We start from the raw sequence: 52,167 nt of genomic DNA, 5'->3' as shown, positions 1-52,167 counted from the left end.
AATACTGTTCGGTATAACAAGTGTTATAATATAATTGATTGAATTTTTTTTTTTTTTTTTAAAAGTTTTCAACCAATTGTATTATTACTATGTGTACCAAACCGTGTTCATAGTCCATTGAAAAAAACTTCCGTTTGCAGGTATACCAAAATTGGCAAAGTGCTAGAGTGGATGAACAACAATTTTGAATTAGTAATTTTTTGCGTCCACCTAGACCTAGTTGCAAGGGAATAGATTTATATCTTTAACGAATGAAAACTATCATCGCTCGTGCGATGATATAGGTGTCTGGCATGCATAATGTGACCTATCTATTGCGAGATTAGATATGCCTTTATACTTAGAACCTATAGCTAGCTAGCTAGAAATTTATATATATATATATGATCATCCCACTCAAAAGATTAGCCTGCTGGATGATACACACTTTTATAAACTTTATTAGATACTAACTTATTTCTGACTGATTAGCCTGCTAGGTGGTACGTACTACTTTTATCAAACTTTGCATGTGTTTATAAAGAGTTGGAATATTACTCTACGTATAATTAATTGATTTTATGATGTCAGACCATGTTGGTACCTAATTTTGAAGTCCAACGGCCACATGTATTTCACGTCACTTAATTTTCGTTGTCTATGAGGTAAGCTTGAAAATTTACCACACCAAAGGATGTAGAATGTGAAAGTTTACCAAACTTTGCATATTGTTATAATAAGATGAACTACTTCTTATATATGGAGATAAGTTTTATGATGAAACTTCAACTTTTATCAATTTTGTTACTTGACTAATGACTAGTGTGGCCTTAATGCTAAATTTGGATTAACTATGATCAGTTCATAAGTTCTTTGACCCCTAGTCTGGAACTGCTTTTAAAGGATGTATAATAGTACTGTACTAATATAAAGGTGTGCATGGCATGTTCCTTCAAATAACGCTGCAAACCAAACTAATTAAGCAAGCAGCCAAGTGACCTCGTGTTCAAGGGGGTCAACGTATAGCATTGTTGCATTGGCACCTTATTTCATAGACAGTATTCGAAGGAGATGGAACTAGCCTTCAGGATACGGGGCTAGTTAAGTCTGGTTAGTCCTAGCGATATCATACACTAGTTTGTCATATCACGTAATATTTTTGGGCAATTAGCAAGAATAATCAATTTTTTAGATTTGGTTACCGAAATGATCAGTTTTAGTAGCAATAATATTCATATCATATATTGATAACTCAATGATAACATAACAACCACGCAATGATAGTATAATAATGATATAATAAACACTGATCTTTTATACAACCAAATGTGACAAAGTGACAGTTTCCTACTAATTGGCCTAACGTGTGTACGCGGAAGAGTATTGGTTTCGTGACTTCCGTCTCCTTAATTTGAATTGACGGGTTCTGAAATTCTAGATAAGTCATCGACTTCCACTAGATGGTGAATTATGTATTTATTAGAGAATAAAATTACATCAACATCAAGGACAAAATAGGATTCAAATGTTCTTATTTTAATTTTCTTTGTAGTCGTTTTAAATGCACTTCTCAATCAAATTAAATTATATACAGATAACATATCATCACCATATTGCACGTGAGTTCCTTTAATTCTTACAAATTGAAAAATATTATACACAAATTTGAAAACGGCTTGAGGTATAAGTCATCTCTCTTATTGTTATAAACCATGGAAACAATGTATAGAGAGAAATGAGAAGAAGAGAGGGTAGAGAAAGACAATATAAAATGTTCTTCAAATTTATATATTTCATCATTGATAAGCATCTGTTATAGGCTTACATTGATGGATTAACCCAAGTTACAAAGTATTAGATACAATAATTAGAGAATTGGTTACAAAGCATCTATTTATTTATTTCAATTTATAACAAATGTGTGACAATGTCTTCAATGCTGTGGGGAAGGGAGGGACAGAGCAGCGACTCAGCTTTACTGATGGAGCGTCGGATTCCGGTCCAATTGGAGCGGAGGTAGGAATGGTCTGTGGACAGATATTAGAAGGGTCCTCATTGTCCACATAGGCGTATAACGAAAATACTAACCGAACTTGAGACAGTTGTACGATATTTTTTATTTTGTTAAGTGAAGACAATTGTAGATATTGAAATGAAATAATAGTAAATGTATGAAATTAAAATATTTTAAATATGTTAAATGAGGTTGCAATTGCACCCAAACTTAAATGTGCAAAATGTAAAATACCCTTTTTTATTCCTACCCTTCTCGCACCAGTGATGTTTCAATTGTTGTTACATATTGATATCTTTAAATTTGAGAAATATATTTTTCTCACAATTGCGACAGCTTGCAATCATTCTTTTTAGGGAAGATACTAAATTGAGATTTTTCAAATATGCCGAGTACAGCAAACTGGATGAGATTGATAAATTCATTGTCAATTCATGTTTAGGGTTTTTTCAAACATCATGCTTTGACTAATATTCCTTTTCCGAGACTAATTTGGAGTATAAAATTTGATCTTTGATCCCAAATAATTTTGGTTGAACGTTATCTAAAAAAAAAACATCTTGCAATTGCATGTGCTTTTAATTCTTACCCGCTTAACTATGAACTGCGGCTTCATATTATTAGAATCCATGAAACTGTTACGAACTTTGGGTTCATATTAACATATATCAAAACTTTGGGTTCGTATCAACAGATATCAAACTTTGATTTCTAGTAATTATATAAAATCAAAAATAATATTTGGTGTTTGAATTACAGGTTCATGTTCTAGAATTTTGAAATGTGTGTTGGACTTCCAGTCCTTGCCTATATAATATTGAATAAAGCAAAGAATTAAATTGTAACAATAAAAGTAAAATATTATTGTCACTTAGTATTACGGTTTAGTGGTATGTTTATTTACTTGTAAGTGAGTGGTCTTAGGTTCAATTCTCGCCAAAGGCGAATTTGAACCGCATTATTGCTAGCCCATTATGAGGCTAAGTTCACTCCCTTCCTTTCAATGTAGATACTATCGTTGGTTAAAAAAAAAGTAAAACATTATTGTGATAAAATAAATTGTTGGAACATTCAGTTTCTGGGAAGGAGAAATTGAGATTCGCTTCTTATATTTGGTTTTTATGACTAAAGAACTTCAGGTTCTTAAGTAGTTATAAAAACGAATACATCTCAAGTCTTTGTTTGCGTGCAAGGTATGAGGATCCTTTAACCCTCAAGTATATTATAAAAAAATGAACATAATTTAGTCGTAGTAGCTGACTAATACCAATACATCATTTCGAACCTTCGTATGCGAGCAAGATAATTAGTAAATGAATCTAAGAAACAGAAAAGAAGGAAGAAATATACCGAATTCAAAAGACCTTTAGCTGGTCTTAAAGGTTTGTGCTGATTACATGTTATAAAACTATGAAGTAAATTGTGGAGAGAAACGAGAAGAGGAAATACAATGTAAAATGTTCTCCAAACTTATATATTTCATCTTTGATAAGCATTTACTTATTGGCTTACAATGATGGGATTAACCCATAAGTTACAAAATACTAATACAAATAGAGCATTGGTTACTAAACATTAAGATAAGAGGTTATGGACATTATGATGGTCATGATCCACATTCCAAACATTTACAGCACTTGTTAAATTTTTTTTGTCGAATTTTGTTTCTTCAAACCGAGTGTTGATTGTTCCATTTAAAAATGTATATGGTGTGAGTACCAGTAAAATGATCAGACACTGAAAACTCTCTGACTCGGCCTTCAAAAGATATCACAAAAGTCATCATGAAATAGACAAGCAAATTTTACTCAAGAAACTTCAATTTTGTATTTGGAATATGTATAGATCGATGATAAAGTACATATAATTCCAAATATCAATATGGAATCAAAAAATTGCATGCATACATTCCTAGGACATTATCAACGGATACATGTGAATGTGAGCACAAGTTCGTACATAATCTGGTCTACAAATTGCATGCATGCATATATTCGTAGGGCTTAATCAACTGATATCGTCATTGCCTACGTATCACGTGATAGTCCCGAATGTTTACTTGACTCCACAACCATACTTGACTACGTACATAGCGGGCTAGGCTGCTAACAATTTATTCTTTCGAACTAAGTGGTGCTCCCTTAATTTTGACTAAAAAACTACTTTTCTAATCAAATTAAGATGAAGCATACATAATCTTAATCTTAGCAAGTGACGCTATAAGCCTATAACCCGGGAACCCACGTTGGTGCATGCAATGTCGTGACATGTATTTGCATGTCTCTCGTTGCAAATCCACTGAATCACTTACACACACACACATATCGGATCAATATTTTTTGCAATTTAAACTGATCATCATTTTAAGATATTATTGAATTTTTGTAAGGATGATTTTGATCTGATAATCTAAAATTTGAATGATTCAAATCATGATATTACATTGTGGAGTGAGTTTAAACGAATGATTAGTATCGTATTAAAATAAGATGTCAAATGCAAACGAAACCCTCGGCCTCTGAAGTGAAAGCGGGGGATAAAAATACAGACAGTTACAAACCTGGGCTTGATATTCTTTGCGAAGGTCAAATCAAGTGGCCAATGGGTGAAGTGGGTCCTGGACCCCAAATCCAGTCTTTGTGAAGGTCAAATCAAGTGGCCAATGGGTGAAGTGGGTCCTGGACCCCAAATCCAGTCTTTGTAAAGGTCAAATCAAGTGGCCAATGGGTGAAGTGGGTCCTGGACCCCAAATCCACTCACGTACATGTGTAGAGATTGGTTGTAGGGTTCATATATATATGAAATTTTTAAAGGGAGAGATCTTCATTTTTTTTTATAAAAATGAAGATTAGTTGTGAAGTTCAAACTACATCAAATTTTAATAATTCGAATCGTTTATTTTTCAAATTGCACCTCATAGATTATCCTTACAAAATATTAGCTAAATCGGAAATGTTTAAGACATCTAATTGAGTTCAAAGAAATTAACGAATACTTTGTTTTATAAGAAATAATAAAATTTTATATTGATAATTAAATAGGTAAATGGTTTCGGATTGAATTGAATTTTTGTAAGAATGATCTATGAATCGAGATTTACAAAATAGACCGTTCGGATCGTTGAAGTTCGATACAAAGTGAGCCTTACACCTAATTCCCATTTTTTGAAAAAAAATGAAAATCACTTTCCATAAAGGATCTGATACACACACACATATACATTTATATATATTTTTTTGGGTGAAAATTGTAGGGTTTATATTTCATATTATCAATTTGTGGTGAATAATTGAGGGACAACCACTTCATATCTTTCTGTACAGTAGTACAAGACTCCACACACGCATGTGTGTATATGGAGAACCAAAATTTAATATCTTAGTCTGGTCACGTGGTTGGTAAACATTCTTATAAAGATATTTTTTTCTTTTCTTATATATTCTTGTTTAGTCTTGTTTGTATGGTTTTGTTTGATTTATTTCGTCTGGTTGTTAAAAATAAAGAAAGTATTGAGCGATTAAAAAAAATGTGTGAAATCAACTTCCTTCTACTTATTTTGAGCAAAATGGTCTCTTAACATAGGAGAGCACGTTCCTTTGTGAGAGTGTCTTGTCTAACCACATACTTGGACTTTATTCTGGTGGTTTTTCTCCTGGATTTGCTTAGATTTCTAAATATGGCGTTTGTGATGCAATGGTGCACGTCCTGTTTTGAAGAAAATGCCCATATCAGGATCAGGTGTGTACCCGCATTAACATGTTCATGCACATCTTCCTGCAGAGGATGACAAGGTAATTTCCATTCAATTATTTTCTACTATTTTGTTATTTTACTAGCTAGGTATGTTGTTGGGAATTCCCTGGCTTTTGAACAGTAGGGACTGCAGAAAATATTTTGTCGGACCCCAAGCCAAACAAAAAATTCGACAATTAAGTTGATTTGATCCATTCATGGGAACACAACAGGTGGGATAGGCATAAATTTTCGGTGCGACAATCATTTACTATATATGACATTATTAATCCACTTATGTTATAAAATTTATGTACATTTCAAATAATGTATCTAAATTTATAACACGTGAATTAATAATATCACTTGACAAAGCAACAGTCAAACTCAAAATTTTCTGGGGAAATACTTCTAACTAAAAGAGCTTAGCTGATAAACAATGATAAAGTATATATGACCGCTTTTTTATAATTATCTTCATACTTAATTAGCGTTAATTATAAGATTGAACATCTTTTGAAAAACATTTCTTCCTTTTTTTTTCTTCTGTTTGCAGTCAATATATTCCAAGTTTAAACTAATCCAATCCTACTGCTTATCCTATGTATGTACCAAACTAGGACATAGTGTTCTACCATGTTTGGACTCTGGAGGATATAAGCTTTGATGGGATCGGTTGCAGGTCTTGGTTCCACATCTCCCTTCAATTCCTGTCATGTCTTCTGTTTGATAGTTGCAGCGAATGCAATGGCATTCATTTTTCACCATCCTTCTGGTGTAACGTAGAATTAAAAAACAAAACTTCATGCATGCATCAGGTCCTTTATCATGATCTTAAATATTCAGAAACTCTTTTTGCCAAATATGAGATGGTAATCTTGCCAACGATGGAGTCATGAAATAGAAACTTCCAAAAATTGATCATACGTTTATTTATAATTGCCAATTTATAATAATTTTTTTTGTTTGGGCAATCCAAATCAATCAATTAGTACAAAAATCTTAAAAATCCCAATAAACGTATGATGAGAAAAATACTGATATGATTGGAATTCCGTGAAACAACCAAGTGGGATGAAGAGTGTCTGACCGAACTCGATCACTGGAGAAGCTTTGAATTATAAGATATGAAGTCTAGGTGAAGAAGGCGTTTGCGTTCAAACGGCGTACATAATTTTGGTTTGTGTCAATTTAAAAAATATTGAGTAAAGGTCTCCTTATTTCATTTGTCTTTGCTAGTATAGAGGTCAAATGAAATTTCAAAAGGGGGATTTTATATGTCATTGGGGCCGCAGCAGCCAATGCATGCCGCATCTTGTCAAGTTGTCCTCTCATCTCCCATTGTTAATCATTCATATCATGTACTAACAACTATCATTATGCGTATAGGAATGAGGTACTCAAACCGTTGTATCGATCCTTTGATGGGAACTGAGGGGAAACTGTTAATATGTATACAGATGTATCAGAAAGAATTACCAAGAACTAGCGAGAGAAAGTAAGAAGATAGAGAGAGGGAGATGAATGTATTGTTATATTGATTTCTTACTCAGGAAGTCATTACACCTAGACTTATATAGGAGCCAAATACATGTAACTAACTAACTAACTAAATGCACAGTCTGTTGACAAGTGTCATAATCACATAACATTAATATATCCTAACATCCCCCCTCAATCTCATGTTTGGATGAACCAAGCATGAGATTGTTACAATGAGACCTAAACAAAGGAGAAGTAAGTCATTTTGTTAAAATATCCGCAAACTGCTCCCTAGAAGATACAAATTGAACCATGAGACGTTGATTGGCAACCCGTTCATGCACAAAATGAACATCTATCTCAATGTGTTTCGTACGCTGATGTTGAACAGGATTGAAAGATAGGGCTATTGTGGACAACTTGTCACAAAATAAAACTGGAGCTGCTGGAAGTTTGATGTGTAGAAACTCAAGAAGTTGTTGTATCTAATCAAGTTCAGTTGAAGTGGAAGACATAGCTCGATATTTAGCTTCTGTAAAGGATCGGGACACTGTATTCTGCTTCTTGGAGGACCAGGAAATGGGATTGCCACCTAAAAACAAAATTAAGCATGTTGTAGACCTTCGATCATTAAGGTCTCCGACCTAATCTGCATCACTAAAGGCTTTTAACTGTAAATCACTAGGAGAATAGGATAAACCAAATGTCATATTACCCTTTAAGTATTGCAATATTCTCTTGATTGCAATGTAGTGAGAAACCATAGGGGCTTGCATAAATTGACACAATTGATGAACAGAAAATGCAACGTCTGACCTAGTGAAAGTGAGATACTGCAATGCACCAACTATACTTCGGTCGGCTACAAGATTGTTAAAAGGAGAACCATCATCCTTGAGTAATCGATTGTAAGGCAAGCATAGTGTATCACAAAGCTTACAATCAACCATTTATGCTTTCTGTAATAACTCTTGTACATACTTCATCTAAGACAAGAAAAAACTTGTACCAGTTCGATCAATTTGGATGCGAAAGAAGTAGTGCAGATTTCCTAGATCTTTAATGTCAAATTCAACTGTAAGAGAGTTAATTATTTGTTGAATGACAGAAGAAGCACTACCAGTGACAATTATGTCATCAACATACAGTAATAAAATCACAATCTCAGTACCAATATGCTTAACAAACAGAGAAGAATCAGCATAAGTGGATGCAAAACCAAGAGAAGGAAGAAAAATGGTGAACCTCTCATTCCATGCCCTCATGTTTTAACCTATATAAAGATTTGTACAATTTACATATTAACTCAGGATGATTTGGATCTTCAAACCCCGGAGGCTGAGCCATATATACCTTTTCTTGCAACAAGCCATGCAGGAACACATTTTTAACATCAAGCTGCCTTAACGGCCATTTAAAATGTGAAGCCAAAGCTAGAATTAACCTGATAGTAGTAGGTTTGAGGACAGGACTAAAAGTTTCCCCATAATCCAGACCAGGTTCTTGACTAAAACCTTTAGCTACTAACCTAGCTTTATGCCTGGAAATAGAACCATCATAATTCTTCTTAAACTTGAAAATCTATTTGCAACCCACTAAGTTTTTTTGAAAAGGTAATGGAACCAAACTCCAAGTTCCCTGAATATGCAGTGCTTCAATCTCTTCTTGCATGGCTTCATACCAAACATGGACCTTGTGCAGATTTATAGGTTGTAGGTTCACACATTGATAAATCAACAGAACTAGAATCACTGAGAGTGCTGAGGAATGCTTTCTTCTTAATAATACCATTCTTACTCCGAGTTTGCATATGATGCATATTTAAAGGAGCAATAGGCAACATTGGTTGTAGTTGAGTAGGACTGAACTCAGGATCCACATGGAGTGAGGAGGAAGAGCTTGCTGAGATAATAATGGACCGAGGAGATGATGCATCTGTGGAATTCAAAGTAGAAAAGTCTGGGGTTATAGGGGTGGAAATTAGTTGCTGAGGCATGAGAGATGGTGTTGGTTCCACTGCTATGGGTATTGAATGATGAACAATAGTATTGGTAAGATTAGGTAGTGGTGGAACTGAAGATGCAAGTGATGATTCACATGATATGAAACACTTGTTAGACTGAGCTAGCAATTGTTGGTAAGCAAATGTGGATTCATTAAACACAACATGGCAAGATATATATATCCTACCCTTCAAGACATCATAACAAATGAAGCCCTTATATTTACAGGCATACCCCAAAAAAACACACTTAGTAGTTTTAGGTTATAATTTGGAAGTGTTATAAGGCTTTAGTAAAGAAAACACAAACACCCAAAAACTCTAAGATGAGTAATGACAGGAGATGTACCAAATAGTAACTCAAATGGAGACTTATGTTTTAAAACTAGTGTATGCATCATATTGATTAAATAGGCAGCAGCCTGACAAGCAAAGGACCAAAAATGAGAAGGAAGCTTGGCATATTGTAGCAGGGTAACTGTGGTTTCTATAAGATGCCTATGTTTTCTTTCGGCTAGGTCGTTTTGCTCAGGAGTATATGGACAAGAAATTTGATGTAACACCCCTTTAACCTTCAGAAAAACTTGTAGTATATGATTTATGTACTCTCTGTCACGCCCCGTACCCGAGTTGATAATAAAAACTTCAACCCGAATCCGAAACGTGAGTTAAAAAACTACATAATTAAAAGGAAATTAACACGGGTTAGAAAATAAACTCCTCTTATTAAAATAATTCATGATTCTTAAACAAATCAATAATTCTTTACAACCTACAGTAAATAAATGAATAAACTTTCTCTACTCCAACCTCATCATGCCTACCCTCTTGAATGTCTAGTTCGTAAACCTGCATAACAATATAGGGGTGAGTTTCAACAGTTCAGTAGGGACATAACCTTACCATAGTAAATTGATAATATTAAATTAAGTGTCATGAAATCATATAGCCAAATATCAAAACAGCAATTATAAAGATGCATGAATGCAATGCAACCTTCTTCAGTTACCCCCATTAATTTATATAATAAAACCCGCAAACTTGCACGTCCCATACTATGCATTTTACTCCTGTAGAGGTGGTTCGAATGTTCTATTATAGAAACTAACCCCAGTATTATATCCCAAGTTCATAAACCCCTTTTGCTAGTCATCTTATCTAATTCATTGATCTCCTGCCTAAATCACCCACATCGACAATTCCCGTCGATATCCTATTCTTCTGTGCACATCGGGCTCGCCTGGAACTGGTTTCACAATGAATAGATTCAACTACACAAGATCTCTTCCAACTACCCTCATTTCCATGCTTCCAATATGAATACTGAAATTCCTACCATATCAACATGAATGATGCACAAATAATATCAATTTATCTTCCACATGTATCATAGTATATTCTCAATGAATAACATTTCAACAATAATTCCATAACCAATAACAAGTAAACAGTTAACTTAAGCAATTTGCCCATTACTATTCAACCACATTAATCAACAAAAAAGATCAGAACATGAACACTTCACGAAATTTAATAAAATCAATTTCCGTAAAGGTTTGCCTTATTTCCCTACCTGGATTCCAAAGCTAAAACAAAGATTTATGTCATTACCGGAATAGCTAGCTGTCCACGTACTTAAGCAAGTTCCTTGATCACTCTTAAATCATGAAGTATTTTTTCTACTCTCCTTTATTTTTCTAATCTCTCTCTATATTTATACTTATGTAAATATATACATTTTCCCTCTCTAAATATTCTTCCCTATGTTGCCTGCACTACATGCTTCCTCAAGCTTTGCATGCCATCTAAACTTGGTAGTAAATATCAACCATTCTCTCTATTTTGAAATGGAGGGAATCCTATTTATACTATACGGAGTCGGTTTCTGAACTTAGTAACCAAGTAAAGAAAATAATAGAAAATACATAGTTGGCTACATATGTACTTGAAAGGTTCGCTTCTTATCTCATTGGAAAGTCGTGTCAGCCCAATAAAGGATTAAACGTCCCGCTTATAGCTTGGAACACTAAGCAACTAGGTTGCTTATTCACTTCTAATACATCACACTACCTCATATTGCATGGCATTGTTAAGCCACCTCCTGTAACCTACGTGGCTGCTAAAGAAAAAGATAATAATCTAAAATAGGACACATTATGTGATAATTAATCGTTACATTTTTATTTAATACCTAATCACCTTCCATCATGCGTACTAGTAATATGGTCACTGTCTTTTTGGCTGGTCACCACGTGGCACACACCTAGCCATTCAATGGTTGCCACCTAACATCGACTTCATGATTAACCTTACAATTATTTGACCTCCAAAAAATTATACAAGATGCTACGAGCATATAATAATTCTTACTATCTTCATACAAAGACCTATTCGATAAATTAGTTTTCAAATACTTCTCTTCTTTGGTAATAAATTCTTGGATTTCACACTTTCCCCCACCATCTGTTTGTAAAGTCTTAATGGTTGCAGAAAACTGAACTTGAACAAATGTATAAAAGGAGACAAATGTATCAAAAAAGTCTGATTTATTTATAAGTGGGAACACCCAACAGAATCTAGTACATTCATCAATGATAGTTACATAGAATTTGAAACAATCAATTGAATTACATGGTGCAGGACCCCAAATGTCAATGTGTACAACTTCAAAAGGTATTTGAGATTGATGAGTACTAGATTGAAAAGGGAGTTTAGTAAATTTCCCTTATAGGCAACTATGACAGACTATTGGTACATCATCCTTGGAACACCTAATATTAGCTTTACTTAGCATAGTAGAAACAATAGTATTGGTAAGGTGACCTAACCTACTATGCCAAAGAGATGAACTGATAAGTTGTCCCAAATATGCAGAAACCTTGATATTGTTCGGTGAATAAGAAGAATGATGTTTGGCCATGGATGGGATGGGGTAAAGTCCATTACTGCATAGCCCTTTGTAGATGATCCTCCATGTGGCCTTGTCCTAAATCCAAAAACAAAATGCATAGAAAATCAACCAGCAGTTGTTATCAAGACAACTTCTATGTACTGATAATAGGTTCTGAGACAACTTGGGCACATATAAAACAAAATTTAATTTGATAGGATGTACTGATGTATGAATAACAGTGCTGCCAACACTTTCAAACCTTTTCCATTAGCATTTTGAACTGTCTCCTTTGTTGGATATGGAGAGGCTAAAGACAAGTTACTGAGATCAGTGGTCATGTGATTCGTGGCCCCAGAATCAGCAAGCCAAAATTGTGGAGAAGTCTGTGATGAAGATGCCTGAGAAGATGATTGAACCATATTCTGCATTCCTTGTATAGAGGTTGAAGAGTAAGATGGAATCATTGTATGCATGGTTTGCATTGCAGGCTGAGAAGGAAACTGAGGTGCTGAATGAGCATATGAATATTGAGCCATAGATGGTTGTTGTGGACTAATGTATGAAAGACCCTTATCATCGTAAAAGCAAAACCAAGTAGTGTGGTTGTTCTTCCCACAAATATGGCAACTAGATTTATCCATTGTCTTGGAATGGCAAAATGGTGCAGTAGGACCACAAACATTACACAACTGACAAAAAAACAGATTGAGCAAAAGGCACAGTTGGAGATGGACCAAGAACACCTGAGGTAGGGACATGAGTCTGATTAAAGAACTATTGTCTTGGTGTAGGATACCTATACCCTTGATTGAACTTTCCTTTACCCTTTTGCTTATTATTGTTGAACTGCCTAAAACCACCAATTTGACCATAAGATGATCCAGCAGATGAACTATATGTCACATGACCATGATTAGATTGAGTAGAATAAGTGGAAGACATAGGTTAATAAATGGTATTGGTATTAGCAACCATGGCAGACAAAAATTGAGATGATACATTGCTTTCCACAATTAGTTCTTCTGCTAGTAACTAAGACCTAAAGTCTTTAAGAGAAATTACACTTTCCCTACCTCGAATAACACATCCGAAAGTATTGTACTCAGAAGGCAAGCCATTGAGTGGCAATATGACAATGTCCTCATCAGGAAAGTAAACCCCAGCAGCAAACAAGTAATATCGAGCCTCTTTAATTCATTGCAAATACTTAAACACATAATCTGACCCTTTCTTAATAATTTGTAGATTAAATTTCATCTGAAATATAGTGGTTCTTGAAACAGTAGAGAACTGTTCTTTCAATCTATTTCAAAGATCACGGGCACTAGAATTACCAATAGCACAAGAAATGGCAGCAAGTGATAAAGTCGCAGTAATCAGTTGCATCAATGCTCGATTATGCATTTTCCAAACAACATAGGCATCATTCTCAATTTGAGAAGAAGGATCACCAAAGACTATACTAGATTCACTCGGATTAACAATAAATCAAGAAGGATAGAGATTAGAGCCATCAACAAACTGCAAAATTCCATGACCTTCTAACAATAATTGCATTTGAAATTGCCAATTCAAGTAATTCGTATCATGAAGCTTAATATTCACAAAAGTAGAAATTGTGGAAATCAGAGCAGTAATTGGAGATTGAAGAATATGAAGTTGTGATGCAGTTACCATATTTGCAAACTTCGAAGGAAATTGTCACTTAGACAAAAAAACAAACACCTGGTTTGCAGCAAATCTTCAACACAACGTCAAAGATCCCAATTTGCAGCAAACCCTAGAAATTGAGAGAAGAAGAAGATTGTCAATCGCACAGTGAGAGAACATGATCGTGAGCAATATAGAGCTGAAATCGTAGAGGCTATATCAAATTAGAGAAGCGGAAGCAACAGAAAGATCGAACAGATTAGCGTGAGCTGATCCGGCCATTGATACCATGTTAATATTTATACAGATATATCAGAGACAATTATCAAGAACTAGAGAGAGAAAATAAGAAGATAGAGAGAGAGATGAAGGTATTGTTGTATTGATTTCTTACTCAGGAAGTCATTACACTTGGACTTATATAGGAGCCAAATACATGTAACTAACAAACAAACTAAATGCACAATCTGTTACAAGTGTCATAATCACATAACACTACTATATCCTAACAGAAACATGGTCTGCTGATTAGAGCTTATTACTTAAAGTACCATTATTTCCCTAAGCAGCCTTGAGTTGTCACCGTACAAGAAATAGTTTCTGTGCAGATGATGGGTGTAACCGTAAACCTGGTCTAGATTTGTCATCTTTTCATTGCCTCTTTATCCGTGCTCTTTGGCATTTGCTCTTGATATCCAGACACATCTTTGTCTGATCTCTTAGCAAAGGCAAATAGCAAAGATGGGGAAAAATCTTTAATGAAAGGGGTAGCTCCCTCTCTTCAATCACCATTTCTTTTCCTTTTTTTAATTTTAATCTTTTTAGAGATGAAGGGAAAGTCTACGGGAAATAAGAAAGATAGAAAGGTATAAAAATAAAATGATTATCAAAGTAGCCATTGATGTTCTTTTTTATTGATTTTTTTTTGTTCATGCCACAAATAAATCATTTTTCTTAGCATCTTATTTTTGTAATTTTAGTAAGTTGTACGTAAAATTCCAAGAAATATTCAAGTTGATTGAAAATGTTTATAATTAAAGAGGTGTGGAAATATCGATCATAAATAATTGTCCTCTTTTTTTTATTGGTAGTTTTAACGAAAAGCGTACTGTTCACTTTAACGAAAAATCACATTTTTACACTAAAAAGTCAATCCTGGTACTATTCACTTTATCCTTTATTTTGTCCTTATCGTTAAAACTCAAAGTTTTCAAGCCCTTTTCGTTAATTTTTTTTTTTTTTCTGGAAATAGTTGTACGACTGTTTAGATTGGCAATCTCCCTGTGTTTTACTTCAATCTTACATGGCATGTTGAGATTCTACTTCACTAATTGATTATATTTTGTGTTTTACTTCAATCTCATATGATATTGTGAGGCTAAAGTCTATCCCCTTTTTTCAATGTAGATAATATCGTTTGTTAAAAAAAAAAATATATATATATATATATTATTGTGATAAAATAGATTGTTGGGACATTCAGTTTTTGGGAAGGAGACATTGAGATTCGCTTCTTATATTTGGTTTATTTGGTTTTTATGACTAAAGAACTTCAGGTTTTTAGGTAGTTAAAAAAACAAATAAATCTCAAGTCTTTGTCTGCGTACAAGGTATGAGGATCCTTTAATCCTCTTTGTGAGGATCCGGCATATCCTCCAATCACATTCGTTCATCGTATATCGTACGGTCAGTTTTTATTAGATACTATTTATATTCAATTTTAAATAAAAATTTACAATGATTTCTGACCGCACAATGTACGATGAATAGATGTAATTAGAAGATCCCCAAGATCCTCACAGAGAGGTTAAGGCGTAATCAACTAATATCGTCATTGCCTACTATGTCACGTGATGGTGCCGAATGTTTACTTGACTCTACAACCATACTTTTACTAAATACATTTATTCTTGCGAACTAATTGGTGCTCCCTTAATTTTGATTAAAACACTACTTTTCTAATCAAATTAAGATTAAGCACACATAATCTTAATCTTGGCAAGTGACGCTATAAGCCTATAACCCAGCAACCCACGTTGGTGCACGCAATGTCGTGACATGTATTTGCATGTCTCTCGTTGCAAATCCACTGAATCACTTACACATGATCAAGATTTCTTACAATCTAAACTGACCATTATTTCAAGATCAATATTTCATACAATCTAAACTGATCCACTAAATCACACACACACACACACACACACATATAGGATCAATATTTCTTTCAATCTAAACCGACCATCATTTCAGGATCCATATTTCTTACAATCTAAACCGATCATCATTTCAGAATATTATTGAATTTTTGCAAGGATGATCTTGTCCTGATAACCTAAAATTTGAATGGTTCGAATCATGAGATTACATTGTGGAGTGGGCTCAAATGAGTGGTTAATGTTGTATTAAAATACTAACTGGTTAACGCTCTTAAGGGACCCCTCAAATAATTTTGATTGAGCGACAACTCCAAACCGTCTATATGTTTATATATCATTCATTAATCATCCTTACACTAATATACAAATTCAAAACCATTAAGATATCCGATTGTAGTGAAGCAAATAGATGAATAAGATTTTTCAAAGATTCATTAATATGACTACCATTAATCCAACAGACAAATAGTTTTGAATTTGGGTGGTTTTTGGTAAAATTGATATTTAAGGGAAGACAAAAAATAAAAAAATAAAAAATAAAAAAACAGATAGTTGGCTCGTGAAATAATGTCAGGGGGGTTGTACAAAATGGGTATAAAAAAACTATGATAGTGTTACCGTCTCACTCAAAAAATCAAAATATATTAAAAATTTACAAACAACAGCGTTAGTGAGTTAAATTATTAGTTGTTCAGATGAAGAGAGATCGATGAAAATCGAACCCACACCAGGGTGAAGGTTTGCAAGCTAAGTCTCTCAGCTCTCATTTTCTTCATTCTTTCTTATTCTTGCATAATCGGTTTCAGTTGTTTATAATCACTTGACTGTTAAAATAGTGCCATGTGCAAAAGGAATTGATCAGTAATGCCAATGTCCAAAGCATTCAACTTGTTGGCAATGTTAACCAACTTCAGTAAGTGCTCCCGTATGCTGCTAGAGCCATCATGCTTGGAGTTTATTAAAGCTGACAAATAAGCCCCAATTTTAGCTTTGTCTGATCTCTTGAACTTTTCTCCAATTTTGTCCATGTAATTCTTAGCCAAATCAGAGCTAGGAATCCCTCCCCTTAGAAGTCCTCCATTGAGTAATTCTTAGCCAAAACAGGGCTAGGAATCCCTCCTCTTAGAAGTCCTCTATTGAATTTTGCATGATGAGTAGAGACATTTGATTGGCTCTATCCCACTTTGCAAAATTCTCTCTTGTGCAGTACTTTCATCAGTTAATGTAGAGAGTTGAGGTACCTTGAATGCTATGTTAAATTCCAACATCCCAAGGTTCATTTCAATTTGATGCTTCCATGCTTTGAAGCTAGTTGCCATTTAACTTCTCAACGTTCTTGGTATAAAAAAACACGTCTTAAGCCCTTCTAAAAATGTTGCATACGGACCTTAGGCTAAATTTTTTAGTTTGTACCCAATCAAATATCTAAATACCAAAAATTATGATTCCCCTTCCTTCTCCTGTTTTTAAGCTCTCTGATTACATTTTTTTTCCTATTTTTATTAAGTAAACATGCCATAAAATTGTTGTGGGAAAAACAGTCGTGGTTTGAATTAGCAACCGTGAATAAAAGGGTGGAGAAGGCAACACGTTGGCGGGAAACTACAAAACGACACCGCATGCAATCAAAGGGGTAGATAACATGTTCTTTGATACAAACAAGTAGAATCTCACTCTTACAAACACTAATCAATCTGTAGAAACACTTCTTACTAATCAAGCAGTCACAATTCGAAAAACCCAACTTGAATCTCTTATCCTTTCACAGCTCCAGGATTAGGTCTACAATAAACACAACATAACTGAATCAGATATAATCCTTAACTAAACTGATTCAAGATTCATATAATTAATACTTGATTCGTTTTAGGCTCTTTACATATAAGCATCTCAAACCTCTGTTTCTTAGTCAAACACCTAAAACACTGTTTTGAAAAGAAACAAATATTGGACACAACCTGAATATTATTTTACCTGACATTATTTGTTGAGGCAAGGAGTTTTTCTGCATAATTTTAGGGCTCTTCTCAGATAAGCACAGTTTCAAAGAAAGACACTGAATCAAATGTTATTGTACCTGACATTAACACTTGATATGTGAAGCGTTATTTTCTATAATTTGATTCTTGAAGTGTTTCTTGTTAACAGTAACAGTAGTCAGAGGCTATGCTATTAAGTATTCATTTTTAAGTGCTTTGCATGTAGTCATTGTTGAGGAAAGACCAAGATCAAACAAAAGGGGTTGATTGGTATTCTACATTGTATTTTGAAATGAGTTGGTGCATAATGGACTTACAGTCTGCACCTGTTTTGATCCAGTGCCCCCTGTTCTCATTTGAATTCATGCCGCTAAGCACAAATTGGGGTGGGTTTGATTGGCTCTTGTAGAGCCGCATGCTCTGATTTGAAGAAAATCCTTGTTGAGGATATAACAAGATGTCTTCATCCTGATCTCCATTGTTGCAAGTCCCCTCACTGCTTGGTTTCTTCCTGCTTTGGTTCCCTTTGTACTTACCGGGTTTTCGCTCAGCCGCCGAGGTCTCAGGGTGAACTTTTCTACGGAACATGTGAAGGATCTACACACAAATTTGATATACATATACCCCGTTTCAGTTCAAATTACTTTTTCGATGCGAGAAGCTTGGAATGCACGTAAAATGTTTGATGCAATCATATAAAAACTGTAAGACGGGCGGAGAGCATTGGCCTAGAATTACCCTTTTTTTTCAAAATATTTAGTATCACATGTATTATATTTCCTTCTTTTTTTAGGTAAACTTAATATTATACTTTTTTAGTATATACACAAAATTTCTAATTCTATTCACCAATGAATAAAACAAGATGTCTCTTTTTCTTTTCAATCCCAACAACACTCATCCTAAAACTAAGCATCTTATTTATAAACAAATCGGTAACTCTTAAAATATAAAATCTAAAGTCTAATTAGTTTTATCAAAATAATATTCTTTTACATTACCAACCGAAGAATAATAAACTTTGAGCTTTTCTTCCTCCCCTTCTTGAAATTTCAAATATTTTGTCCTCTAAATTCCCAGCCCACAACAATATTAAGGTTTGTAAATCTCTCTATTCTTTGTAACTTTTACTTGGTTTTTAAAATTTGACATATTTTGTTCTCCAAATTTCCAATCCATTCTTCTCATTTTTTATTTGAAAATTCCCAATTTATTCTATCTTGACTTGGGGTGGTGTTGGAGAGACCATCTACTTGAGCCATATTTTGGGATCACATGATTATATAGCGGTTAATAGTTGGATTATTTCTTTAAATCATTAAAGGAAATTAAATCATTAACCACCACATTGGTCTCTAAAATATGGTCTAAAAAGTTGGTCTCCTTAGCATTTTTATTGACTTGATATTGGAAGGCTAATTTCTCTTAATCCTTTTAAATTTTGATTTACTAGTCTATATTAACTTGATATTGGAAGATTAATTTCAACATGAAAAAAGCATTTAGCACCTCAAAAAAATTTAATTAGCTCACAACTCCAAGTATGTATTATATTGTCTTGTACCGTACTATCTATTTTTTTTAACAATTGTGAGGCCCCTCCTCACATAAAATCATGGCTCTGCCAGTGCTGTAAGAAGCAAAATTTTTCCATATTTTTCGTTAGAGTTACCTTATTGAGTTTTGTTTCTGCTGAAGCATGATCAGCAGCTATGCCGGAGCCACGAGAAGAAGCGTGAAGCATTTTTTTCTTGAGCATCTTTTTGATTAAGTGCATGGCGGACTTATCCGCTTGCTTCTCCTCTTTGATCAATTCTGCTCCGGAGATCTCCTCAGCCAATTTAGTCCTCTGGAACAGCTCACCAAGAGATGTCCTGTGTTCCTGCTTTGCCACTATTATTGTTTCAGACAACACATATCCCGACCCGAAAAGATATCCCTGGAGCGGGCACACCGCCGTTCCATTATTCCCATTGTTCTCTGCGCCTTCCAGTGCCTTCCCGCTTAGCGTAATGGTGCTTCCTTGGCTACTTCTTCCATTGCTGACATAGCTGTTTCTTCCAGATGAATCATTGCAAATATCATCCTTCGCCGGATCAGCCACTAGCACTTTCTCCAATTCGTCATTGATGAGATTCAACTCGTTCTCCGCGGCCTCAGTTTCTTTTGCGGTTATGTTCTCCACGGAGATTCCAAGCATTGGGGTTGATGGTTCCGTGTTCACTTGGTCCAAGCTTCCAAGGGTGCCGATTGCTAGAAAGCCATGGAAGAGCTCAGATGCCTCAGCAGATGATTCCTCTTCATAGTATTCTTCTTCTGTCCTGGCTGCTTCTAGACTGTTGAAAGATTTTCCAAGGTGCTGATCTTTCGGGGCTTGCGTGAAGGGTTTCGTGCCCCAGTTTGACTTCTGATAGTATTGTTGATCGTCGAGCGATGGCTGCCCTGAAAGACAACCACAAGAATGTTCTGACACAAAACGCATTGTAAGGAACTTGGATGAACATTATCTTTTTTTGGTTTTTTTATGTGATCATAATTGATCTTTCAAAATTTCTAGTTTGGACTAATTCTATGTTCTTAGGCGGACTAATTAAGTTTTAACTGTTGGTTATTTTTAATTATTTTAATTATATTTTATTTTAAAGATTCAAAACTTATTATTATCTTATTTATTTTTAATACTTAAGAGTTGTGTTTTATTTGAAGAGTCATAATCCTTTTCTAAAGGGGTATGAGAAGTTCTTTAAATAAGAAACCTCATACAGAAAACGAAATACGTTAAAAACTATTCTGTCTCCTTCACTTCTCACATTTTTATCAGTCAATTTACATTCCTACTTTATAATTCTTGAGCAATTGATCACTACTTGGCAATCTCGTCTGCCGTTGGCGTGCATAACGGATTAGACATCCTCTGAGGCTTTGGGTTGTATCTTGGAGCTGTAGGCACCGCCATAACCTGCACGTAGGGAGGCATCTACGGCTTTGGGGCAGCGACATCGCGCCTCTCTTTGGTTCACAAGTCAAATATTCTTATTCCTTTTTTCCTAATTTAATTTTCATAAGCCTGATAGTGACTATACATTTGATTTGTTATATTTGATCATGAAAAAAGTTGATATATTTCTGCAATATATTTCATATAAGAATGTGTAGTCCAAGGCATAGAGCGACTTACCAACGACGGAAACTTTAAATGGATCGTTGCTATTCTGCCGAAACATGCGATGCATCCAACCTAGTAACTGCAACATTAGGAGGCAAAATCAGTTTATACATCACAATTGTTGAAGAGAGAATTTTACAGATTTCAACGTTGAAATGATCAATCAAATAACAATGGCATATGACATATGAACAAAATGTTGAAACAAAATGATCATTTTAGCAGATGGAACAATGTATTTCCATTATTTTAGCCACTGTCCTATAAGAATAGGAGAATACTAGGGTTTTTCTTTTCTTACCTTCATCTTGTAACCTTTCCTTGAGATGACTTGAACTTTGCTAGGAGAGGCTCAAACTGTAGCTTCTTTTCATTACTGGTTAGTCAGTCTTTATGCTTATTTATGAACAAGGTGTCAAATGCATACCCGAATGCCTCCCGCGCTCTCAAGAGAAAGTGCGGGAAAGACAGATGATTACAAACTGGGCTGGCTATTCTTTGTGAAGGTCAAATCAAGTGGCCAGTGGGTCAACTGGGTCCCGACCCCAAATCCAGTCACGCACATGGGTACATAATGTGAGATTGGTTGGAGGGTTTATATATATATATATATATATATATATATATTATTTTTTGGTAAATTACATTTTACTCTTTAAGATTTGACTATTTGTGTTTAATTACAACCTTATATAACATTTTCAAAACATTTAAATCTTATACATTTATTACCCTTTTATTTCAATATGACATATCCATCAGTCAATCCGTTAAACTATAAAGTGGTGATGTAGTAAATCTGAAACTTATTTTTGTTCTGACATAGATACCACAAATATGCCATATAAGCCCCAACAAAAAAAAACTCAAAAAATAAATTCTTTTAAAAATAAAAAAAATATTTTTTATTAAAAACCGTGGGCCCCACCCCCTGCCAACTCCCAGCCCCACTCTTCTTCCCACTCCATCCATCTCCTCCCCCACCCCTTTTTTCCTACCCTCACCGCCAGAACCACAACTAATTTCCCCCACCACCTTCTTCTCCGGCCGAATTCGGCATTCTTTGATTTTGATAAATATAATTTATCTAAAAAAAAATAGAAACATCTCCATCCAAGAAAATCAACAAGGAAGCTAAAAACCCAAACATTAAAGGCAAACAAAATACCCAGTCCCTCTTCTCTAAAAAGCTCCCTTTTTCTGCACATTTTTGGGGAAAAACTGTAAAACCAAACATGGAATGGACACAATAAGCCGCCTTTCTTGAATTCCAATTCACAATTCAAATTTCTAGCCATATATTAAACGACCCCAAGTAGAGGGATTTTACCAGAGAAAGCAAGAACACTAAGATGGGTGAATCGGCCTGCCTGAAGAGATCGTTCTCCGACCCTTCGGAGTGTTCCGCTGAAGTCAAAGAGGTCAGTCTTCCTTCTGCAGAATTTCCCATTTCTTTGACTCTTTATGCTTTTCGATTCATGGGGTTTTCTTGTTTTCTCGAAATCTATAATGGGTTTTGATCCGCTTGATTTGTTTTCGTCGCACTGGGTTTTGGTCCCGTCTTCTCTCTCTTTTTCACGCTGCACCAGCAGCCAAGACGCAGTGCCGAGGAGACCAGATCTGAACCTCTGAATGGCTGATCAATCAGTCCGGATCTGATGTGAATCGGGTAGCTCCGATTACCCAAATCGACGTCCACAACGGTGGGAGCCACAGGACCCGTTTTGCTCGACGGCTGATCCACCACCTGCGCTGAGCTCGCCATAATCCTCGACCTCTATCTCTGTAACGAATGGTGTGGTGAGGGGTTCGTGGAGGTCGATGTCGATGTGGGTGTCTTTCGCAGTGCTCGCGGCCATGGCCCACGGGAGTGGCGTACGGAGAGGCTGGAGAATCTGGGTTGGAGAGAAGGATTTAAGTTTTAAAATTAAATTTATTTTTAACTATATTTTTTTTAATTGAGATTTTTTGTAATTTCTTTTAATTTAATCCACGTGGCACATATATTGTGGGATTCGTAACGTCCACGTTGGTAGCTAACGGAAAAGTTAATGGTTTTTATATATATTCTTGTTTAGTCTTGTTCATATAGTTCTGTTTGATTTATTCAGTTAGGTGGTTAAAAGTAAAGAAAAGGTGAGAGATTAAAAAAAAGTGTGAAAATCAACTTCCTTCCATTTATTGTGAGCTAAATGGTCTCTTAACGTAGGAGACCAAGTACCTGGACTTTCTTCTGGAAGCTTTTCTATTGGATTTGCCTAGATTTCTAAAAGAGGAGGATTCTCTACCCTCATATTCTCATCTTCTTTTATTTTCTCTTCTCACATATTATTTTTTGTCATATTATATCTATAAAAAAAATCAATATAAGATGTTGACGTAGTTTAACCGTGACCATTCAAATAGGAGGACATGAAAAGATAAAGAAATTAAGAGAGTAAAGAATCTTCCCGATTTCTAAATACGGCGTTTCTGATGCAATTGTGCACGTCCTGTTTTGAAGAAAATGCCCATATCAGTATCAGGTGTGTACCATGTTACTATGGGGCTTCCAGTTACATGTTCGTGCACATCTTCCTGTAGAGGATGATAAGGTAATTTTCATTCAATTATTTTCTACTATTTTGTTATTTTACTGGCTAGGTATGCTGTTGGGAGTTCCCTATCTTGAACAGTACGGACTGCAGAAAATATTTTGTCGGACCCCAAGCCAAACATAAAATTCGACAATTAATTGAATATTAATCCTTTGATAAGATTGAATTCAATATTTAAAACCTAATGTAAGATCAAACATTAATTATAGCCGTTTGACTAGATATCCACATCAACATTTATATTTAAATTCATAATTAATTGCTATTAGATACTTAAATACCTTTTTTCTTTCCCAAAATGCCCATATTAAATATTTAATTTTTTTTTGTAAAACTAAAAAAATTTGATTTATTGATTTGATCCAGATTTTTTGCCATCATCCTTGACTTCCTGTATTAATAAATGCAGTTGAATGATTGAATCCTTGACTTCCTCTATTAATAAATCCATATTTTTTGCCATCATCCTTGATTTCCTCTATTAATCATAACAAAAAAATATTAATGAAACGTTAAGAAAAAAAAATGCAAAATACATGGTCTATCATTATGCAAGTTGCAAAGTAATGAGTATATACCAAATAATTACAAAATGATTGAACCAAAGTATGTGTACCGAAATATGTGCATCAAAGATGTGCATCGAATTATATAAATGTACTGAAATATAGTACCGAAATATATGTACTGAACCATGTATATCGAAATATATGTACGAAGCAGTGTTCTAAAAAACGCCCTAGGCGGCCCTTTGGAACCGAGGCGATTTTGTGCAAAACGGCTGGAAAAATCGTGGTGGCTCTAGGCGGCTGGGTGGTTTTTCTTTTTTTTTCTTTTTTTTTTTTTTTTTTTTTGTGAAATTTGTTTAAAGTCTAAGTTCTAATTATACCTTGAAATTTTGTTTATTTTATAGAATAGGTGTGTTGTGCATCAACTTAAATTCAGGGATGCTAAAGATAAGTAGCTTACATTACTAAATTTCCTTATTTTCCTCCTATTTTCCATTTTATGTTGTTTTAAATTGTGAACTTGTTGTATATGTGGCATCCTACAATACTCCTCACTATGGTTATATGGCATATATGCTTAATGTGTTTTTAAATTTTGGACTTGTTGGATACTCTTTTTGCATTTTATCATTCTTTTATTATCTTATCCATGGATTTCATACAAGAATAATTTTTTGAAAGTGTCAATATGCACTTATTTACAATATATACAAGAAATTTACCTAAATCCGCCTAGCCGCCTAGCCCTAGGCGCTAGCCCGCCGCCCGCCTAGCGCCTAGCGTTTTTTAGAACCTTGGTACGAAGTATATGTACCAAAATGTATGTACCTGTATAGTTCTCAAAAGTATAATTAGCTATACGAAAAAGGGCTTCTTGTTGAGATCACTATTGTTGTGAAATGAAAAACCAAATGGAAAAAAGGCTTCATATATTTAGGTCTGACAATCACCAAATGGAAAGTTCCATTCAAATTAATAGAATTTTTTTAGGGAAGGAGGGAGGGAGAGAGAGATCGAGAGAGCGAGAGTGGGAGAGAGAGATGATCACCACCTTATATCAAATTCTCCAACATTTCTCAAATGAGTAATAAATTAAATGCAAATATTTGGATTTCAAATGAGTAATAAATTTTGCAATATTTCTCATAAAATCAATTATTGTTCACAAGGATAAAATTGGAAGAAAGAAAACCATAAAATCAATGTAAAATGGATAAATATAATGTGGAATATGTAGGATGACATGTAAACCGGATCAAATGACGAAATTCAATTCTTAATCTTATACCAAATATTAATCAAAAGTTGATCTTATTCCACGATTAAACTCTAATTTCCTATTTTCTATTCATGGGAACATTATCACATCCCGACCTGGGCACGACTCCGCTGTAGCACAATATTGTCTGATGGGCACAACTCTGCCGTAACAAGATATTGTCCGCTTTGGGCCCCAACCACGCCCTCACGATTTTGTTTCTGGAAACTCAAACGAGAACTTCCTAGTGGGTCACCCATCTTGTGATTGCTCTCGTGCAAACTCGCTTAACTTCGGAGTTCCGATGGAACCTAAAACCAATAAGCTCCCAAAAGGCCTTGTGCTATATGGAGATGGGCATGTACATATAAGGTATAGATGATCCTATCCCCTGGGCGATGTGGGATCTAACAATCCACACCCCTGAGGGGCCCAACGTCATCGTTGGCACATTCCCGGCCAGGGATTGGTTACAATACCAAATTGTTACATCCTAGATTGGCTCCGCCGTAGCACCATATTGTCCGCTTTGGGCCACACCCTCACAATTTTATTTCTCGGAACTCACGTGAGAACTTCACAGTGGGTCACCTATCTAGGAATGCTCTCGCCCGAACTAGCTTAAATTCGGAGTTCCGATGAAATCTGAAGCTAGTGAGCTCCTAAAAGGCCTCGTGCTATATAGAGGTGGGCATGTGCATATAAGGCATAGAGGATCCTTTCCCCTGGGTCATGTGGGATTTAACGAACACAATATAATTCTCTACTCTTTGGTCGGTCAATCACATGCAGGTGGAATAGGCATAAATTTTCGGTGCGACAATCAGATTACTTATATATGATATTATTAATCCACTTATGTTTTTTTTTTTTTTTTTTTTTTTTGGAAACTGATTATTATATTAACCAGAGAAAGCCACACAGGGCAGAAAGCCAACAAGGGCAAACAAACAGATTAACCAACTAGGAGAGAGACAGGGGGTACAAACAGACACACAAGACCTTGGAGTTAACCCAATCGCTCAACATCAAAAGACTAGTTCGGCGGGCAGGGAATGCCGTCATTGTTGAGAATGCCCACAAGCAAAGATGGAGGTTTTTCGACCTAAACGGTATCGCACATCTCTGCACTAGAATGAGACGTCACATAGTTCGCTGCACAGTTTGCTGATCTTGAGACCCAAGACCAGTCGCAAGGATGGAAGGAATTCCTCAATGCACTGATGCAAGATAGGATGGGGAATGCCTCTCAACTGCAATCACCAATCTGGCCATTAAGGCAAGACACCACCTCTAACGAGTAAGATTTGATGATAATTTCAGAGAAACCCTGCTGCAAGGCCAACATGCATCCCTCGAGGACCGCCGAGGCTTCCGCCGAACACACATTTGAAGCCTAAACCTCCCTGCGACTGATCCCAATGCAGCAACCTTCTAAGTTTCTTACTACAATACCTGCAAATCCACCGGTTCGACCACCCATAAGGCCCTCAATCCACGATGTGTCAACATTAATCTTTAGCTTATTCACTGGAAAAGGAGTCCAATTAGATGGCGAACACGGAAGCCTGTTGTATGGTAGAAGGGGAGGGGCCAACCTGGAGTGGGCAGCCAAGAATGAGGCAATTGCAACCCCTGTTATATGGATAGTTTGAGAATGGGATAGGGTTATGTTGTTGAACACCTCATTGCAGCGAGCCTTCTAAATGTTCCAGCATGTAAAAACAATTATGGACAGAGATTTCATCCATTCCTCTACGGAGCTAAGATCTGAACCCAAAAAACCTTTAAGCCATGCCTACAGAGATCTTATAGACCCCTGATCCACACGGTTGCACAACGGCCCACCAAAGCAAACCCTTTCAACCCACGGGCAAAGCAGCAGAAGGTGTTCCACTGACTCCTCATAGGAATTACACAACGGGCATAATGATGAAGGGGAACATCGCCTAACAAATAGACTTAGTCTCGTAGCAAACCCCTTCCTAAGGGCCCTCCACATAAAATTTCGAATTTTGGGGGGGGGACCTCCTTTCTCTATTTGCATTTCCACACCCTTGATTCAACAACATTAGCTGCCAAATAACGATAAGACCGAGCTCTAGCATTACGATCATGCAGCCACCTGTAGCCGAACTTGACCCAGTACCTTCCTCTACGATCAGCAACCCACATGAACTTGTCACACCTCGTGGGGTCACCAATAGGTGTATCCAGAATGATTGCATGCTTATCCGGAGAGAGTAGATCAATAATAGGATTCAAATACCATGAAGAGTGTTCCTGATCAATAATTGAAGAAACAGAAAGTGTGTCATCTGCTGAAGTCCCTAACAAAGGAATGGGGTGCCTCATTGGTAAGGTAGGAATCCATCTATCCACCCACACCCTAATTTGTGCCTCACTCATAATTTGCCAATGAGAACCTTGGAGCAACAAGTCCTGGCCTGCAAGGATACTCGACCAGGCCCACAAAGCCCTTCCCCTTCTATTGGCCTCCCTAAAAGACCCATTAGGAAAGTACCGGTCCTTAATAACCATAGCCCAGAGAGAATCAAGCTCATGGATTAGACTCTAACACTACTTGCCAAGAAGGGCCAAGTTAAATTCTTTCAAATTTCTAAAGCCTAAACCTCCATCAATCTTAGCCTTACCCATAGTTTCCCAGCTAACCCAATGAATCTGTCGCTCCCTCTCTTTCTGACCCCACCAATACCTTGCAATAACAGCATCAATATCATTGCATACAGAGTCCGAAAAGAGGAAAACATTCATTGGATAGGCAGGGACGGCATAGGCTATCGATTTAATAAGAACATCTATGCCCGCTTGAGATAAGAAACAGTGCTTCCACCCTTGAACCTTGGCTAGGACATGATCTTTAACATAAGCCAAGGTTGCCCTTTTAGTGTACTTTGTTGCACCGGACTATCTCTGACTGGACTAGCTTCAATGACTAAGCTAGACTGGCTTAAACTAAACTAAGCTGGACTAATTTAGTGAAGTGTTTGGTGTAGCGTTGGACTAAGAAGCAGGACTACAATATTATATTATTTTATATTAATTTACTATATATCAATTAATATTTTATTATTACTTTTTCTTTTTTCTTTTTATTTCTAGAATCCTCTTCTTCATTTTGAAAAGATCTCGTCCATAAACCCACTTAAGCAAACTGACATTCCACTCTGAGAAAACAAAGCAGCAATCCATCTCACAAAGCCTTCTCTCTCACGGGTAACTCCCAATTGTTCATCAATCTTTGCTCTTCAATTCATAATCTATCTCTTATCAATTTTATTTTAGATTTTGTGCTTAAACATTCATGGGTTTTAATGGGTATTTCAAAATTTTGTTTTCTGCCCTTTCCCTTTTTCCCCATTTTTGTCCCTCCGCCTATCCCTCTCATTTCCCTTTTCTCCCCATTTTCGCCCTTTTTTTTTTTTTTGTTACCAGTGTCTCCCTCCCCTTCCCTTTGTTTCTCTCATTTCACCTCTGTATAATGTCTCATCTTCCATTGCTGTCTTTGTATTTATTTTTTTTTTCTTCAAATTTGGTTCTTGTATTTTCTGGGCAAATCACAGTTGATTAAGAAAATTCACTCAGAGTCACTGCACCAATGCTAAAGTTTTCAATCTTGCTGTTGGCGGAAGAATTTGGATCACCATGAGACCCTGTTTTTGCCGTTGTTCAGGTCGACCCAGATGGAAAAAGACACCAAATCACTGACCCAGATGCTAAAAGGGTGCTGGGTTTACGGGACGATGGAGGGCTGATGCTGCTTATGTGGGTTTGAGTGACGTTGCTTGCAAAAGAGGGAGACGGGACTAGCAATCCCGTGGTTTTTGGGGGGTCTCACTAAGACCTCTTAGTGAAGCCTTTAGTGTAGGCGAGTCCGGGGTAGTCTCAATAAGACTAGTCCCGCATGATAACAAACATCAGACTGGACTAACTATTAGTCCAGTCTAGTCCAAGGACAGTTAGTGAGGGCAAACAAACACCCCCTTAGATCTCCCCCAGATAGTCGGAACACCAAGATAGTTTCCTAGATTATCCACCGAAGGCATCCTGAGAGAAAGAACTAGCTTCTCCCGTGTGTCTGACGACGTGTTGTTGCTAAAGAAAACCATTGATTTCTGCAAGCTTAGCTCTGGCCCCGATGCATGACAGTAAGAATCCAAGATGCTTACAATATTTTGGCAATTAGTAGATAACGGTACCGTCGACAAAGAGGAGGTGAGAAAGCACAGGCCCGTGCGAGCTCAGCTTAATTCCTTCTAGAAAGCTCGACTCACAGGCACAATGAATTAGCCGTGATAGCACCTCACTGAGTAATAGAAAGAGGTAAGGCGACATTGGGTCCCCCTGTCTTAACCCACGTGTTGGGGTGAACTTCTTGCCTAGTTGGCCATTTATAAGAATCGAGAAGTCCACAGTGGTCACACAAGCCATAACCAGCCTGACCCAATTAGAGCTGAACCCCATTTTAATCATGATAGCCTTAAGAAAGTCTCATTCTACCCGGTCATAGGCCTTGTTCATATCGATCTTCATGTACCTAAATTTATGACACGTAAATTAATAATATCATTTGACGAAGCAACAGTCAAACTCAAAATTTTCTCGTGAAATACTTCAACTAAAAGAGCTTTAGCTGATAAACAATGATAAAAGTATATATGACCGCTTTTTAATAATTATCTTCATACTTAATTAGCTTTAATTATAAGATTGAACATCTTTTGAAAAAGATTTCTTTCTTCTTCTTTTTTCTTCTGTTTGTAGTCAATATATTCCAAGTTTAAACTAATCCAAACCTATTGCTTATCGTATGTCTGTACCAAACTAGAAGAGGGGGCGTTGAGAGGGAGCGAAAGGTGCAGTCGCACATGGTCCCAAATTTGAAAGGGCTCCCAAAATTTTTGTCATCTAATATTTATATATAATAATGTTCTGTATTTAAAAATTACTTTTATTAGCACTTTAAAATATCATCGTGCACTCCTTATAAGCGTAAACTTTTTCCTTTCTAAATATAAAAATTTAGGGTATAATGAGATATTTTGAGTGCTAATAATAAGGTGAACACCTTAAAAAGGGTATTTTTTTTTCAATTTTATTTATAATAATATTATATATTCAAGTGAAACTTTAAAGTTAGTTTTGAATTATTATTTTTTTTATTTTTGATTTTTGATTTTTTTATGTTTGGTTGTTAAAGATTGAACTGTTTTTTATTATGTAGTGAACATTATGTATGTAACTCTTTTTATTTATTAATAATGATATTTTTAAACTTGCAATCAGTAAGTGCTAAACTTTGTTTTGATTTAAATGATTGTTTTCTAGTGTCAATAGATTGTTCTACCTTTTTTTTTTAAACTATCTTAAGGAGGGGCATTTTTATAAATTTCATACAAGACTCCCAAAATCTCATAGACATCCCTGCAAACTAGAATGTAGTGTTCTACCACGTTTGGAATCTGGAGGATATAAGCTTTGATGGGATCGGTTGCTGGTCTTGATTCCACATCTCCCTTCAATTCCTGTCATGTTTTCTGTTTGATAGTTGCAGCGAATGCAATGGCATTCATTTTTCACCATCTTTCTGGCGTAACGTAGAATCAAAAAACAAAACTTCATGCATGCATCAGGTCCAAAACAAAACTTCATGCATGCATCAGGTCCTTTATCATGACATCAAAAAACAAAACTTCATGCATGCATCAGGTCCTTTATCATGACCTTAAATATTCAGAAATTGTTTTTGCCCAACATGAGATGGTAATCTTTGGTGAAGTTATAAATTTATATAAAATAAAAGCCTTCAAAAATTGATCATAGGTTTATTTATAATTGCCAATTTATAATTTTTTTTTGAGCAATCTAAATCAATCAATCAGTACAAAAATCTTAAAAATCCTAATAAACCCAAGATGAGAAAAATACTGATATGATTGGAATTCCGTGAAACAACCAAGTGGGATGAAAAGTGGTTGACTGAACTTGAACACCAAAGAAGCTTTGAATTAAAAGATATAAAGTCTAGATGAAGAAAAGCGTTTGCGTTCAAACGGCGTACGTAGTTTTGGTTTGTGTCAACTTAAAAAATATTGAGGAAAGGTCTTCTTATTTCATTTGTCTTGGCTAGCATAGAGATCAAATGAAATTTCAAAAGGGGGATTTTATGTCATTGGGGCCGGGGCAGCCAATGCATGCCGCATCTTGCCAAGCTGTCCTCTCCTCTCCCATTGTTAACCATTCATGTCATGTACTTACAACTATCATTATGCGCATAGGAAGGAGGTGATAAAAGTGAAAGGGTTTGTACTTAGAGACAAATTAAGGTCTGCTGATTGGAGCTTATTACTTAAAGTACCATTATTTCCCTAAGCAGTCTTGAGTTGTCACTGTACAAGAAATAGTTTGTGTGCAGATGATGAGTGTAACCGTAAACTTGTTCTAGATCTGTCATCTTTTCATTGCCTCTTTATCTGTGGTCTCTGGCAACTGCTCTTGATATCCAGACACATCTTTGTCTAATCTCTAAGCAAAGGTAAATAGCAAAGATGGGGAAAAAATCTTCGGAAAGGGTAGCTCCCCCCGTTCAATCACCATTTCTTTTTTGTTTCCAAAAAAAAGAAAATCACCATTTATTTTCCTTTTTTAATTTTAATCTTTTTTAGAGATGAAGGGAAAGTCTATGGGAAATAAGAAAGATAGAAGGTTATAAAAATAAGATGATTACCAAAGTAGCCTTTAATGTTCTTTTTTATTGAATTTTTTTTTTTTTTTTTTTTTGTTCATGCCACAAATAAATCATTTTTCTTAGCATCTTATTTTTGTAATTTCAGTAAGTTGTATGTAAAATTCCAAGAAATATTCAAATTGATTGAAAATGTTTATAATTAAAGAGGTGTGGAAATATCGATCATAAATAATTGTCCCTTTTTTTTCCTGAAAATAGTTGTACGACTGTTTAGATTGGCAATCTCCCTGTGTTTTACTTCAATCTTACATGGTATGTTGAGATTCTACTTCACTAATTGATTATATTTTGTGAATAGCAGGAGACATGATCATGGATTTGTCCACTTAATCATGATGGCTACCTGAACTTGCTTTTTATGATAATAATTCTCACAGTGATATCTGAGAATGCCCCACTTCATCTTCTATCTTTAAACGACATCCTATTCTCACTTTTCTTAGAGACGCGCTTTTCATTTTCTCCTCCATCTTGCTCTGATTTCTACTCATTATTCACCTTTCCAAACAGTTCTTCTCTTTTCCTCTCCAAATCTCACCTTTTTCTGACCAGTCCGTGCTTATTCACAAAAGCACTGCCATTGTCTTTGCATTCAACAATGCTTTCTTCCTCATCCTTCTCCAATTAATCCACCCCCAAATTTCTGCTTCTCTTGCTAATTGAGTCACTAGTGCCATTAAAGAATAAATAAACAAAACCAAGCCAGCATACTTCTTTGACTAGCTTGAATTACAAAAAAACCTCCAACAATATTAGCAATTAATGATGAAATTGAACATAGAAAAGACAAAAAAAAAAATCCTAAACATCGGGAGAACTAATGGAGAATAGATAAGACTGGAATTTGCGGAAAAATGATGAAACAACACCAAGAAAAAACAAATTAGAAGATAATTCCTCAAATAATCTTACCGAATGAGAAAGGATGAGGTTGAATTCGAATTTCTAGCAGCAAAAAGAAAAAACTAAGAGATAACAAAAAATATTAGGGTTAGGGAAAGGGGATATTTGAGAGAGGAACAAGAAACATAAATCCTTACCTGCTTCAATTGTGTCTCAACATCAATGGTTGTGGCAAGAGTGGCAAAGAAACATCTATGCTTTGAAGGGAGGGAGACAGGCGGAGAATGAGAACGAGAGAGGCGGAGAGTGAGAAGGAGATGAGAGCGTGCAGTTGTGTTTTTTTTCTTCTTCTACTTATTCATAACAGAGGTGTTTGCGACCAAACTTATTCATGTCGCAAACAACAGAGCGCCAAAGTTCAGTGTGCATAAAATAATGAAATTTAATAGTTATTGCGAGGGCCACACCACGCATTGTAAAAAAGGTGTCGCAATTACCATACTTTCTTGTAGTGATGGTTCTTGGCGAACATCCGAACCTTACGTTAATGATACAAGAATGGGGCATTTTGTTTTAAAATTACAAATTTGTCTAGTATGGACCGGCCAGGATCTATGGTCATTAAATCCTTAGTCCTTTGATCATTGACTAAAGATCCAACGACCATGAATCTCTTATATGCTATGATCCAATTCATTCTAAATTTTTTGATAAATTACTGCAATAGTTCAATGCTTACAATGTGCTAAACTAAGAGTTTGAGGACTTTATCAGATGTCTAATTCTCACTGTATCTTCTTTGACTGGTCATAGACAACTCACAATCCATGCAACCAACGAATGGAAAGAAAATGAAGGTTTCCGGATCCATGTTTAGAGAAAGATGGTATTGTCCGAGCAAAAAGGGACCCAAGTGAACTCCTCCTTTAAAGAAACCAACAGCAAACTGGAATACGAATCGGTGAAGAAATTTTCTGCAGATATCATGAGGGGAACACAATGTGTATTCAAGGTACGCTCCCCATCCCCACTTGATCACCTTTTTCACTCGATTATCCTTTCATAGCGCCAACCAAAAAAATCCCATTTTCCAAATGTGAAGGGCAGGCGTTACTTGTCCTAATGCCTACAGCTCTTTCTGTTCTAGTCCTCTACTAGCTAGACCTTAATTATTAGGTCTGTGGTGATTACAATTTTGTCAACTTTACTCGCAGAGTTTACTTCTGTTAGTAATTTTGGTCAAATGTTCAATTTCTGATGATAATTAAGTTTTACCAATCGACGGAAATTGAACAGCTGATCAAAATTAGTAATGCCAACTAGAGAAATAAAATTAACAAAATTAAAGCCACAGCACCTGAAATGACAGTAACTTTTGACCTAATAGTTAACCTGCTTCCTCCTGCTGTGGATACAAATGGAGGGTGATTAATATACAACCCTCGTCATCTTATTATCGTTATATTATACTAGCCTTCATGCACGTGCTTGAGAAGGTATTTTTTGAATCACAGCATGCTACACGATTTATGCGTTTTAAATATATATATATATATGTGTAAATTGATAAAAGGAAAGTCAAATATTTGAAGTAAATAAATAATTTTAGATTATGCTAGAATAAACCCCTCATAAACCAATTAAAGCAGTTGAATTCACATAATAAAATCAATCTCTATATAATTTACATTAAAAATAGAGAAAATAATATTTAATAAACAATTGATTGAATCACATTATTGTTAACTCATTATGAGGCTAAGCCCACCCATTCCATAGTGTAGATAATATTATTTGTTAAAAAAAAAAAAATCATTTGACAACTTATTTAATCACATTATTATTCGTGTGTGAAAGAAATTTTTTATAATTAGCACGCCTCTTAAGATGTTTTGAACGTGTTTAAAAATAGAGAAAATAATATTTAATAAACAACTGATTGAATCACATTATTGCTAGTCCATTGTAAGGTTAAGCCCACCTCTCTTCCCTTTAGTGTAGATAATATCGTTTGTTAAAAAAAAATAATAATTTGACAACTAATTTAATCACATTATTATCCTCATGCGAAAGATGCCCCTTCAAATGTTTTGAAAGTGTTTAAAATTTGAGAAATTGAATCACATTATTGTTAGTCTATTGTGAGGTACTAATTAAAAAAAACCACAAAAAAATTAATTATTAAAAAAATACTATTAAAATGACGAAAATGCCCCTACCTTATTTGATGCATTATTTTAGGATGCCTTTAAAGTTTTTTGTCTTGAGGCTATTTTTGTTCAAATATTTTTGTTGAAGCTTTGTGACATCAAAATCACTATTCACTTTTCCATTGGTTTTATATATAATAATTAGATAATAGATAGATGAAGTTGCAAGTGTATATTATAATCCAAATTGCAGGATTTTACAGCCGACATGTTCATACTTATTTTATCAACTTTTATTATGCAAAAAGAAAGGATAACTACTAATCAGCCCATTTGTTATCAGTGGCTAAATAGCTAAAATGATCTATGAGATTTGCATAACCCATCACTTTGGTCCCTGATATTAAAAATCAAAAGAAGTGGTCCCTGAGATTGTCCACTATCCATCATTTTGGTCCTTCACTTAAAAACTCTTTGGGCAATTTTCAAAGTTTCGTAACTCAATCGTTTCTTAACCAAATTCGACCCATAATATAACAAAATGAAGATAGGAGAGTGTAGAATAAGATTATACCTATTTGGAAGCCAAATGGTTACCGGAGATGGTCGGAAAATAGCCTCAAAGGTGACTGGTCCGCGAGAAAACTGGAAAACTTGCCGGAAATTGAGTCAACTTTAAACGTCCATAACTTCTTCAATACTAAACAAAATCAAGTGATTCGAAAACTAAAATAATACTTCTCAACGAGACAAAGGGAATAGTATCTTTCTCGATGGCTAAATTATCGTGGTTTCGCCAGAAAACGGCTCGAAAGTGGCTAACGCAAAAACGGTTAGCCAGTTTTGAGCCGTTTTCCAAACAAACCATGATGAATTAGCAGTCAAGAAAGGTACCATTATCTTCATCTTGTCGATAAGTATGATTTTCGTTTTTGAATCACTCGATTTCGTTGAGTATTGAAGAAGTTATGAACGTTTAAAGTTTACCCAATTTCCGGCGAGTTTTCCAGTTTTCTCGTGGGCCAGTCACCTTTGAGGTTATTTTCCAGCCATCTTCGGGAATTATTGGGCTTTCAAATAGGTATAATCTTGTTCTACATTTTTCTATCTTCATTTTGATATATTATGGGTCGAATTTGGTTAAGAAACGATTGAGTTACGAAGCTTTGAAAATTACGCAAAGAGTTTTTAACCGAATGACTAAAATGATGGATGATGGACAATCTCAGGGACCGTTCTATTGATTTTCAATCTCAATGACCATTTTGACTATTTAGCCTATATTAGTGCTCAATAGGAGTGATTTTTATACATTCTTTTCCATTTCATGCATTTTTCTCACTTTATTTTCTTTTGGCCTCTTCCATCCAATAGTTAGAAAGGAGCACATAAATCGCTCCCATTAGAGAATATGCAGAATGTTCCTAGACACTAGGCGACCTATAAATGCATAGCTGCTCATCTTTGGATTTGATATCAAGAGTTTAAAAAAAAGTTTAAAATTGCCATTTAATATTATGATCTAGGGATATTTCTCTTTACTTCTAAGTGGAAGGTCTTAGGTTTGATTCTCACCAAAGGTGAATTTGAATCATATTATTGCTAGTCCATTGTGAGTCTAAACCCACCCCCTCTCCCTTTAGTCTAGATAATATCTTTTGTTCAAAAATAAAAAAATAAAAAATAAAAAAAATTTAAAAGCATATTCTTGAGCTTGAGTATGTAATATGATGTTGCCCGACTTAACATAACATAAACAGAGTTGGGTTGGGCAAAAAGTGTATCTACAAAGCCCATTTTTTTCCAAAAGCTTTACTCCACTATTGTTTGCGTTTTTTTCTATGTTAAATGGAATAGGACTTTTAGCAAGGAACATTTTGATAATATCAATAATATAATTTAAACACACAAAATTAATTTTATTATTGATAAAAACCATTATTAGAGATGAGTTTTATCATTATTTGCGAGACCTATTTGTATTTAAGAGTCTGCCGGCTTTGGGCCGTATATTGATTTGCCACCTCTAAAAAAATATCATACGTGAGGTTTTAGGTTCGATTCTCGTTAAAACCGAATTTGAATCCATTATTGTTAACACATTGTGATACTTAACTTACTCTCTCATCCTTTTAATGTAGATACTATATCATTTGTTCAAAAAAAAAAAAAATTGTCACAAGGACTACTTATCTTGGGTAATTTTTGGTAACAACAAATTTGATCCTCACATCTCACAGTTCCAATTGTCTCCTTTTGATAAAAAGTTAGAGAGATTATATTCACACATATTAAATTACTTCTCTCACACTCTTTTAATTTTTTAATTTTTTTAATTTTTCTATCAAGTGTTAGTAGCGTATAAAAAATATTAATAAATTAAAAAAATGTTGAAGAAGTAATTTAGAAGGTGTGAATATAATCTCTCAAAAGTTAAAACTACAACTGCTAGTGGTCCTCTCTCACTCATGGCAATCTGTCACATTATTTCCACCCCTATCTATTTCTCTATCCCAATACCACTTGTTTGTAACACAAACTTTGTCCGTCTCCAAGCCAACAAAATACAACCAGACAATTCCTACAATTCAATCTCAAAAGAATTAATTGTTGCCTGTGTCCTTTTCGATATAGAAAACGACCCATGTCTTCGCTGTTTCTGTAATGTCACAAAATTTATACGGATCATAATTACGACGAGGACTTGGTAGAACTAGAACGAGTTCATCATCATCACAACGATGCGGATCATAATATAATGGCTAAATAGCCAAATGGTCCATGAGATTTGCATAACACATCAGGAACTAAAGTGATGTGTTATGCAAATCTCAGGGACTATTTAGCTATTTAGCCTAATATAAAAGCTGATACACATTTGTGGCATGTTTACGAAACTGGAATGAAGGTAGAAGAAAGGGAATTGAATTCTTCACCAAGTTATTCCAGCGTTTACTAAATTTTGGAAATGAAAATATTCGTGGGCTTCACCCAAAATCAGTAATCAGATTCCTAATATTGCCGGAATCCAATTACTAACTTGGAGGAGGTATTTGAATTCCGGAAGAAAGCCAACTTATGAAAATATTCGTGGGCTTCACCCAAAATCAGTAATCAGATTCCTAATATTGTCGGAATCCAATTACTAACTTGGAGGAGGTATTTGAATTCCGGAAGAAAGCCAACTTCTGGAATCAGACTTCTCTGCCGAAATTACCCTGCCCCTTCATCACGATTCAACCACTAAAAGCACACTCATCCCCACCCCTTAATCAACTCACACCATCACACCACCTCCTAGACTGCCAGGACCCACCACCAATCGACCCCAACAGTTCCACCAACAAACTCCCGACAACCGCATATCCAATTCCAGTTGTGGAGAGACAAATGCAGAGGAGTATAAAGATAAAAGCAAACCTTATGATTTGCACACTGAGAATCGAATTGGGAAAATGGGAACTTGACTTACAGTTCGGTTTTTTTTTCCCAATTCGATTGCAGACATTTTTACAGATGGCATTGAGCGGCTAACAAAGGGTTGAGAAATCCAAGAATGGTTGCCAACAATGAGTTCATTGTTTACAACACGATGACCCAACAGGAGGAGATTTTCAGGCCGATAGAACAAGGTCAGGAGATGATCACAAAAGCCAATTGAGGATGCAGAGGGGAGAGAATAAAGAAGGTTGTGGTGGAAGTGGAACTATGAAGGTTCCAGAACCTCTCCCGACTCCCGCTATTTTGTTGGGTTTTTTAACTTTTTTTTGTCGCATGAGTTTTTTAATCATTAAAGAGTAATGAGTAAAAAGTGCAAAAAAAAAAAAAAAGGTAAAATAATTCAAGTTTTATTAAAAATAACAAACATGGGAATTGTTAGAATTTTAAATAAATTTTTTTTCTTACTATTATATATTATATTAAATTTTATTAAAAAGTATATAAAATATTTGATTTCGGACAAAGTATTTTAGTAATCATATTTATTTATATTCTAATTTTGCTAAATTAGTAAACAGTTTTATAAAATTAATGTCATTTATATTTCAAATTCAAAACATTTAAGTAAACAGTTTCAATAGAAATCTGATGATGACTCCACCTCATTTCAATTCTCTCTTCAATCCAATTTCTGCTCAATTCAATTCCTCTCAATTTGATTACGTATTAGTAAACGCACCTTTGCATTAATAGTTCGGAACGTTACGCCGTTTTACATATTCATGATTTTTATGAAAATATCATCTGGAGAATAACAATGATATTGCCCCTCTATTAGAAGACAAAATTAACCTGGAAAACGAGACAGTATCCGATTGCAGGTACAGGGAGAGGAAAAGGGCATTTTGGGATTTCCAAGGGGTTTCAGGGCTGCTTTTATTTGTCGGAGAAGCATAGGGGATAGGGCACCTAACCCTAAATTAGTAGTGGCCTTGGGAAAATATAAATAGGAAGGGAAGGGATGAATTATTGAGAGAGGAGTCCAGCCAAAAAGAATCAAAAGAGAAGCATAGAAAATCGCATACTTTGACATTCAAATACGAAGAACTCCAATAAAAAAGCAACACTATCACATTAATCTAATTAATTAATCCTAAATCTTTAATCATTCATCGCTAAACTCCCCAAAACTCAAACCCGACTGGCCCACCTCAAACAATTAAAATTACCCCCCACCAAATTAAAAGGCTCTGTAGCTTGATTCCTAAGCAAAAATAAAGAACAAAGAGATAAATATTACGATAAAAAGGAAATTAAAACCCTTTAAAAACCATAAAAATTAATAAATAAACATTTTCATTTAGAGAGAGTAGGGAACATACCTATATTTCGAGCGCAGAAATAAACCTACCAACCAAAAATATAACACTTGCTTCTCTTTTCTTTTCTGAGGCTCGAAAAATAAAAGAAATTAAAGAAATTTATAACTTTTTCCCTTTTTTTTAGACATTCGGACTCCAAAGGTTCCACAAACGAGAGTTAAAGAGGCCCAACACGTCCGGCAGCACTTTCCTTGCCAAACCCCTGTGGTTGCTCGCGGCCGCCGCCCTCAAAACCACCGCCATGTCATCCGCCGTGTCTGGCGGCGCTACCGCAACATCCACGCCCAAGTCTTCCACTTTCCCCTCATTTCCTTCTACCGCATCAGCCTTCTCAGGAGAACCTACGACAACAACGTCGATTTCAGGCAGCACAGGGGTAGTAGAGCTTTGAACAAACTCCGGTGAAGCTGGAGCGACGTTCTCTTCCAGAAAGATGTCGTTTTGGGCAGAAACATCGGGCGTTTTAGAGGAGTCCCGATGGCCCATCTTGTCTCTTCTCTTGCCCCTGGCGTTCCTCTTGGGCCGCTCGCCGTTGGCCAAGTGGTCCTCGAAGGCTTCGATGGCTTGGTGGATGAGCTCGCGGTTGGGGGAAGAGTCCCATTTGAACCAGTAGCTTCTGTAGCAGTCGAAGCAGTCGCAATCGAACATCGGAGGCTGGTGGGCGGCGGCCGCAGGGTTGCTGGCAGACTTATTAGAACCTTTTTTGGAAGTCTTTTTCTTGGGATCTTGGGCGGCGGGGATTGAAGTAGAAGAAGAAGTGTTGGGGGTGGTTTTCATGGAGCGGGTAATCAAGTAAGCGAGAACCTCGCGGTCCTCGAGAGAGAGGACGGAGGCCAGAGCTAGAATGGCAGCTGGAAGGAGCTGAAGAACGGAGAGAACATACCCGTCCGAGGAGGAGGAGGAGGCGGATGAGGAGGCGGAGGAGGAGAAGGGAGATGGGTGGACTTTGCCTTTGTTCTTTATCTTCATGGTGTTTGGTGTTTTGCCTATGAGAGAGTGGGGGATGCTGGTGAATAGGTAGAGGGATTTTTGGAAAGGCGAAAGCTTTAGAGATAGAGATTAGAGAGAGAGAGAGAGAGAGAGAGAGTAGTGATAGGGTTTTATTGTTGTTTTTATTTTTTATTTATTTTTTGTTGGGTTTTGAAAAGAAAGAGGGGGTGGGGCTGTGAAAAGGCAGGACAGCAGTCGCAGAGAGAGGTCACAGTTCCTTGTTTTTCAGGTTAACTATATTTTCTTTACGTGCGGGGGCGCGTACCCTTTAGGCATTTCTTCTTTTAGAGGAAATTACACCCAAACAATTCATAAATTTTAATTTCAAAAATGTGGTGAACCAGAAACACACACCCATTTGGTTATTGCAAATGTTATTTACTTGTAGTAGCCCATGAGACCCCGTTTGTTACATTGTATTGAAGGGAATGGCCTTCATTTGGAATCTGATATCATGCTTAGTAAGATTATAAGTGGTTGATTGTTCTAGTGGTTATAACATTATTCTTCAACTCAGTATGATTCAGGTTTAAATATATATATATATATTAGTGTAATATATCGCTTGTACAAAAAAAAAATACATTTGATGCAACTACTAAGATCAAATTATAATAGGCAAGACTCTACACCTTCATTATATATTCTTATCTAATTTTGCATGTAAATGCAGACTAAAATAAGAACACCTCACTAATGTGTAAAATTTAGTAATTTTTCTATTTTCGATGGATGAGTATCTGAAAATACATAATCATCTTTAACAATGAATTAATAATTTTGTTTAGTTAACCGTCAACGACCAAAAAGATAGTAAATTGTCATGTAACAACCAAAATGAGAAAGAGATAATAATTGAATTCTTAAATTTTTGTAAACCAACTTATGTTGTTGATTAACCAGCACGACGTGTACAATTTGAACGTTTATAACTAAAGCCAATTGATATAGTAAAAAACACGAAAATAAACCTAAAAGACACAGCATCTTAAAAAGTTACAAAAGAACATTTATTATATAAACGTGGATCACAAGGTAGTAATTCGCATCTTGCCTAAAGATGATCAAACATGTGGATCAACCCCATTTCCAAAACCATTCCAATTGTTCAATAGCTAGCCTAATATGTCCATGTCTATATATGAAACACGATAGTGGAACCAACAAAGTATGCAAACAATTAGGTTTTAGTTTTAACACAATCCGAGCAAATATGAAGGAGAGTTGGTTGCCACCATATCTCTGCGCGTGGGTTTTGAATAGCAGTTTGAATATGGAGGAAAAGGTTTATTTCCCAACATCTGAAATTTTGATCGTGTTTTGCCACAGAGCTATGTAGATAGCACATCACCTGCTGTAACTTTTACTTTTACGGGTAAAATAGTCATTTAACCCCCGTATGCAGGATAAGAACGAGCGGCCAACCGACCAAAAGTACTATGGGAGGCGCCAATTGAGGTGGAGAGGACTGTCAATCGGCTCAAACAGTTTGAGCTCGTACGGGATTCAGCTCGTGCTTGGGTCATCAAAACTCGGATCATGAAAGAACCAACCCCAACTTAGTTTGGCTTAATTAAGAAACAAGTTAAATTTGAGCATTAGTATTTTCGGCTCGTAAAGCTCATGAATAGCTCGAAATATTTTACAGCACAATGAGGGGTAGGCCGCAGGCTTGAGCTCGGCTTAGTTATTCAAGCTTGACAACTCTTGTACAGTACGTATTTGAGGCCTAAGTCCAATTAACTCAATTAACAAAACAAAAAATAAACATTTAGTACTACAGTTTTGTGTATTTCTCTTAACATATAGAAGAGCGGTTTTATATTTGAATATCGAAAATAGCAAGTTCGTAACTAACTTATTCCTCTAAGGTAATAAAAAATTTGAATGTAAAAGCTATTAAGACACAGATCGGTGTGAAACGATGGTGACTGGCCTCGGAAGAGTACAGTGAAGTTGTTGGTGCTGGTTCTGTTCATAAATATGCCACCCGAAAGGTGGCTCTTTGCCGCTTAGGAAGAATTTAGGTGTGTAATCAAGAAAGAATTATTCAATTTCAAATTCGACCCAAGATCAATTAAATGAGAAGTCGGCAAACAAGAGAGCAAGAGAGCAAGAGAGCAAGAGAAGAATTGGGATGCAAAAAATCCTGATCAAGATTGAGAAATACTACAAAGTTGTTTGCCTGAGTACAAGCACTAGTTTTGTGCTGCCCTGTGATGGAAACAATGAGATGATGACCAATGATGCCACTAAATTACTAATCATGATCATGAGTTGATTAATGACAACTATGATAGATTGTGGTATAATTATTTACCGGTGGACGTCAAGTTAATAACACGATGAACGACAATGTGATAGGATCTGACTTAGACGATGACTTTCTCTGTTAAAGAGTTATCTGTACCGAGATATCGTTGTTTTAGGAGTTGTTCTTGTAATATAGTTAATAACGGAAATAAATAAATCACAAATACAATTAACCACTAACCTTGTGCAGCCATTGCAGCAAACCAGAACTCTTCTACACTCAACACTACTGTATGCAATTAACAAACAATGGGGCTTGTTCTCTCTGTTTTGCGTAATCAGTGTGAATGCAAGGACTTCTATTATACATCCTTAGTGTTGGCATTTGATTAGGTTACTTTCCATCATGTAATCCTAATCAAATTGTATAAACAAATATCCTTATCACCACAAACCAAAGTTATCATATCAAAATAGTTAAACCTATTCATAACAGGATTACTTACAACTTTATATTCCATCAAATACATTCCCTGATAGCTTTACAAGTCTAGTCTATCCCAATCTCTTATGACTTCAATCCTTTAAGCACATGATAAACTAGGTGTGTAGCTCTAATTAGATTATAGTTGTTGCCTCACAAATTGCTAAAAACCAAGTTAACCTATCCAAGTGAGATACACCCTATGTTTTTTTTTAATGAAATACTTACGGAAGGTTAGATTTCGACCTCAATTGTTGATGAGGCTCACACAGGAATTGAATTAATAATTTCTTGCCATGAGGGTCACAATGAAAAAATGATGTCACAACAGTGTTTTTTTTAATTTTTTTTTATTGGCCTATATCGTTTTTGGTTCACTTAAATTGTAACAGTCAACTGAAATGCGTTAGGTATACTCCTAACTGCAATTACGCCGGCCCCCCTCTGTGTTGAGAACTCGAGTTGATGGTGATAGTCGCCCACGCACCATGAGTAGTGTTGAAGGAGCTCAAGCATCTCCAATGGGTGAGGCAAATGCAAACTCCGATAGCTTATGCGGCCGTTTATTTTAGCATTTGCCTAAAAAAAACTAGTGACTCCAAAGGATAAGACAATTGGTGAGGCAAATGCTCAGAAAAAATCACTTTTGCGTATATAGGTGGTGCGATCCGAATTGCCTAAACTTTTTCACGATGCAAAAAGTTTTATCAAACCTTCTTTGGAGATGTACACATCCTCCTATTTACGGCTTCATGCCTACTTCCCGAGGTTTTGGGGCTTAATGCTATAGATCTTCTCATAAAATTCATCTACTTACTCACTGTCATTCGCAGCGGATCTGTTGGTATTCTCCTTGTTGTCAGTCGCTTGCTGTGTATTTGGCTATCGTCTCCGACCCACAAACTTGTTATCGCCCATCTTAGGACTCCACTGTCGCTTTGTCTTAGACCATTCTCTCAATTCAGCTCGCCTTGACGCACTGATATACGGTGTTTTTATTCCCTTCAAGTGGTTGGTCGTCGATGATTTTCGGGCGTTCACGACAAATATGATATTTCCCTCCAGTTTCAAGGATTTTTGTTTTGTGAATCAAATTTTACTTGTTGCATAAGGTTGTCCTTTCGGACTTTGTTGGATGAACTGGCCACCCGACTTACCAAAAATCGAAACAATTACTCGCATGTGATCTTCCACGTTATGTTGTTAAAAGGGATTCTTTAACTCGTTACGGTCACTTGATCTACTGGCAATCGATCTCCCTGCATTGAAAGACACTTGAATAACAACAAACTTGCAATAAATTCTGTTGGTAGACTGCAATACAAATTGGAACTTTAAAATGAACGATTTTTGCACTTCTACTTGGATATCTACCTCGGCCAGTGAGACAACATTAACAAACGTTAAACAAAGCAAACTGATGTGATGATATAGATCGGTGATCCATGCATACAGGAGCAGCATTACACATACCCATTTTCAAGGAAACCCGAACATCATACTACACGACTGAGGGAGAAGTCCAAATTCAATCACTTTTCTTATCCGCAACTGGTTCCAACTTATTTGCTGCTGCGGAGCGCTTGTCCTCTACACTCTTGGACTCAAGTTCATCCCTCTCCTTGAAGTATCTCTCAAACGCCCTCGGAAGGAATCGAGGAATCAAAAACCCGAATAGGTTGATCGAGAAATATATGAAGTTGGCTACAGCCAGGCTCCTCCCAAACCAAAACCATGCAACATCCTACAACAACATAACATCAATCAGTAAACATTAGCCAATGCACTAAACAAGAAAATTAATTAAGAACCAAATGTCCAAAACAAGAGAAAATCCTATGTGGAGATGTTCCTCCTACGTGTAAGTGCATAATGGCACAACAACGTAGTTATAAGATGTTCCTATCACGTTTTGAGCATGCGCCATCATATAATAGTCACATCTTTTAACTGTAAGAATGGTCATGTGGCAAGAACGTACGAGATAAGTTTTTCTCCCAAAACGCAAGCACTATAATTTACCTTAAACTGTGCATTGGCTGGCAGAGTTTTGTTAAGCCAAACATCTTTCATCCAATCAAGGATGACAAAGATTCTCCTGACAGTGTAAAGCAATGGGACCAATGCCCTCACCGGCGGAGAAAACAGCGACAACCCGCTAATCACATTCTCAGTGAGAATCTGAAACGAGAGCAAGAACAAGTGAGGCGTTGCCGAGCGGACAGCGTGCTCATCGCCCCGCGCAAAGCCACCCAATACGTATGCAAGCGGCAAGAAGAGCCCGATTGTGGTTCCCGCAACCACGTAAAACCTGAAGAATCTGCTGCCTTGGAAAATCTCCCGAGAGCTAGAGCTGACGGGACCATGAGAAGGGAAGGCCAAGCGCGACAGAGCCAAGAGATATGCGGAGGCAAAGGCCGGGAAGATCAAATCAAAAAGCGGGACAAGGCCGCTGACTGAGAAAACCATGATGAAGGCCACGAGTTGGAGCTCTATTACTCGCAATGAGCCCATTACCGCCAACAGCAGGCTGCTGGTGCTGTTGGCGGTGGAGCGGTTTGTCTTGGGGTTTGGATCCAGGGGCTGTAGTGGTTGTGTCGGGCTCTGATCTAGGAGCCACAGCAAGGGACACACCTGACATGTCTTTTTCTTTATCGAGATGTCAATAAATTTTGTTGTCAAAAGGTGATTAATTGGGTACTAATCAACCTAGCTAGATAATACAAGGGTTAATTAGTGTCGTACCTGAAAAGAAAAAAGCCAAACATAAACAAAAGAGAACTAAATCATCTGAATCAAACATATCCAAGGTGAAAAATATTTGACAATATTAATCATACCAGTTTAAATTGTTCAAACTAGCAAGGATTTAACTTGGTTAATCTTAATCATTATTTTTCTAAACATAGGATTTAACTCGATTAATCGTTGATCTCCATGAAACTTGTTTAATCATTAATGTTAGATCGGATAAACAAAAGCAAATGAAATGCAAATATACAAATTAACTGGCTACAACAACAACAAAATTTTACCCAGAAAAAGAATGAAAATTATTCTTTGAAATTAATGAAAACTGAAACTTACTGAGAGAGAGAGAAAGAGATCTAACTGAAGGTACGACAGACAGATCAGTGAGAAGGAAAGCAAACGAAATGAATAGTTGAAAGCCAAAACGAAAGGGTCTCCGAATGAAAAGACGAAGGAAACGGTGAGAGCAACTATGTGAAAGTTTACACTGCAGAGTATCCTCTTGTGTTTTTACGTGTAGTAACACCGTCAAGACACTTGGCTGCATTGCCGACGTGAGTCAGTGAAGGATTAACACGTATCGGAAAATACGGCCATGTGGCCGTTTGGATAAATCGGTGTGGGACGATCTTTCTTTTCGTATTTTTCTCCGTCTTTGCGGTACCATAGGCCCAAGCCCAACATAACAATTAGCTGGGATTAATAAGTTCGACCAGTATGGTGGATCCGATTCTGATCCATATCAAATCCGAAAGCGAAGTAATTAACAAAATATGAATCGAGATTTTTAATTTGATGATCCCAAAATTTGATAATTCAATTATAAATAGATAGTGATGTTGATTAGAGTTTATATGTTTTGTTTTATGGTTAAGTTTAACTATTTAATTTTTGGGTGATTCTTAATTGGTCTTAATCTTTCATAATATTTTAAATAACTATCTAAAGTTTCTAAAACGACACATTTTAGCTAAGCACAATTACGGTTTAACTTGGCTAAAAGAGGTCGATTTGGGGGATTAAAGCTCCAAAGGTAGAGATTAGTGAAAACCAACTTTTTGTATTTGTCCACATCATCATTTAATGTTGGTAACGTCATAACTTAATGTTGGTAAAATTTTCAATTAACGCCGATGACCTAACAAATGTCTAATTTTAACTTTAGGTGGTTATTTCGAATGTTTTAAAAGTTTAGACAAGACTATGTTGTCTATTATACAACATGAAACCTTTTAGTGTCATTTGGTACACGGTCTAGTAGTTATTTATTCTTACTAATTGTTTATTTATTTGATTGATGTTGTGGTGTATTGCTAGCTAGTATCTAATTGGAAGTGTAGTGACATTCTTCTCCATTTGTAACTAGTAGGTTTTAGATTTGACCATCGTAAAAGGCGAGTTCGATACAAATTTGTTATGATTGGCCATTGTGTATTTAGTTTGAATTCTCCACTTCTTTTTGTAAATATATCGTTTTAAAAGTTGAGAAATCGCTTTTGGATCTTAAATACCTGATTTTATTTTTATCCTTTTGTTGTGTAATGTATGAAAATTAAGAATTAATGCACATATATACTAGCAAATCATTTCAGGATTACAGGGGAAGATTTTAAGGAATCAGACGATTAATTCTTGTTTTGAATTGCCCAGTTACAGAATTTCACTTGATTCCTGTTACAAACTGTCCTTTGATTAAATAGCAAAAAACGAAGACAGTGAAGAGAAGAAAGAGATCAGCAATTTAGAATATCATGGAGGCCTTTACTTGGCTAAAGAGAAAAGGGTTTGGGACAGCTGACCAAGTCCCCTTAAGAGAGGAGGTTTTCTCTCTTTGCCATGCACGAAAACATGCATGACTAGTGCTGCTTTCGATGCATATCAATTTAATTTGTGTAGCCAGCTAGTTTCATATATAATTTACTTTTTTTTTTTTTTTTGTTATAATTTGTTTTAGGTTATGTGCCTGCTTGCTGAGCTAGAATTCAACATGCACTGTGGACATTGTGCAGATGATGTCAAGAAATGCTGCAGCAAGACGAAAGGTAAAACATCTGACTTCAATATCCAATGTTTTACGTATAGCATGCATTCAAGTTGAAAAAAGTTAAATATGTCACTCCCTGCCTCTAAATTTTTTTCTCTGTCAGGAGTTGAAAGTGTTGAGGTTGATCAGGTGAACAAAGTAGTGACAGTGGAAGGAAGATTTCGTCATAGAAAGCTTCTCAAATGCCTCCGAAGGGCTAACAAGATTGTTAAAGTAAAGAGGTTGGTTACGGAAGAAAGACAAGGACAATATGTGATGCAGAACAATTAGCAGGCTAGATTATGCAAGAGTTCCATACGTATGTAAGCCCAAGAAAAATAGGTTTTACGTTTTCTAAAATAAGGACCTTGAGTATGATTTGAGCACTTAATAGCGGGGCGATCAAAATTACAGCTCTTACGTGACATATGAGTTTTCCCTAATGGCAATTACTAGGTCAAATCTGCATTTTAAGACTTGGAGAGAATTTTGGGTATTTTTTTAATTATGTAAGCTGTAATCGAACCATCTTACTTTTATCAAATAAAGCATAGGTTCGAATAATTTCTGAATTGCGGTTGATTTGCTCTATTATTCAATTGTTTTCATGGGTTAATAGGCAGGCTCCAAGATTTCAGAGGCACTTTGCAAAAATTAAAATGGGCCTTTTTACGTGCAAGACATTTTTTTTTGGTGTTTAAAACCTTTTTTTTGTTTCCTTTTATGGTATATTTGTAAGTACGAAACTTACTTAGTATGAAAGTCAGCTTTATAACACAATATCGTCTACTGAACAATAGATATAGACGAGTTTTAAGAAACGTATATGTCAAAGAAATGAAGTTTTTAACTAAGAGGAAAGTGTATAAAAAGATACAGTATTCTCCAAAATAAAAAGTAACTTGGATATTTTTCAAATTTGTACATAATCAAGTTATGCATACAGAAATTTTCTTGGAATATAGAGAACTAATATATATAATTAAAAGTTGGGGCCCTTGCAGATGGGATCCCTGTGCAGCTGCTCCTTTGCCATTCCCCCAAAGCCGCCACTAGGCTTCATATTGAAGATGAAGTTTGCAACTTTGCACACAAGGAGGATAAAGAAGATGAGCCAAAGCAGGAATTAATAGATTAAAATGCTTATGTAAATGAAATTATTTTCAAGAAACATCAACAGTATGAAGGAAATTGCGTGTACTGATTTTAGACAAGAAAAATTTGAATGAGGGAGGAAGGGGAATGATAAGATACATAAGACATCAAGAATTACATGCAAGCACTATTGAGATGAGATGTTAATGCCAGATTACATGTGATTGCACAATTAATTCTAAATTTTGATTTTACGTGCTAAGAAGATCCATATTTCAATGCCATACCAATTGTGCCAAACTAATTACTGATTTTTCATTAATTTTACAGAAACTGACATTGTTAAATAGGTAAAAAAAAAAAAAGACAGAAACAGGAAACATACAACTGAAAAGTAGAAAGAAGTAAAAGATCAAGAGTTTGGAAGCATGAAGAAGTGGTTACCCAAAAGAAAAAGCACTTGGGATCGTGCTGATGAAAAAGTACCGCAATTTTGCAAACAGAAAATTATAAGTAGCTTCGGTAACAATTGAACCACACAAATTTTTTATATTTCAAGTGTCTACTCTGATTGCTTCCTAATTTATTTTTCTAGGTTATTATACGTGCGCTGATAAAAATCAACCTGCACTGTAAATGTTGTATGAAAGATATCAGGAAAGCATGCATGAAAGCGGAAGGTAATTTATGCATCAATTTACACACACACACACTTCTGAAATTTAATTTCAGAAGTTGTCAGTCCTACCTTTTGAATTTTTTTTTGTCCTATGTCTCAGGAGTGGAAAGTGTCGAGTTCGGACATTATCAGAGGACAGCCGGTCCGACTTCTGTTTATGTAAAAATAGCCGAGGTTGATTACGCGAACCCATCACATGTACTGTTTGATCATCACTATAAACCTTTTGTGAAGACAGCAGCTCTGGTGAAAGGAAATTTTAGTATTAAAGAGGTTCTCAAACGCCTTTGGGATCATGCTACCAAGAAAGGTGAAATTTTGGAGTCATTTGAGAAAAAAGATGAACAAGATGCGACTCCCAAAGAAACAGGAGAAACTGGCTCCAGCCAAGGAGACGACGACGGTGAAGAATATCTGACTCCCAAAGGATCAGAAACTGGCTCCAGCGAAGGAAACCAAGAAGATGATGATCACTTTAGCGAAGCCGGAGCAGTTTCAAGTCATGGACATCATGACTAGATTTACTTATTTATTTATTCTTACAAAATAACTTTTATGTTCTGGTGTAATTTTTTTTTTCAAAAATATTATTCATTGAATAAAGAAGATTAATATAGGATGATGTTCTTCACACACCTCTTTTTACATGTATGTTACCGTTCACAATACCTTACATTCCCTCTATTCCGGGCACTCCCAAATCATGACATCTCCATTCCATATATGGAAGTAAAAATAACTTTAATATAGAATGGTATTATCCACACACCTCTTTTTACCTGTCACACATTTCATGTTAATTTCTATCATTGAATTTTCTTCAATTTATTCGATCTAAGAGCCAAAAATTAATAGGAACATGTAAAGGTAAGAAGAGGTGTGTGCATAACACCATCCTTAATATATATGAAAGAGATTTGTTTTGGTTTAAGGCCTTAGCTTATTTGAATTTCACTTTGTAATCCTAACTATTCTTTTTTTCGGCAACATGGAAGAAAAAGAGAAAAGAAACACTAAGTAATAACTAGTTTAACTCTAACACCTCACAGTAGTCAATGAAAAGAGTTTGAACTAAACAGGAAAGAGGCTCTGCAAGCTCTTGAAATCCATCCTGCCATTAAACCTAGTTGGCTAACTCGTCAGCTGGAAAATGACTCTCTCTATGAACATGTTACAAATTGCAACTCTAGTTCTCTTTAATCAAACTTCTGCACTCTGAGACAAGACCATAGTGGGGATGATTAAGGCTAGAAGAAACCATGAATGAGAGAGACCACCAAAGCAGAATCAACCTCCACAATGTGATAAAGACAAATTTCTAGCTTTAACAAAATATTCATCATTCGCAAGATAACTTTTTTCTTCTATTTCTCTTAACCAATTTATAGGCAACTCAATGACCTGATCATTACAGATAGCCTAACTTTTAAAAGAGCAATACTGCTAATGGAAAAAGAAGCATAAGTGGACTAGATTTTTATTTTTATTTTTATTTTTTTTAAGCCTAAATAATCCAATGACTGGAAATATATCCATATATAAGTCCAATTAAGAATCCAGGTAACAGAAACTCATTTGCACTAAAACCCAATCACTTTCCCTGCAGAGATCATCTATTTTTGGTATAATGGTAGTCCAAGATAACCATGGAATCAAAATGTTTATTTTCTGAAATTGTTCTCAAGTTTGTTTAAGCAAGGCACATAATTAATTATAATTAAAACCAGATGCATGAAACAATGTAATTTATATCTAACATCTTGAAACCCCTCACATTGTATGAGTTTTTCATGTTGCTTGCTTGTGATTGAGTTTTGCTTTTCTAATTTATATTGTATATATGCTGAATTTTTTGTGTAATTTTGTTTTGGTTTAGAGGAAAGATAA

The 52,167-nt window shown here is 35.8% G+C and overlaps 4 protein-coding genes and 1 long non-coding RNA gene across 11 annotated transcripts; 2 read left to right on the top strand and 3 right to left on the bottom strand.

The window, feature by feature from the left end:
- Positions 1-17,508: 17,508 nt before the first annotated feature.
- Positions 17,509-21,500, bottom strand: LOC103961434 (protein LAZY 1-like). Of its 7 annotated transcripts, none has more exons than XR_007254767.1 (6): positions 21,358-21,500; positions 21,069-21,135; positions 19,563-20,356; positions 18,208-18,487; positions 17,886-17,988; positions 17,509-17,693 (listed from the first exon to the last, which is right to left on the bottom strand). XR_007254767.1 is itself a non-coding variant. In XM_048574778.1 (6 exons), coding segments are annotated over exons 1-5 (1,149 nt in total). In that variant the 5' UTR covers positions 21,364-21,500; the 3' UTR covers positions 17,509-17,693; positions 17,886-17,914. The 7 variants fall into 7 exon arrangements, 4 of the variants coding, with proteins under 4 accessions (XP_048430735.1, XP_048430733.1, XP_048430734.1 ...); XM_048574778.1 differs by having other exon boundaries at positions 17,886-17,916; XR_007254766.1 differs by having other exon boundaries at positions 17,886-18,487.
- An 835-nt stretch (positions 21,501-22,335) lies between these two features.
- On the top strand, positions 22,336-23,143 carry LOC125472840. The gene is made up of 2 exons (XR_007254770.1): positions 22,336-22,477; positions 22,649-23,143. It is a non-coding gene; the product is annotated as an uncharacterized LOC125472840 (long non-coding RNA).
- Positions 23,144-39,962: 16,819 nt separating this feature from the next.
- LOC103961433 lies at positions 39,963-41,110 on the bottom strand. Its single transcript, XM_009373975.3, has one exon. The coding sequence runs from the start codon at positions 40,972-40,974 to the stop codon at positions 40,126-40,128; it is 849 nt and encodes a 282-aa protein (XP_009372250.1). The 5' UTR covers positions 40,975-41,110; the 3' UTR covers positions 39,963-40,125.
- Positions 41,111-44,973: 3,863 nt separating this feature from the next.
- LOC103961432 lies at positions 44,974-46,282 on the bottom strand. Its single transcript, XM_009373974.3, has 2 exons — positions 45,755-46,282; positions 44,974-45,476 (listed from the first exon to the last, which is right to left on the bottom strand). Exons 1-2 carry the CDS (start codon positions 46,244-46,246, stop codon positions 45,261-45,263), a joined length of 708 nt encoding a protein of 235 aa, XP_009372249.2. The 5' UTR covers positions 46,247-46,282; the 3' UTR covers positions 44,974-45,260.
- Positions 46,283-48,234: 1,952 nt separating this feature from the next.
- LOC103961500 (heavy metal-associated isoprenylated plant protein 9-like) lies at positions 48,235-50,799 on the top strand. Its single transcript, XM_009374051.2, has 5 exons — positions 48,235-48,303; positions 48,438-48,525; positions 48,631-48,740; positions 50,197-50,281; positions 50,381-50,799. The coding sequence occupies exons 1-5, from the start codon at positions 48,235-48,237 to the stop codon at positions 50,797-50,799; spliced, it is 771 nt and encodes a 256-aa protein (XP_009372326.2).
- Positions 50,800-52,167: the final 1,368 nt, after the last annotated feature.

Source organism: the organism of the source record quoted next, unplaced genomic scaffold (assembly GCF_019419815.1).
Source record: "Pyrus x bretschneideri cultivar Hongxiangsu unplaced genomic scaffold, Pyrus_bretschneideri_v1 Contig74, whole genome shotgun sequence".
Lineage (NCBI taxonomy): Eukaryota > Viridiplantae > Streptophyta > Magnoliopsida > Rosales > Rosaceae > Pyrus > Pyrus x bretschneideri.
This window is presented reverse-complemented; position numbering and strand designations above follow the sequence as displayed.

What these genes read in the sequence shown, in the direction of transcription:
- LOC103961434 (XM_048574776.1), bottom strand. An exon ending in CAGAAACAAAACTCAATAAG is followed by an intron (nt 18,488 to 19,562) that starts GTAACTCTAACG and finishes ATTTGTGTGTAG; the next exon opens with ATCCTTCACATGTTCCGTAG. An exon ending in GATCAAAACAGGTGCAGACT is followed by an intron (nt 17,694 to 18,207) that starts GTAAGTCCATTA and finishes TGTTTATTGTAG; the next exon opens with ACCTAATCCTGGAGCTGTGA.
- LOC103961433 (XM_009373975.3), bottom strand. Translation starts at nt 40,974, where the DNA reads ATGAAGATAAAGAACAAAGGCAAAGTCCACCCATCTCCCTTCTCCTCC.
- LOC103961432 (XM_009373974.3), bottom strand. Translation starts at nt 46,246, where the DNA reads ATGGGCTCATTGCGAGTAATAGAGCTCCAACTCGTGGCCTTCATCATG. An exon ending in CAGCCAATGCACAGTTTAAG is followed by an intron (nt 45,477 to 45,754) that starts GTAAATTATAGT and finishes ATGTTGTTGTAG; the next exon opens with GATGTTGCATGGTTTTGGTT.
- LOC103961500 (XM_009374051.2), top strand. Translation starts at nt 48,235, where the DNA reads ATGGAGGCCTTTACTTGGCTAAAGAGAAAAGGGTTTGGGACAGCTGAC. An exon ending in ATGCTGCAGCAAGACGAAAG is followed by an intron (nt 48,526 to 48,630) that starts GTAAAACATCTG and finishes TTTCTCTGTCAG; the next exon opens with GAGTTGAAAGTGTTGAGGTT. An exon ending in AGCATGCATGAAAGCGGAAG is followed by an intron (nt 50,282 to 50,380) that starts GTAATTTATGCA and finishes CCTATGTCTCAG; the next exon opens with GAGTGGAAAGTGTCGAGTTC.